Consider the following 72,089-nt stretch of genomic DNA (forward strand, 5'->3'; position numbering starts at 1 on the left):
ATCTTGTTTGCAAACACTAGAATCTCCTTTCACCAATCACTTTCCTACTCTTCAAACTATGGTGAATGCAAATAAGTCAAAAATTGACTATATAATTAACTCTTCAAATTAGGCATTAAATTTTTAGTGCTTATACATTTGTAATCTCATCTATCATAGGTTTTCAACATGCTTAGCTAACATAGCCTTGTCTTCATACTAGAAAATAATCATACTAGCCTTGTCTTCATCACTTGAAAATAACTAAAATTTCTTCCATGCTCGACAACAACATAGAAAACAACAAAACTATAGAATTTATCTAGGTTCTAATCACTTCATTGCATCTTAATTCATGCTAATATGATATTTTTTTATCTTATATATTTTGAACTGGTGCATAATATAACTTTTCAAATATTAGTTCCACACATACCTTTTATTATCTAGTTGGTGGTAATGTGATCACCTGATCCATTGGATGAAGTGACCTCATCTGAAATCAGTGTACTATAGTCTTCCTTCTTTCTCCATGTCTTTTTCATTTGCACCTTCACTTTCTCAACATTAAGCTTTTTTTACCTTTATTAAATTCATTTCTTGGCACTGGTAACATAGTTGGACAGTTTATGCTGACATGACCAATCTTGAGACAACTAAAGCATGTAGCTCACTCAACCATCTATTGTAGTTGCCTCTAAAATGTGTCCTTGTGAAATTTTTAGGAACATTTCCATATTCTCAACAATAATAACAATTGTACCTTGTGTTGTAATTCCAATCATAGGAGTTTCCATTGTGGTGTACCATTTTTTTGTTTGTTTAATGTCCACTTGGTCTTAGATATGCATTCATATGATTTGTGTCCATACTTTTGACAATTGCAATAGTATCCTTCAAATCTCCAAGTGCTCATGGTCTTGGTCCTACATTCATTTTTCTAATGTCCTTGTTTTTTTTGGTTGTAGTAGTATCCTTTGTATTTCTACATGGAGTTATGGTTGATAGTTTTCCTCCTACAAACATTTGTTGTATGACCCAATTTTCCACAATTATGACAAGTGGGGTTGTAGATCTTACCTTTTTCATTTCTTTGCTCACCACTTCCAAATGATTCTCCTTCTTCATTATTTGTGTATCCCAATCCAATAGTATCATTATTAGGTCTTGATGATTCTATCAATTTCTAAAAGTATTTTATGGCTTCACTTGGTTTGTTGAATTTTTCAATGAATTTCTTTTCTACTCTTAATTCATTTTACAATAGATCATTATGTGACTTTAGGGTTGTGGTCTTAATGTCCTTTCCATTCAATTCATGCTTTGCAAAACTAATTCATTGTATCCAATCATGTGTTAGCAATCTTTTGCATATCTGATGTCTTCTCTTCAAGTCTATTAGTCAATATTATTTTGCCTTCTTCAATCAGGACTTTATCTTCCTCGACTTTCTTTTGCATTTTAGTTATCTCACATAGCAATACTAATTGTACTTCTTTTTCTCTTTTGAGATTTTTGACTTCTTCAATTAAGGCACCATTCTTTTCCATCAAACCTATAATAGATACATCAAATTCATTTGATTTTATATCCTCAAACAATCTAGTAGTGGCTTCTTCTTCGCATTGAGTGTCATTTTGTTGAATAGCCAATTCCTTTATTCTCTTCAATGAACATTGCAGTTCATCTCTTGGCTCCTTGAGTTGATGTAGGGTAATTTGTATTTCAATCTTCTGGTTCTCAATAGTCTTTCTAAACTTGTAGGCTTTCATCTTCAAGATCTTACCTTCAAAGCTATAAAAAATTTCTTTCTAGAGAACAAATCTCTAATACCAATTATTTGAAATATCAATGGGAAAATATTTTTTGAGAAGGGGGGAGGGTGAATCAACACTTAAAGCTTTTTCCTCTAAAATATATCACCAACATCCATCTCATAACTAAACATATAAACTGAAATAACTTAACATGCATCAAATCTATAACATAAAGTAAATAACATATAACATAATAAATTGGTTACCCATAAACCCTCGAATGAGAAGGTAAAATTGGGGTGGGGATGACACCCACAAATCTTCACTACTGGAGTTGTAAAGTATGGCCAATTATGGCTACAATGTGTTTGATCATAAGCTATGATCTACCATGTTAAAGGCTTACAAAGAATATTAGGTCTCACTTTGTTAGAGGATTTAAACTTAAAATAAATTAAGTACTCAATTAAGAGATTTATAGAAACTTATTAGGACTAGTTGATTAAGAGATTTTCTCTATATCACCTATTAGAATGATTCAATGCCATGATCTTTCGATTAGCACCTTACTACTTGATGTCAAATATCCTCCTTACTATTTGAACCATGATCCTCCTAATTAGATATATCTTCTTTTTCCTTTCACTTCTTTACTTCATTCTTCTCAAACTAATTATACAATGTATAACTATGTCATATAATTCCCTATAAAATCTTAGCATTTGTCTCCTTGTGCATTCATAAACCTTTTAGGATTTTTCTTTCTTAAATAAACATTGGTGCTAATGGATTAGGTAAGAATCAATGGCTATGGTTGATCATTATTTTTCACCTAATGCTTCCCTCAATCTGATTGGTTGCATGTATTATATAGGAATTCATAATATGACTGCATACTTATCTCTTATAATTGAAATTATGATTATGTTAACCAAAAAATGGTTTACATAGAAGTGTGTGCCATTACATACATCCATGACATAAACTATTCACTCGGCATACAAAGGTTCTAATGCTCAACCTTCACTATGCTCTTAATATTAATACTCGACTCCTAAATAGCTCGGCATAGTCTATTTTCTTGGCACCAAAATCACTCAGCACATACTATTTACTTAGCTCCCTCAATTGGCTTGGCACCCAAATGACCCTACATGCACTAACTACTCAACACTTACTAGTGCTTGACTAATTATCATATTACTTGGTATGTATTTTCTGAACAATTATGCTCAGCATGCTTTGATCACTTAGCTCACATTGATTTCTTGGCTCGCTTTGATCACTCAGCATGCACTATGCACTCATCTTGCATTATTTTTTGTTGAACAATGACTAAGTGTTTTTTTAGTATATTGTCAAAACCAATCTAAGATTAATAGATTTTCAAAGAGCTCTAAGTGATTAAATGATCAAGTGAATTCAATCAAGCAATACAAATTTCAAGGAGCAAATTCAACAAAAAGATTGAATGAGAGCATGATCGAGTGTCGAGTAGCAAGAGAAGGAAATTCATCAAACCCTAGTTACAATCATGGAAAGTTCATCAACTATTGGAATGAGCCAAAATATTAGTACAATTTAATTTGTGATGAGTGACACATGTCCTCTACCTAAATTTCATTTTATTCTAGAAATTGTATTTAAAGGAGACTCAATGGGCATGTATTATCCTCAATATCACCTAAAGTCATCATTATTCACAATGTCATAAGTTTTTGCATATGAAAACTTGGAGAAGTAGGAGATTATGAGATCAGGGAATTTTGTGAGAAGTTGTGTGATGAAGGGATCTTGAAGGACGAGTTTCAGATTATTGAAAGGAAAGGGTTAATTTCTGAGAAATTTTAGAGTGGAATGGATCAAAGTTGTTTTAAGATGGATTCACGATATGAAGTACTATCTATAGGATGGACTGATTGAAATCACAAACATAATGATGCATAGGGTTACTAGCTATCCAACCCTGGATAGGAAGAAAACCATGTGATGCTTGAGCCGAGGGAAAGTTGAGGCTAATACAAGAACCGAGTGGAATGGATGATGTCTATATATTACAAGAATTTATGATCCACTTATAGAATTTTTAATGAGAATCATTGCTCACAAATTCTATCAATCTAGCAAATTAAATAGTTTTTCAAGTATGGATGTGTACCAAGCATGGAAGATTGTGATGAAAGGCAAAGAATTCAATGTATGTGTTTGGTTCCCTAATTCTTTATACATTCTTTTATATTCAAAAGTATTTTCTTGGCATAGGTAATGTTGTATGGGAACAAGAAAAACTAGTTACAAGGAAAACCAATGAGTTTATTACTTAATTGGGAGACAATTTTGATAATACAATAAATACATATTTTGAGGAATTCAAATTTTAGAATGAAAATGAGAATGAGAATTTCAGAGGAATTGGTCACAAAATACTTCTATGACTTTTGTTTTCTTATTGATACAAAAAACACATTTGTGCAAGCAATAAAGCCAAGTAAGGAATGGATACAAATTTTTGGATATGAAATAGAGAGTGATGATGTTAGTGCAAATATTTATGCATTATTAAAAGAAGAGATAGATGTTGAGGCAGAACCATTTGGAAGACATGAAGAAGAAAAGGAAAGGATAATACTAAAAATAAAGATAGCTTCCAAAGAAAAGAAAAGGAAGAAGATGATTGTAGACCTAGAAAGTAAATTAGGAACCCTAGGCAAGGAAAAAGAACCATTACAATTGACTCAAGTTCTTGGTGAAGATGAAGAATGAGATAGTGGTGATGAGGAAGAAGAAGAGAAGAGTAAGAAGTTGAGAAGTGTAAATCCCTATTTTTTTTCATGCCAACAAGAAAGAAGGTTGAAAGATCAAAGAAAAAGGAGGCAATGACACCTCCATCACTAACTAAGCCAAGGACTAGGGAAGCTATTATTTCTGAGCAATCTATGAAGCTAAAAGTAGTAGAGACTACTGAATCAAGTCAACCTCAAACTAGGAGAAGGAGATTGGTCATAAGACCACTTATTAGGTAGATCAAGACTATTGAAGAGGTATGTGACAACATAAGAATATATGTAGGATTATCTAGTTTCAAATATGTGAGATATGAGACACTAGATAATGATGATAGAAATAAAATTGAGGACACTATGGTAGAAATGATTGTAAATCAAGAACTAGATCCTAATACAGTTGAGAAGACGATACCCAAGGATCTATATGATAGATTAGAAATAAGATGACAACAGGTTAAAGTAATAGAAAGTCAGATAAGAACTAACACACTAGTCAAGATTATGCTTGCTCTATCTCAAGAACAAGTCAAATTTTTTAAACAAAATAGGAGTAGATTTGTTCCTAAGTACAAAATGTTCTTGATACTAAAAAATAAAGAGGAAGTTGTATGTCAAAAAAGTGAATTATTGTTGAAAAGAATTTTTGGGCTCACAACAAAGAAGGTAGAAACTATGAATATTGATGATGAACACAGTAGTGGAGAAATCTTAGGCATGTTGAGTCTACAAGGCAGCATGTCTCCTATCATTAGTAAATTTGGACCTAATTTTTGATGAATTTTGGTTGAAATTTTGACCCAAGTTGGTCAAAATTTTGACCAAGAAGTTCATCACTATTTTTCTTGTCAATTTTTTTCCAAATTGCAAGTTGGTCAAAATTTTGATGAACACGTTCATCAAAAACATCATATTTCTACTAACCATAATCTGTCATTATTGGTCAAAATTTTGACCAAATATTGGTTGAAACTTTCCAAGAATTTGTCAAAAATTTGACCAATTCTTCATGGAAAATTTTCATGAATTGGTCAAAATTTTGACCAATTCTTCGTGGAAGACTTTCAAGAATTGTTCAAAATTTTGACCAATTCTTGGTGGAAAACTTTTAAGAATCATTCAAAATTTTAACCAATGGTAGCCCATCCCATGACCAGAATGCCATGGTCATGACCAAAGGGTTGGTCAAAATTTTAACCAATTCTTGGTGGAAAACTTTTAAGAATTGGTCAAAATTTTGACCAATTGTGGCCCATCCCAGAACCAGGATGTCATGGTCACAAGCAAAATGTTGGTCAAAATTTTGACCAATTGTGGCCCATCTAATGATCAAGATGCCATGGTCCAACCAAAAGGTTGGTCAAAATTTTGAGCAATTCTTGGTGGAAAACTTTGAGGAGTTGGTCAAAATTTTGACCAAAATGAGCCATTTAAAAAAAAAATTACAGTAGGTGAATCCCCCAATGAATTCTTACCCATGGACTCTCTCTTAGATCATCTTCTTTGATCACTCAAACAACACAATTTTGAAAGAGGCTTGGTATTGGTTACCATTCTATAGCATGTTTGTTTAGTGATTTTGAAGTTGATCTAATGGTGAGCCCTCATCTAGCATTCGGTGGTTGCTTGGCACTCTTGCAATTTGTTATGAATCTATCATGGCTAATGAGAGATTTGAGAATGAAATCTCCTAGTGACCCTCTAATAGAATCAATGCTAGTGTTCAAAAAAGCATCTCGATAGCTATGTGAGGACTACCCAAATTCTTCTCTATGCAACTTCATTGGCACAATTTTTGAAGTGGTTGTCATTCCAACATATCGTTGTGGTTGCTTGGAAAGTGATCTAAAAGGTGAGCCATCGTCTAGTAGTTGGGTTTCTTATCACAAGTGACGAGGGAGCTTTTTTTAGTAGAAGCTCCTCATGACCATAAAATAGAGCTATTTCCAAGAATGAGAAAAGGATGAATATAGTACCAAATTCCAAATGAAATCAATGACATCAAATCTATAAGAGCATAATGAAGTAGTAGCCCATTTGCTATGCACGGCTCCATAAAGATGCTTTTTTTCTCTCACTCCAATGAAAAATATTTAGGAGTGTGGTTTGATAGTGGTTTTTTTTCTAATGTTTCATTGCAGTGATTTGGAAAGATATGTGAAGGGTGGAGCTTGCATCTAGCACTTGGGATGTTTCTGCAAGCGATTAGGGGAGCTTTTATTGTGCAAGCCTAGTCAGATGGAGTAGAGCTATTGGCATCATCACCAACCATAAGTGAGTTGTTAAGAGTAGAGTCTGAATTCATGAACCATTAGGGGCATCAAGTTTGATATTCTCGAGGAGGCCCTTCAAAGAATCAACCACCACAAGGATGCACATGAAGATATTCCATGATAGCAAGGTTTCAGCATAAGTGGAATCATTGTTGCGACAATCACCAAAATTCAAACTCTCATTGGATCACTACATCCATAGGTTAGGTGTCTTCATTGGGCTAACATATATGTAAGACATGTATCTTCATGGTACTATTGTGCTCCTAGGTTGTAGGCTTTCACTTGATTGCAATGAGAGCTCATCTTGTTGACAAAGGTGCATTACAATGGTAATAATTTATCATGATAATATTTAAGAAGTTCATGAAACTTGGAATAGAACTTGGAACAAGACTAAATGAAACTTTCCTAAACCAGATATGCCCAACTAATATTAGGTGGATGCTACCAATGAAATCCAAAAAATATAGTAAAAAAATAATGATACTATCAACATCTATTATTTTCCCATACTACCATAGTCCAAATGCTTTTTCACCAAGAAAAACCTCTTCAAAATAATGAGTCCCAATTGACATTAAAACACCCTCCTCACAAAATTATATGATCATATTATAAGAAGTTTATAAAGTACTATCTAGAACAATGCAAACTGAATGTCATTGTCTTTCTAGTAACCTAACAAAATCAAATTCAAAATAATTTGGAGATACCACAACCAATGGCATGCCATCAATAATCTTGAGAGCATTATCCATCTTTTTTGAAATAAAATTTCAATGATCTATCCAAGGAAATTTAATTACTTGCCTACTTGAAACAAGAGAGGAAAGTTTTGGCAATCCTAAATATAAAATGAACCATTTGTCTCTTACATTATAGGAGAAGATATCAATACTCAATGATGTGAAAATCTAGTACTTATTTTCTATAACCTTGAATTGAGGGTTGACTATATTACACTCCAACACCATTGTGTCCCAAATAATCAAAGGTGAATGGGAACTTACCTACTTCTTTTGAACTAAACCATATAGCAGAACATTAAATGTTTGTATAGTAGGAATGTAGCCACACTCCCTCAGTTGTTTAGCTATTTTTAAAGCCATCTTCATATCTTGAGAGCTTTATCCATTATATTGTATATTTTCCAATAGAATTTTGATATAGTATTGAAATTAAATGATTATGAAAGAGTCTATTAGAAATCAATTATTTTCCATCTAAATTTTTGAATTAATCATTCAAAAGTCTAAGAATAGCATAACCCTTTCAACTAAGAATGGCATGAAGCTTTCGAGTGTAAAGGTATAGAAGACCCATACTCAAAAGTAAAGGAGACACTTGTCCTCCACAATTTTCTTTTTCCTACAAATAGAGTCAAAGCATAATGGAAAAGAAAAAGAATAATGGGATGCAAAAATTAATTTCAGCACTTAAAAGCTTTGGACAACATGTTATTTTAACAAAGGTAGTAATACCTTATTTGGATGGTGTCAAAGTCATGTCGGCTATGTGGTTGGCAAAAAAGAGCCTCTACAATAGTTTCTCCTTAGTTCATCAAATCAATTGACCACATTAACAATGGTGAATGTGGTAGCTTGTATTTTGTCTTCAATGTCCATATACATAGTATTTATTTTGTGTGGAATTTGCATCTAGTGTGCATGGTGTATTTCTTATCTAGCATTTGTGCTATAGTTTGAACATTCTTCAATGGCACTACATGTTGTAATGAAGAATTTAGTTATGATTAAAAAGTGGTTTTATTCAATGCTACAGAATATTTGTAATACATCATTTGTTACATAAACTTCATTGATTGTAACTTTCATTATTGTCTAACAAGTGTCTTTATGTAATGTTAAGTTGAGATATCTACTTTTTTTGTAATTTTAAGTTCAATGATCGATTCTAAGTGACCTTATGCACCCTAAAATGTGTGTGACATAGAGAACAAAGGTAGTCATTTTGATCATTTAACAATATGGAGGATATAATAAGTACATAAAGTTTTGAGAAAAAAAGTATATATTTATTTTGGCATGCCTTAGTAAATTTTAATGACACCACAAAATAAATAATGACAATTGTAGTAATATACAATGCCCTATTATTATATTTTGATAATATGGTTTATCTATGTATTGATTGCTTGTCATCTTTGGGTAGTTATAAGAGTCATATTTACTTGATAGTTGTGCTCTACTTGGCAACCATTGGATACTTTAAATAGATTTTGTATCACCAAGATATAGTTGGATCGGCTTGATTGACCATCTATGTCAACTAAAATAACTTCATGTGTGAATAAAATTCTACTTCTATTATTTTATCTAATATGAATTGTTAATTCTATTCATTATTTGAGTATTTATGTTATCAGATAGGAGAGTAAAAAACATTGAAAAAGATATATATTGTGATGTGAATATCAGGATTTAACTGTGTGATTTTTGAGTCAAACTCGATGACCCATGTTTCATGAGTAGTGATTCAACATGAATCCATCTCTCATGAGAATAAATGGAACACTTAGCACTGATTGGATCTAGGTGATGCTCACATGGGTGAAGCACCGGGACTTCCTGGGAGGTCACCCATCCCAATACTACTCCAGCCTGAGCGCGCTTAACTACAGAGTTTCCTCCATAGTTAAACCCAAAGCTTGCAACCCCATTTTCAAAACCTTCACCAAGTGTTGTGCCTTATGAACCATTCATTAGAAAGCCCCTTAAGCTCATCAATTGATAAGTAGGAGATGATTTCCACAGCTAGTCAAATTGTGATGTGAATATCAGGATTTAACTGTGTGATTTTTGAGTCAAACTCGATGACCCATGTTTCATGAGTAGTGATTCAACATGAATCCATCTCTCATGAGAATAAATGGAACACTTAGCACTCATTGGATCTAGGTGATGCTCACAGGGGTGAAGCACCAGGACTTCCCGGGAGGTCACCCATCCCAGTACTACTCCATCTAATGAATGGTTCATAAGGCACAACACTTGGTGAAGGTTTTGCAAATGGGGTTGCAAGCTTTGGGTTTAACTATGGAGGAAACTCTGTAGTTAAGCGCGCTCAGGCTGGAGTAGTACTGGGATGGGTGACCTCCCGGGAAGTCCCGGTGCTTCACCCCTGTGAGCATCACCTAGATCCAATGAGTGCTAAGTGTTCCATTTATTCTCATGAGAGATGGATTCATGTTGAATCACTACTCATGAAACATGGGTCATCGAGTTTGACTCAAAAATCACACAGTTAAATCCTGATATTCACATCACAATTTGACTAGCTGTGGAAATCATCTCCTACTTATCAAAGATATATATCTTCAAACAATAAAAAAATTGTTTTTATTTCATGACCTAGGTTGTGACATTGTTCAAGTCCAATGCTCTCAAAGGCTTACTAAGCTAGTGATGGGGCTATCTCTAATATTATCTAATTATTAAAACCTTTTGGATACCTATGGAAGTTTGTAGTAAAATTTATTCGATTGACAAATGGAATAAAGACCAAGTTTTGAACCACTGCACAATAATTATGGCTTGTTGGCTATTTTTTCTTTAGTAGCCAAGCTAAAAGATGAGTATGTGCACTCTTCTCTCTCAACCAAACTCATTTTGTGAAATTGTGTTTAGGGTGAAAGGAAGAATTATTTTTTACTTCAATTTAGATATCTGGAAAACTCTAAGAACAAAAACATTCGCACTTTACTCAAAAGTTCTTTTGGATCATATCTATGGTTGTCTAATGTGTAATTTATTTTGATTTATGTAAAATTCATCAGGAAACTAAGATTAAGATTAAATTATATAATGGTCTAACATTCAATTACATCAATCCACTACTAATACATCATAAGCCCAAAGGCAAGTACTGCATAATTGAACAAAACAAAAAAAACACATTAAAATTCACTATGAGAATTGAAGCAATCATCATATGGTCTAGCTTTCAAGAAGATCAATCTATAGAAAATATATGATAAGCCCAAAAGAATGAACTAAAATTGAACATAGAAAAATATTTAGAAGTCACTTTCCAACAAAATCATAGAACTGGAGCATTAATTCATGATCGTTCTTGTAAATGGTGTTAACCTTCCCCAAGCAAGAAATACCAAATTGTGGAACTACAAAATAAAATTAAATGATTAGGAAAGATTCTATTAGAAATAAATTATTATCCATCTAAATTTTTTAATCAATCATTCAAATTTCTAAGAATAGCATAACCCTTTCAACTAAGAATGGCATGAAGCTTCCGAGTGTAAAGATATAGAAGACCCATACTAAAAGTAAAGGAGACACTTGTACTCCACAATTTTCTTTAGCCTATAAATAGATTCAAATCATAATGGAAAAGAAAAAGAATAATGGGATAGGAAAATTAATCCTTGTACTTGTAGGCTTTGGAAAATGTGTTATTTTAACAAAGATAACAAGAGAAAAAAGAAAATCTAATGCAAAATGTAGAGTAATAGAAGTGTGTTAGGATGATATTCCATGAAGGACAAGTTATTTGTGGATTGAGATGATTACTTTGAAGGAAGGTGGGGAATAAGATTGTCAAACCATAGCCACCCTAAATTTAGTACAAATATTCGCCTCAAATGAAGAAGCATCATCTTTACTATTTTAACTCCACCCCTCTCTCACTTTGATTTGTTGTATTTTCAAGAGTTGAAGATGTTACCTTCACTTCCATTTTCAATAATTCAATTTTCTTCATATCTTAGAATGACTATTGTCAACGAGAAAGGTAGCTATGAACACTTTAAGAGTCAACTTATAAGTTACCTTCACTTCAGAAAAGTACTTGATTTATAATAGTTTATTTCTAATTTATAAATATAAGGTGTGGTTTATAAAAGTTGATTTCTTATCAGCTACTTTCTGCAATCATGAGATGGTTGCATTAGTGTTGTAAAAGTCATGCTTCTAGTGATTCAATTTGCTAGTGATATTGAGGATGTGGAGAAATGTTGAGTGTGTCTTTCAATTCCTATGTAGATTATTTGGAGAATCTTTAGATAGAGAGAGTCATGATGGTATGATAGTAAAGTATTGATGCAAAATAAGAACATCTAAATCCAAATTATTTTGAAATGGAAACAATTTTCAATAAATTTTACATAATATTGCAGATAATTTCTTGAAAAAATAGTAGTGTAAATTTTTCAGCTAGCAAAGTTAATGTTGCATACGTATCTAGCAAAGCAACTAATTGTTGTTAGTTTGTGTCAAAACATGTCCACTCCTTTTTCAACTAAGATAATATAAAAATATTAAGAAAGTTTAATTACATTCCATAATATAACAATAAATTTATATAAAGACTCTAAAAATTGGAATATATCAATAGACAAAAATGCTGCCAAAAATGACATGGATATTTTAACACAGATTGAAAACACCAAAAAAAGTGAAATTGCACTCCAAGTACAACATTTTATAGAGACCATTTTTAATTTGCATGAAAAACATAACCTGCATAAATAGTTTATGCATAACATGAACAACTTATTTGATGTTGTAATGTTTTGTGATAGCAATTAGCAAAAGCCATTAACAAAAGATATAACAACATATGGACAGACCAAGAGAGACTCTGAAATCCTCTAGCATTTACTTCCTAAGCTCATGGTTGTTAGGTTAACATTGTATATAGTTACTTTTTTGGACACTCCACCGAGGACTGATCATATCAAGAACTTTAAAATGGTTGAAAGAAATCCATCTTAATTCATACAAGGACAATATAGAAAATAATGAGGATTTAAAGTAAAAGTATATTTAGAAGGTTTTGTCCTAAGACTCCTCTTCCAGATTCTACCCAAACCCTAGATTCCTTACATTTAGATCAAATGGAGCTATTAGGATTCCAAATTTCTTACATTTAGATCAAATGGAGCTATTAAGGTTCCAGTTAATCACACAAATAATGAAGCATGTCTCCCATTTCCTTTTATGGAATGACAACAGAATAACTAGGATGAAAGAAGAATTGTGGGTAGGGAAAAAAAAGGAAGAATCTATGACCTTTCGAAAGTAGTTGAACTACATAGCTCTGATTTTGCAAAACTGTTTGATAACATCTTCCACAAGTCTATGAAAACTTGGGATATAACCATGTAGACCTTCTAAAATGCCAAATCCTAGATAATCCATTGCAAATACATTGTATCTACACAACAAGTTTCTTAGCAATTCCTGCAAATTGTGCAATTTTTCAAGCATTAATATCATGAACTCTTTAACATTATATAATCACCAAAATGAGAAAACCTTACCCACAATCTAAAAAAAGTTAAATATTTTCATAATTTATGAGATTTCAAGGAGATTCTTGGTACTAAAATATTAATATTAATGAGAAAAAGCTGACAATCTGTATGATAGAAAATTAACATGATTAGTTTAAACATCTTTGTGGATGTCTTTTATTGTTGGATGACATATTCGTAAGCCTTCCTTGTAGAAAGGAAAAATAAAAGGAAAAACAATTTACAATTTAGTAACAATCTAGTTATCCTAACTAATTGTAGATAACTAGAACAAACAGTGGAAGCTAAATGTCATTTAGAGTTTAAATGACAACTAGGTTATTCCAACTAATTGCAAATAACTCAACAAACTGTATAAAGATGATGATTGTCTTAAATGGCCTACCAAATTGCTATTACATAAATAATTAACAATTTATATTTATTACTAGTTAAAATTAAAAACCAATGATGAATTATAAGTTTATAAAGAGTATACCTTCTCGATCTTTACTCCAAACTTCACCACTTGTAAGAAAATGCGATAAATTATTTATTCAAATAACAATGTTGTTACACAATATACTAACACTTATCCACAACTTATTGTACATAAAAAATGCATGCAATTCATATACATTGATATTTATTTAGGCTATTAAATTTCCATTCCATCATTTATACATCCAAACTAAATAAGCACTCTCTAGGTGGCAAAAAATTCTAATGAGCCACTTAGAAAATAATAGACTTACAACCAATTACCATTGGTTTTCAAACATCCTATTTTTCTTTTCTAGTGTGTCAGCTAAAAAAATTGGAAAAGAAAAAGAGAAAGACTTGAGCTTGGTCATTACTACCACAACACCATTCATTATTAGTACAAATGTGTATCAATTAACAATTGACACATAGTTGCCTCCATGGACTGTTAAAGGTTGTCAAGATGTCTTTGTGGATAAAAATCTTCTATTAGTAAGAAAAAGTATTTAATAAATTTGTTGAATTTTAAATCTACTTAATTTACATAAATTATGCAAATGTGACACATATTATATATGAAATAGAATTTTATTGGTAGGTTGATAGCTTTCTATCCAAGATATGTAATTGTGGCTCATATTTTATGTGAAACAGAATGTAATGGGTAGGTTGGTAGTTTCTTTAAGTTAGTTTTGATTTCAAGTTCTTTTCTCTTTGTTGATGGAAAACTAGCATTTTGGACCTTTGGATTATACATTGGTTAGGCAATGTAGGTATGTATTTTGGATTGGGAAGTTATAAGATTTAATAATCTAGTTATTGTGTAGAGGATTTTATAATAGTTATGTAAGTTTTTTATGGTGTTTTACATTAAATTATATAATTTATCTATAAAATAATAGAATGGAATAAATTTTCTTTATTATTTTGTAAATCGTAAAGGGATAGGGTATTTTGATGTTTTGGACTTTGAAGATGGAATTATATAACATTAGTTATGCTCATATGTTGGTCATGTCGGATTGATGTAATGCATTTTCCTATGACACATGGTTCTAGAATTTGTTTGATGATATACAAATGGTCATTTATTTATCTTCAATTCATTTGTATTATATGGTATGGTTTGTACTTCATGTTATGTTGTTTACTTACTCCTCCAAAATACTTCTATGTGACTTTAGATTGATCTCACTCAATTATGGGGAGGCATAAAAATGATCTCAAATTTGGAATCTCAACTTAAACTTATGAGTAGTTAAGAGTGGCCTAGTTCACATTTCATGCAATCTCCTAGTTTCTATGAGTGATCTAGTTCATATTTCATGTAATATATTATTATGTGATGGTATTCAAAAGTCATCCACTGTGTATTTAATTTTGAATGGTGGATTTGAAACAAAATATAGCTTACTGGTGGAGGATGGTGTGAAAAGAAATAGGACAACTTCTATTGTTTGAAATTGTATTGTTAGTATTTGAATTGCCAATGACCTACTTCTAATTCATCTGGGCTACCATTCTTTACACGTGTGGAGTGAGATCGAATAGGGAAAAAGTGAATAGAAGCTGAGACTATAACTATTGAATTTTTTTCCCTATTCACATGTTCTTTTCAAATTTCACATTCTTGGTGACCTCATTGTCAATTTTTCTTTCCATTGTGCTCTTCTTTTGATAGAGTTATTAATCCTCAATAATTTGGAATTATCATCTATTGTATTGATAAGAAGACAATGATTTAATGGTCTCTTATTTGGTGACTAATTATGGCCTCCTAAATGAATTTGATGAGAGAGAATTCTGATTTAGAGACATCCACATATGCTAGACCATTGATCATGCAAATCTATGGCACAAGTGCATCTGTTTGATCTTTATACTTATGGATGATTGGTAGAGAGTACTCACATATTGGATAGAAGGAGAGAAAAAGAATACTATTTGTCATATCTGTACGAATGCTGCCATGATTTTTGAGACTTCAAAATATTAAAAAAATTGTGTTACTATATTGCAAATGTATGGTATCAAAATCCTCTTTATCAAATATATTTTATAGTCAATAGCACTGATGGAATGCCTCGTAGTTCAACTCTTATAAAATAAAATTAGAAAGGGGGAAATATTGTTAAATGGGGCTAAATATTAAAGACAAGAATAGAAAAGACCTAGATGCCAAACACCTCTATTTTTTCATAATATATTGAGAGCTCCATAGATTTCAGCATTTAAATGAAGCTTGAAATAAATAGGGAGCAATATAAAATTTGTGTGAGAAGCAGCTCAACATTATCCAACATGCAAAAAAATTACTCAGTAGAAATTTTGCTCAAAGGTAAAGTGTTGGTAACATGTTAAATTTAATAATAAGCAAAGTAAAAACCAAAATAAGAGGGCCGCATATCATCTATGTGATCTCCACCAATGGAAATGCTAGTTTGAGTTGCCATGAGCATTGTCATTCCAATGATTACAGAAAATAACTATCCATATTTTCTGTCAAATGCCATTTTTGTAAAAGAAAAATGTGTTAAATCATATCAGCTTATGATGAATTGATAAAATTTTCAAAGAATAGAAGAATTTGCAAAGAATAGAAATGTATGAACATTTTTACCAAATGCTATTAAACTCGTTGAACTTCTATGTTGGATCTTTCTTGTGTGATTAGCATATATTTTTCCAATACACTAATTCATTTCCACATTTCCTACAATGAAACATGAATGCATATTGATTCATCTCAACTTTGATGATGATCTAAATTTAGACCATCCACACATATTATTACCTTTTTCTACTCTTCCAAACATGTAAAAGGTGAATAAATGCCTAAAATGTGATTTGATCTTCATTTTATTCATTTTCAAAATACATTGAATGGAAAATACAGTAAAGAATGGTTTTTTTGGACTAGAATTTTAGTTGACTAATAATATAATGTCACCTCACTTAGAAGGATATTAAAGAGTTAGTATTGATGGAGCCCTATTTTTTTGCAAAAAATTATGGCCTCAATTTAAGAGATGATGTTGAAGATTTGATGAGGTATTATGGCCTCTTGTAAATCTAGTTTTAAGAAAAACATTAGTAAACATTTTATCACCCAATTATGGGTTAATATGCTCATTTTTCAAATTAAAAGAAATTTCAAATTTTATCAAATGAAGGCTACCTTTAAACATCACATACTCACACACTGATTTCTCTACTACCATCTTTGAATAGCAATACCAATTCTAAGCACCAAAAAGAAAGAGGAGAAATTAGTTTAATAAAGTTGGAATATGGATATAAGTTTACAAGTCTTTCCATGGTATACAAATACAAAGTAAATGGGTTACCTTGGTTTGGATGTAGTAATGAAGGTTGATCCAACAGTCCTCATTGATGCAAGAGCATCCTAGGTTTTCTTGTAATCCTACACTTTAGTTCATTCTGCCAGTTATTGTCAAGTTTGAGTTATTGTTGAGTTGCCAGTTTCCAGTTGATGTCAAGTTGCCAGTTTCTAGTTAATGCCGAGTTGCCAGTTGCTAGTTGATACCGAGTTGCCAATTTCTAGTTATTGCTAAGTTGCCAGTTTCTAGTCGATGTTGAGTTTCTAGTTTCCAATTGATGTCAAGTTGCTAGTTTCTAGTTTATGTCAAGTTGCCAGTTTCTAGTTGATGTCGAGTTGCTAGTTTCTAGTTGATATCAAGTTACCAGTTTCTAATTGATGTTGAGTTGCTAGTTTCTAGTCGATGTCAAGTTGCCAGTCTCTACTTTATGCTGAGTTGTTAGTTTCCAATTATTGCCAAGTTTCCAGTTTCTAGTTGATGATGAGTTGCTAGTTTCTAGTTGGTGCTGAGTTACCCAGTATATGTTGAGTGCCAGCATTTGGACGTGATTTTTGCAAGCCGACTTGTGAGATTTATTTCGATCGCAACATTTATGTTAAGATCTTTTGTTGGGATGTGTCTAGACCATTGTTGGGTCAACCCTCCTCTTATGTCATGTTCTAGAATAATTTGTAAGCCATTTTGGCAAGCATAGATAGAGTTTAGGCTTAGAGTTAGGTATGTTTTTTTGGGAAGAAGATGAGGGAGTAGAACTAAAAGTGTGAATTTATTGTTGGATCTTTGAAAGTGAATGTGTTTAAAATTGTTCATAACCTAGAAAACCTTATAGCTAGACATGTATGTTGAATATTTGAAGAATCAATCAAAGTATTTCATTGTTCTTCCTCCTTTGGTTGTTGTTCCTTGTGTTTGCTTCTATTGTGTTAACTCTTGTAGGGTGGTTTGGATAGTTGGGTGAGCCTTTGGCCCTAGTTATTCATCCTTTCACTTGCATCAGTTGGTATCAAAGTTTGAGGTTCATCCTTATGGAGATTGGATCATGTAGAACCCTAATTTGGATTTGGTTGTAGGGTGACAGATCTATGGATTTGACCTATAACTTGCAAAGGGTTATGATCTTGTAGGAACCTAATTTATAAAGATGGTTTGTGGTAGAAGAAATAATCTTGATAATGCTATATTGGATTAGTTGAGACAAATTGTAGTCAGATTAGATGCTCTAGAGATAGCCTAGAGGAGAGGAGCACATCTTGATGATGTAAGTGATGATGAAGTAGCAGCAGCAAACAATAATCCAGAACCTAAAGAAGATCAAGATGAAGAAAGATTGTTGCAAATATTGTCTAGGAAAAATTCAAAGCTAGTTGTAGAATTTGTTCCTTATGATGGGAAATTGGATACCAATGCTATGTTGGATTAGATCTTTGATACGGAGAAGTTCTTTGAGTATGAAAACACTCCTGATAATAGAAAGGTGAATATTGCAGTCACTAGGTTGAAAGGTCATGCATCACTATGGTGGGAACAGTTGCAAACTGATAGACAAAGGAGAGGAAAGGAGAAGATCAAAACTTGGCCAAAGATGGTGAACAAGGTAAAGAAAAAATTCCTCCCTATTGATTACCAAGTTAGCTTGTTGAGAAAGATGCAAAATTTCAAACAAAAGGACATGAATGTGAAAGAATATAACGAGGAATTCTATAGATTAGAAATCAGATTTGGACATGTGGATGATGATGTTGAGAAAATTGCAAGGTACATTAATGGATTGAGATCTAAAATTCAAGATGAAATAATTTTTGTGAAGTTGGAAAGTGTAGAAGAAGCATATCAATATGCCTTGAAAGCTAAGGAGATCTTGACAAAGAAGCATGAACAAAGACAAAGAGGTAGATGTGGTAGATTCTAGAGAGGCAGAGGTAGATCCTATGGAGAAGGTGGCTAATTTGAATGGAAGAATAATGACGAAGGCAAGACCAAATGGAAAAGTGGTAATTCATATCAAGAAGGCACTAATTCTTACCAAGGAAGAGGTAATTCCTATTCTAGAGGTGGATTTCATGGTAATTTTTTTAGATGTGGTAAAGAGGGACATAGATATTTTGAATGTAGATCCCCTAAAAGTGGGAAAGGTAATGGAAATGTTGTGATTCAAGGAGATGATGATGGTTCACCAAGTGGACCTGAGGCTAGAGAAAATTTGATGGTGAGAGGAACCTTATGTAATAAGAGAAGTGATGAGGAACCTATTTTAAGGAGAAGTCTTTTCAAGACAAGATGTAAGATGGCTAGAAAATGTTGCAAGGTGATCATTGATAGTGGAAGTTCTACAAATCTGGCATTAGAAGAGCTAGTTACCAAGTTACAGTTGTAGAGGCTAAAACATCCCAAACCCTATCATGTTTCCTGGATCAAAGATGAGCATAAGATATTGGTCAGTGAACAATGCCTTGTGAAGTTCAAAATTAGACATTACTTCGATGAATTTTTGTGTGATATTATGCCCATGGATTATTGTCATATTTTGTTGGGTAGACCTTGGAAATATGATAGATATGATGTACATGATGGAAGATTGAATCAATATACTCTTTGGGTAAATGAGAAGAAACAGAGATTTCTACCTTTGATTGAAAGTCTAGATGAGGTTAATTGTATTGTTGTAAAAAATTGCATAGTTAATGGGAAACAAAGTGAAAAGGAATCAAGTCTATTTTTCCATAGTTCCTTGAGGACTAAGTGTTGGTAAAAATGATCAAGTAGTAGAAGCTAGTAATGACTGAGTGATAGTAGTATAGTGATAGCCGAGTACTAGTAGAAATTATAGAATTTCTAAATGAGTATAAAGAAATTATTGCTAATGATATTCTTAATGGTTTACCTCCAATAAGAAGTATAAGTCATTATATAGATCTAATTCCTAGAGCTAGTTTTCCAAACAAAGCACCATATAGATTGACACCTATAGAGAATTAAGAACTTAATAGACAAGTGCATGAGTTGTTGCAAAAAGGTTTGATTAGAGAAAGATTGAGTCCATGTGTTGTACCTACTATATTAGCACCTAAAAAGAACGGATAATGAAGAAGGTGTACTGATTCTAGAGCCATTAAAAAGATAATAGTGAAATATAGGTTTCCTATCTTGAGGATGGATGACATAATGGATTGTTTGAGTGGAGCAAAGTATTTTACCAAGATTTATTTGAAGAATGGCTATAATCAAATCAAAATTAGAGAAGGTGATGAATGGAAGACTGCTTTCAAAACAAAAGATGGTTTGTATGAATGGTTGGTTATGCCTTTTGGTTTGACTAATGCACCTAGTACTTTCATGAGGCTAATGAATGAAGTTATGAAAACATTCTTGGGTAAGTTTGTGATTGTTTATTTGGATGATATTTTGATATTTAGAAACACTAAGAAAGAACATCTTGAGCATATTAGACAAGTATTGTAGAGGTTGAAAGAGGAAAAGTTGCTAATTAATCTAAAAAAAATTCTTTTATGCAAGATGAGATTGTGTATTTGCAATTTGTGATTTTAGCTAATGGATTGAAGATGGATCCTAAGAAGGTTAAAACAATTTTGGAATGGCCTACACATGAGAATGTGGGTGAGGTAAGATCATTTCACGATTTGGCTAGTTTTTACAGAAAGTTTATAAATAATTTTAGTGCAATTTGTAATGCTATGACTGAAACAATGAGGGGAGATAAAAAGGAATTTAAGTGGACATATGGAGCTGATAAGAGTTTTCAGAATTTGAAACAAAAGGTTGCTAAGTTACCTTTATTGGCTTTACTTGATTTCAACAAAGTATTTTAAGTTGAATGTGATGCAATTAGTAATGCAATAGGAGTTGTATTAAGTCAAGAAGGTAAGCCTATTGTTTTCTTTAGTGAAAAGTTGAATGATGCTAAAAGGAAGTATTCTATGTATGATCAAGAATTTTATGCCATTGTTCAAGCATTGAAGAAGTGGAGACATTATTTGAATCCTAATGAGTTTGTGCTATATACTAATCATAAAGCTTTACAATACTTGGGAAGTCAACATAAATTAAATCAGAGACATATGAAGTGGGTTGAGTACTTGCAAAGTTTCACATTTGTTATTAAGCATAAGAGTGGTGTTACTAATAGAGTTTCTGATGCATTGAGTAGAAGACGTCCATTGTTGATTGAAATGAAGGTTGAAGTTCTTGGTTTTGATGAAATGAAAGATTTGTATGATTTTGATCCTAATTTGAGGTGTGGAGAGTGTAGAGCACCAAATTTGATAGAGCACTTAAATAAGTATGATGAGTATTTCATTCAAGAAGGTATGTTGTTTAAAGGTATTCTGTTGTGTTTACCTAGAAGTTCTATGAGGTTCAATCTTATTAAGGAAAAACATAGTGGTGGATTAGCTAGACATTTTGGAATTGATAAGACATTGAGTTTGCTGAAAGAGAAGTATTATTGGCCACAAATCTATAAGGATGTTCAAAATTTTGTAAAGAGCTGTGGATTTTTTCAAGTTGCAAAAGGAGTGAGTCAAAATACTAGTTTGTATACACCTATTACTGTTCTTGAGAAACCTTGGACTGACATCAGTATGGATTTTGTTCTTGGATTGCCTAAGAAAATGAAAGGATATGATTCAATATTTATTGTAGTGGATAGATTTTCTAATATGGCTTCTTTCATACCATGTAAGAAGATATTAGATGCTAAGCATGTTGCTGAACTTTTTTTTAAAGAGATTATGAGATTGCATGGTTACCAAGAAGTATTATTTCTGACAAAGATAGTAAGTTTTTTGGTTATTTTTGGAGGGCTTTGTGGAAGAAGATGGGTACTAAGCTGAAGTTTAGTTCTACATTACATTCACAGATAGATGGATAGACAGAGGTTGTGAATAGAAGCTTCGGTAATTCACTGAGATGTTTAGTTGGGAATAAGCCAAGTAATTTGGAAATGGTATTGGGGAAGAAACCTTTTGAGATTGTTACTAGAATGCATCCTAGAGGTATATCAAGTTTGAGAGATGTTGCTAGTGAAGAAAAGAGAAGCATTGCAGGAGAAGAATTTTTTGATTTTATGGAGTCTTTGCATAAGGAAGTGAAGTTGAGGTTGGAAAAAAGTAATTAGAAGTATAAGGAGAATGTTGATCAATCTAGAAGACACCATGATTTTCAAGTTGGTGATGAGGTGATGGTTCATCTGAAGAGAGGAAGATTCCCAGTTGGAACATATAGTAAGCTAAAGATGAAGAAATTTGGACCTTGTAAGATCTTAAAGAAGTTTGACAGTGGTAATGCTTATGAAGTTGAGTTACCTAATGAAATGGATATATCTCATATATTCAATGTTGCTAATCTATATAAGTATCATGAGTTAGATAATGAAGTTGTTGTACCTAATGATTACCCTAAGAAGCATATTGAAGAAGTTGAATAGATTTGGATTAGAGAATTGGTAAGAGTACAAGAGGAAAAGACTAATATGAATATTTGGTGAAGTGGAAAAATAGACCAGTTGACGATGCTACATGGATTTCTCAATTTGAATTAGATTTAACTCAAGTTGTGACACTTGCATGATTTAGGAGAATCATTTATCCACCCCTAGTTGTTTGATGTAGGAGCATCCTAGTTTTTCTTGTAATCTTGTACTATAGTTCATTCTATCAGTTACTACCAAGTTCTAGTCATTTCCAAGTTCCTAGTTTCTAGTTGATCCCGAGTTTTTAGTTTCCAATTGATGTCAAGTTACCAATTTCTAACTAATGCCAAGTTGTTAGTTTCTAGTTATTATCAAGCTACTAGTTTCCAGTTGATGTTGAGTTACTAGTTTCTAGTTGATGCCAAGTTGCCAGTTTCCAATTGATGTTGAGTTGTCAGTTTCTAGTTGATACTGAGTTGCTAGTTTCCAGTTGATGCCAAGTTACTAGTTTCTAATTAATGTCGAGTTGCCAGTTTTTAGTTGATGCCAAGTTACCCGGTGTATGCCAAGTGCCAACATTTGGACATGATTTTTGTGAGCTGACTTGTAGGATTTATTTCGATCGCAACATTTATGTTAAGATCTTTTCTTAGGATGTGTCCAGACCATCGTTGGGTCAGCTCTCCTATTACGTAATGTTCTAGAATAATCTGTAAGCCATTTTGGAAAGTATATATAGAGTGTTTAGGCTTAGAGCTTGGTAATTTTTTTGGGAAGAAGATGAGGGAGCAAAAAAAAAAGTGTTAATTTGTTGTTGGATCTTTGAAAGTGAATGTGTTGTAATTGGTCATAACCCAAAAGGCCTTACAGCTAGGCATGTATGTTGAATATTTGAAGAATCAATAAAAATATTTTACTATTCTTCCTCCTTTGGTTGATGTTCCTTGTTTTCTTCCATTGTGTTAACTCTTGCAGGGTGGTTTGGATAGCTGGGTTAGCCTTTGGTCCTAATTATTCATCCCTTTGCCTGCATTACTCATCGACTATGGTTCGTGGATTTCTGTTGGGGTCAAGGTTGTTTAGAGAAATTATCAAATAACTATTGGAAACTAGAACACTAAGGAGGGCTATAACTACCTAAATAAAAAATAGTTAAGACCAAAGACAAACATCTAATTCAAATAAGAACTATTTTTATGGTGGCTTGTGGACTACAACACCATCTATTTTCGTATGGGAGTTATGGTAGGAGAGAAATAGAGGCATTTTTAAAAAAAAGATGGGATAGGAACAACTAATAACAAGATGGAGGCTGCCATTATCAAGATTGTGAGTAATAGAATATTGAATATGTAAAAAATGGCAAAAAAGATGACTTACTAGGATGAGAAGATGAGAGGTAGATGGATTGGGTTTAAGATTCCTTGGTATGTTAGTTTGAGCTTTACTTGGTTTTGAGAATACTTTGATATTCTCAACTTAACAAGGCCAACCATGTGAAGGTGGAAGCTCATCTGGCCTCACCCCCCTCCCCCTAACATCAATCTAAATTAACCATTATCATCTAATTACATACTTCATTCATTCATTCATCCATTTATGAACTATAGAATTCAATCAATACAATCATAAAACATTCATTAATATGATATAAAATTCATTAATACACAATACTAATCAAGACTTCATTAACACATAAAAATATTCATTAACATGAAATAAAAATTAATATTAATACGCAACATTCATAGATAATTACTTTTAAAAAGTTCTTTCATTATCCAGCAAAGTTTATCAAACAAGGTTTATCAAAGAGCATTTTTAAAACATCATTTCTTCTTTTTGTTTTTCTTAGCTTTGTTAAGAAAAAGGTTGATAGGAGCATCAATATGTTCCTCATTCCCCTCCTCTTATGCCATATGTAATATCAAATTATGATGCCTCCTCATATTTGGAGGAGTAGAAGGCTGCTACACTAAAGTGGGCTCTGTTGTAAGAACAAGTAAATGGGTTAAATTGGCATACTCTTTTTCTTTTTTTAATTGTTAAAAATATTTAATTAAGTACTACAATATAGCATGCATTTTTCTTATCTGAAAATTCCACATCATGTACATTAAGATTTTGATCCACTGCCATGTCAACATGTTGAACACTTGGAACATGCTCCACTTCTTCAACATGATGTTCAACATGCTCTAAAATATTCATAAAAAGGATACATGTAAAATTGCAATTGAAGATGTTAAATTATATTCATAATTTCATAATTAATTTCCAATAGAAAATTAATACCTCCACAACTATAATACACATCATGGCTTTCATCACAAGCAAGTTATGTGGTAGGATATGAAGGCTATAGTGAAATGTTATGCGCATTTTTATGCAGTCAATTTATGTTCAAAACTAACACCAAAAAAGAAATTTCTCAACTATTCAATTTGATTTACTTTTCATCTAACCAATTTACCTATGTCTCATTTGGTGCACTAGATTCTCAGGCAAGGCTTTCAAATTCTTGGCATAGGCATGCAACCATGACTTTATAGCCTTCCTTCAAGGTAATTTTTTTATCTTCATCTGTGAGCTCCACATTGAATTTTGTGCTGTATTTTTTGTTTAATATCATTAGTTTTGCATGTATGGTTTCATTAAACAAAATTATTTGCAACATTATATTAAAAAAAATTATATGAAATTTCATTGTTGCTACTTACAAGTTGAGAATGAAGATTCATATAGCCACCAGAGCCAAGTTTGTGTTGGCCAACCTTTTCTAGTCTCACTTTTGTAGCTACTAATGTGTCCTGCAATCTATGAATAGTTTCAAACATGTTAGATTATATATTTAAAAATATCACTAATTAGTGCATGGTTACATAGTACTTAATACTATCATGACATACCTTCTTTTTCCCTATGCTGGTTCATTTCCTCTATTTTCACATAGCCTTTTCTCCTTTGCATATTCTATTATTTTATTCCACCATTGGTGGAATTATAAGAGGACAATCATACTTTAGATCCTCCTTTAGACCCTTTCTATATTGATCCCTCACAGTATTTATATGCATTGATGCTCTTTTCTGGAGTAGGGTGGTGTCAAAAATGTTTTTCTCAAATAGGTCCTCAAAAGATGTAAAAAGCTAATAAACCTATTCATTCCACCTTTTTTTATAAAATTAAATTGTTAGATCAATAGCTTTAATATAGTACAATAAATGAAAGAAAAAAAATTTAGCAATGATATGAAACTACATACTTTTGCATATGGTGGGTCCAAATAGCCTCTATGTCATATCAAAAAGATGATCAAAGAAAATATTATTTCTTACAAAAACATAAAGTTCCAAAACAAGTTATGTATAAGTAAACTAAAATTAAACTTTAAATAATAGTAATTTTAAAGCACCTAGAATCTTTTGTGATTTTAATAGAAACATAGTTTTCTTGTTCAGCAATAATGTCCCTACAAATAAACCAGTACCAGTCACATGGACTGCTTCAAGAAATGGATCAGCTTCAGTAGTATTGGTCGATGTTGCTCTATCAACCAAAGGTCTATCTATTAGTGCACAAAATAGGTACATGAGTACAAAATCTAGCCAACAAAAAAATAATGCATGATTAGCACGTTACAAAATATATCAAAACAAGGTTTTACCAATTGTAGTGGGCATAGATGAGGATGTTTGCATACTCTTGTTGTTGAAAATGCACTTAGCAATATTAGACCACCGACTGAAGGAGGAGTATGCACTTCATCATGAGAAAAAGACAATATTATTAGCAAAGACATTTACAATATATAAAGATCTAATGGGATACTAGCTAGAAGCATCCAAAAATAAAAAATAAGTGTTATAATGTTGATGAAAAAAAATAAAGTGTTACTTACATGAAGGTTGTGTACTACAACCCTCACCATGTTCACCATGCAATGTCACAATCGTCACATATTTCTATAGAAGAACACATAATATTTTAGATCATGATCCATAAGATACTATAAAATATGAACATCTATTGATCTTCTATTATTTCTTTAGATCAATTACTGCTTGCCTTCAAAGAATCGACCCTACAACCCAATTCATTTTTTAGTGCCTCTTTCTCCTCGCTTGGGTCACACTCGATGATAATGTTAACAATTTCATCACTATATCTTTTTTTGAGTTTTTGGGACCCTATAAGATGCATATATTTCAGATCGCATTTGATCTCCTATCATTCTAGCTTTTTCCTATCATTTGTGACATTAATATTAGTAAAATTATATCAAAATAACTCCAAAGCCATAAAGAAAAGAACATAATAATATGAAATTTGTTTCTATATAATTTGAACAATTACAATAATTAAGGTTTACCCCCACTAAAGTTGTGTGAGATGGTGCATCTCGCCTATGCATGGTGGTCTTCCCATGTTGCCCTATGAAAAATATTAGTAATTCTTAGAAATCAGCAGTGAAATGAATGTATTTGACATGTTGTACTTCATTTTTATATCTACACATGGTTTTCAAAGAAAAATTTGGTTTAACTAATGTGTATATTTGAAAAATTCAATATATGTAAAATTACATCAAAATAACTCCAAAGCCATAAATAAAAGACTATAATAATACAACATTTTTTATATATGATTTGAACAATTAAAATAATTAAGGTTTACCTCCACTGAAGAAGGTGTGTGAGATGGTGCATTCCCACTTGTGCAATGTGGTGGTCTATCCATGTCACCCTATGAAAAAGATTAGTAATTCTTAAAACAATTAGTAGTGAAATGAAAGTATTTGACATGTTGCAATACTTAATGTTTATATCTATACATATTGTTTTTAAAAAAATTGGTGTAACTAATGTGTATATCTGCAAAATTCAATATCAATAAAATTCCATCAAAATAACTTCAAAGCCATAAAGAAAAGAACATAATAATATGACATTTTCTTCTATATAATTTGAAAAATTACAATAATCAAGATTTACCTTCACTAAAGAAGGTGTATGAGATGGTGCATCCTCGCTTGTGTGTGGTGGTCTATCCATGTTGCCCTATAAAAAAGATTAGTAATTCTTAGCAATCGGTAGCAAAATGAAAGTAATAGATTTACTTAAAAAAATATTAATAATAAAGTAGATTGTATATTGGAGTCAATATTAAATGGATGCAATTGGTTTAAATGTTATACTTACTAGTCCCATGATAGGGAATTTTTTTGTATCTACATGATTGAAGTTGTAATCTATCAGAAGCTATTCCCCTAAACTTATTGATTTTTATCACACATACAAAAATATGATTTCCACATGTGCCTCAAATATACAATTTTCCAACTTATTAGTTGATACAGGTCAAGAACTATTTATAAGTCCTATAATATTCCCTGATATACATAGTGAACATTTTACTTTGATCATTTTCTTTGCATTGTTTATAATTTGGCGGCAATGCATACCTAAGCATTGTTTTTTTTTATTGCATAATCCACATCTAATTGTTGTAATTGTAACAAGGTCTAACATAATCAATTCAACAACTTTATTGTAACAGACCTTAATGTCATCCATGGAAAATAGGCTCAAACCATGTAATGAAGATGGAGCTATGTTATATATCCTTTCATTAACAGAAAAATTAGTTTTAACTATAGGTAGTTCCTTGGGTACCCATTATTTCTAAAGATATGTACCTTAAGGGAACCTCTCTATCACCTTTGCTCTCATTATCATAAGAATGTGAACCCCCCTTAACAATAAAAAAATTGCATTTTTTTGTTGAATTTTCTTCTAGTCTTTTGACCTCTAGTTGATCTCCCTATTTTAGACCTACTAGATGTCTCAATTTTGTCTTCTATTACTACATTTTCCTTACTTGAGAAAGACATATCAAACAAATACCTATTTGGTGATACATGCAATCCATAAAATGAGAGACATACTAGGACAAAAGTTGATGTTGATGGTAAAGAGAAGATATGCAAATAAAAAATTGTATCTATAGGGTCTATTGACATATACTTGTTGATCCATGTAACTATGCAAGATTCTGGTCAAAGGCATTGGATAGCCTGCATATTTAAGTCATTTATCTTGAGTTAGCCAAAAATTTGGTGTAACTAATGTGTATATCTAAAAAGATATTGGATATTTTCTACTTAATGTTTATATCTGCACATATGGTTTTGAAAGAAAAAGTTGGTCTCCTAACTTATCAAATTCACCCATACTATAATGAATGAAAAGTTGTCAGATTACAATGCTCTATAAACTAAAAATTATGTAGAAGACAAAAATTACATGATGCATTCATCAAAATCAAATAAATTTCTATAAATAAAAATATGATCACATCATAGTTGACATTGATCATACCTTGATAAACATTCCATTGATTATGTCATTGATCATCATCTTCATCCATGTCTTCTTCATCACCATCATCACACTTGTCACTTTGATCATTGTTGTTACCACCACCATCTTTATTTTTTGTCATCATCATCTTCATCATCATTATCATGACCATCATCATCATGACCACCATTACTGTGATCATCACCATCTTCATTAGTTTGATCATCATCCTTATCACCATTATCATCAACGTTACCAAAATCATCATCATCATCTTCTTCTTCATCATCATCATCATCATTGGGTAAAATTCATTCATGATCATCATTTGCTTTATCTTGTGATTCTTCATTATCTTCTTCTTCAATCACATTATACTTTGTTAGCCTTCCTCTTGGATCATGTCTAACAACAAATGACTAGCCTGGTTTGTGTGGAATGCCAAAGTAAAACACTTGCTTGCAATGGCTTGGAAGAACAAAGGGCTCATCTCCAACTGGCTCAAATGACCTTGTATTAATCATTGTAAATCCACTATCATGTTGAATAATAGTCCTATCAAAATCATTTCAATTCAGTTGTAACCTATACCATTTGAAAAAAAATAGAACTAATTTGAATGAAGTAAATTCACACTCAAGTATATCATCCAAAATGTGATAGTATCAATTTTTAGATTGTTGAGGATGTATGTCAGTTCTAGATGAAATATTGGTGACCATGAAGACTACACTTGTCTCAGAATTACAAGTTTTCTTCATTTCATTTGATTTTTTATGCAAAATTTATGGCCATGGTAGTACATATCTTTGTGGTGTTTGACCTGCAATTATTCAAACATGTCAATATTATATACATCAATCTATGAGTTGATATTAAACTTATGGCTCATGATTGGTAATCTTTTGTGTATCTTTGTATCTCTTAAGCCATATGCTAGATTAAGTACCACTAGCATAACATTGGGATCTCCATTACAATGAGTTTCTTTAACTCAAGATGCAACACCATCCCATGTTAATCCCAAATATGATCTATATGGATATTTACTATAAACTTTGGAAGATATTCACTGATGTACACCATGGTCTAGTATACCATATAACCCTCAAGACATGCTCTTCATCAAACTAATCCCTTCATAAATTTCAAGTGCCTCTCAACCATCCAGATTGACCTAGTTTGTATAGGTCCACACAATTCAATCTCCTCAACTTATTGTATGAGGTAGTGTTCTTGTGTTGAGCTCAGATTGGTTTTGACAAGTGAGTGTTAATATACTTAAGCCATTTTCTTAGTTAATGCCAAACTATTAGTACATGCCAAGCACAACATATAAATAATAGACCATGCTGATTCATAGTGAGTGTTGAGCCACTCATGTGCTAAGCCACTCAAGTGCTGAGTAGATAATAGAAGTCAAGTGACACAAGACCCAAGTAATAGAAGACCTAAGTAAATAGTGGATGTCAAGCAACATAGATGTCGAGTCACAATAGAAATATTATTATATGTCAAGCATCAGAGACTTTAGATGCTGAGAAACACAGTTTTGACATAATTGTTTCTAATGGCACAAACAACTATGTAAACCCTTTTTTAGTCGACTTAAGATTGAATTTTAATATTTTGGAGATAAGGATGAATCTCTAGTTGGATTCCCTGTATAATTACATGCATCAAATAAGAAAATGGTAAGGATTAAGTGAAAAATTTGATGAATATTAGTTGTAGATTCATACCTAACCCTAAGTCACAAAGTCTTATTAACGAGGATGAAACCCTAAACTTTCTAAGAGTGTTGAAGGAGAGAAGAGAATAGTTTGCATACACAAAAAGAGCATTCATGGTGACTTAGAAGTTATGAAGTGAACCCACATTTCAAAATCAGTTAGAGTAGAATAGAGGACAAAGAAAAGGATACAACATAGAGAAATATGATTGAGAAGGATCTAGAAGACATTATTTAGAGGTGATCTTTTATCAAGCAATCAAGTGTTAACCTTAGGATCAAAGCTGAGACATTTTGATAGGTGATTACTATCAAAATCTCTTAATAGAGTAGTCCTAATATGCTATATGAAATCCTTTAACAAGGTGCTTACTTATTTGTAAGCTAAAGTCCTTTAATCAAGCACACTTTTAACAAGGTGTTGAAATCCTCTAACAAGGTGAAACCTAATAGTATTTGAAAGCCTTTAAGAGGGTAGATCATGCTTCATGGCCAAAATATTTTAACCTTCATTGGATACAATTTATTGCTATAGTAGTAAAGATTTTTGGATTTCATCCTCACCATAGTTTTACCTTCTCACTTAGAGGGTTTCTAGGTAATCATATCTAGTGTTATGTGTGTGAATGCTTACATGTTTACATGATTTTAGATGTATATGTTTTACATGTTATTTTAGTTTACTCATTGAATGCATGAAATATATGTGTGGTGAAATTTTTATGGGTCCAAGTTTAAACTACTAATTCACTGCGCCCCCCACCCAGAAGTTTACCTTTCCTATTGTAATTCTAACAATTGGTATCAAAGCCTTGTTCTCTAAAAGAGAAGCTTTGCAACTTTGAGAAAAGATCTTGAAATGGGATTCTATAAGTTAGGAAAGATTGTTGAGAACCAAGAGATTGAAATACATCTCATACTACATCAACTGAATCAAGCAAGAGAAGACCTAAAGAATTCCTTGAAGAGAAGGAAAGAAATTATTTTTGTGGAGAATGACACACAATATAGACAAATAGACACTACTAAGCTATTTGTCAATAGAGACTCAAATTAATTTGATGTAGTAGTTGCAAATATAATGGAAAAAAATAGAGCCCAAGATGAGGAAATCAAAAATCTCAAATTAGAGTAAGAATCACAAGCCATATTGCTATGTGAGGTAAACAAAAGAAGAAATATATGGAAATCAAAGCCATGATTAAAAAAGATAAAATAATTCTGGCCAACAGACTAGAAGAAAATTCAATAGAGCTAACCAAGATTTCCAACATGCAATTGGATACTCTAAGTCAAATGATGAATGCCAACTATGAGTTAAATATCAAAGACATTAAGTTAACTACATTGAAGTTGTAGAATGAAAAATTGCAGAGTGGCCTAAAGAGAGAAAAGGAATTTTCTAAAAGTTTCAACAAATCAAATGAAGCCATCAAATACTTTGAGTAATTATTGAGATCCCCTAGATCCAAGAATGATACATTAGGACTAGATATACAAATACTAAAGAAGAAGAGTCATCAAAAAGTGCAAAAGAAAGGAATAGAAAAGGTAATAACTCCATACCTACTTGTCATAATTCTAGTTAGAAAGGAGATACTACTATTGTGTGCAGGAGCAAAACTACAAATCAAAATGTTGAGCCCAAGAACATGATTCATTGTCATAAGTGCAACAAGAAAGGTCATCAAGCACATGAATGTAGAACCAAGACCATGCATACACAAAGATTTTAAGGATATTGTTACAACTATTAGAAGTATAGACATAGAGCTTTTGAATGTAGATCCAAACCCATGTGGTCATCAAATAGGAAAACAAAGGTAAGGAATAATGGAAACTCTTATAATTGGGATTATAATACAAAATATAGTTGTCATTATTGTCAAGAATATGGACATGTTCCTAAGAATCGTATTAGGACACACTTCGGTGGTAATTAGAGAAGGTGGTTAAGTCAAACCATATGTTTTAGCTATTTGAAGACTAGTTGCATCATTAGATATTGCCCAATAAATTCAAAGGCACCAAGTTGCAAATTTGATAAAGGAAAAGGCAAGACAAATGTTGAACACATCATAGATGAGATGAATAAGACATGGAAAAAGAAAGATGATTGCAGCACATCAAATGGAGAAGGGATCACTTCACCCAATGGGTTAGGTGATCACACCTCATCAAACTAGGCAATCAAGAGGTATATGGGACTGATATTTAAAGGCTATATCATACATCAGTTCCAAAAGGAGATAGTACTAAATATATTGTATTAGCATGAATAAAGATGCAAGATAGTGTTAAAAATTCAAGATAAATCTTCAAGTTTTTCATGTTGTTGTTGAGCATGAAAAGTTTCCTATATGTGCCAGGTGGAATGTTAAAAGATGTCAAGCTATCAGACTAAGTAGCTGATGTCGAGCTCATAGTGGTTGCAGAGTAATGGAAATGTTAATGGATTTCAAGTGAACCAAAAATTGGTTCATGCTGAGCTTACAGCTATGTAAGCACTCAGCATTAATTGTAGGGTATTTGATCAATTTTAGCTCATTCTTCATCATTTCAAATTCAAAAAAGAGTGAACAGACTAGAAGGTGATCTAGAAATCTATTCCAAGTGTTTGTAGAAGATTTTAGTAGCAATTATATACCAGTTCATTAGATTTCCTAAGGTATTTATCAAGAGCTGAGCTACATAGTTTTAATTTTTATAAACCCTAGTTTCACATTATAGCATCGAGTTTGAAGAATGTAGAGGGAAAGGAAGTTTTGAATGTTCAATTAGTAAGTAATGAAGTCAAGTAGTCCATTTTCAAAGCTATTCTTGACATTGCATATAAGCAAGACCCTTCTAGCACATTATCAATGATTTCGTCGAATGTAATAATGGTGCAAGATGTGAGAAAATGCTAAAACTATAAGATAGGAAGTATTGGGGATATGGAAATTAGAGATGAATACAAAAAACTTTGTGAAAATGATGTTTTGAAAGAAGAGTTCAAAATTGTTGAGAGGAAGGGATTAACACAAGCCCTATATTTTCAAAATGTGTTTAAGACAGAATGGATCAAAATAGTGCTTAGCCAAATTCATGATGGTTCATTATGGGTGGACAATGGATCTATTAAAATAACTAAGAGAATAATCCATAAGGTTACTAGTTACCCAACCCTATCTCAACCTAAGACACTGAGAAGTGAATTGAAGGAAGTGATTAAGAAGAACATTGGAGTTGTCTGGAACAAGAGAGGTATGACAATAGACACAATTACTAATCCTCTAATAAACTTTGTTGCAAGGGTTATATTACACAAGTTCTATCAATTTAGTAGATTAAATAGTGTACCTTTTATAGATATGGATTTTGGATACAAGATGTCAAGATATATCATAGATATGATCTAGGAAAGCTACAATTACAAAAACTAATGGAGAACCTTGGAGCAACTAGGAAAACTAAGAGTGCACAACACAAATTTGGTTCATTTTTTATTTTTGTATTCTTTTATGTACAAAACACATTCCCCTAATTTTTCATTGTGGGATGCAAGACCAACAGATCAATTGCAGTTCAGATTGGTGAGTACATTGAGTAATTAGGAGAGAATTTTGAATCCTTAATCACTAGTTACTTTGAAGATTTCAAGAAGTCTATGAAGGAAAGACTAAGAATACCAATATCCTTAGTTGAGAAATACTATGTTGATATTTGTTTTCTTGTGGATGTTGATTGTACTTTTATGCAAGCTGCTACACCAAGGGTGAGAAGGTTAAGACCCTTAGGCTATGAGACAAATGTAGATGAAGCCTTTACAACTATAATAGCTTTACTTGTTGAAGAGGTAGATAAAACAGTAAAGATTTTTGGAAATTATGAAGTAGCAAAGTCCAAAATCACTATGGAACTGAAAACTACTCCAATTATCAAGAAGAAGGACAAGCTAGTAAAGATATTGAAAGCTAATTTTGGAGATGCTATCAAGGAACAAGAAGAAGAAGAAGAGGAAGAAAAAACTCAAGCACAAGCACCTCTTGCATTAACTCAAGGTATGGGAAAATACTAGGAAGAGGAGGAGACTAAACATGCCAAGAGAGAAGAAGCTGAGTACAAACCTACTCTTGCTAAGCCAAAGAAGAGGAAGGCCAAGGCACAGTCTATGACAAGGACTAAGAAAATTGTCAAACCAAGTCAGCCAAAGCCCACTACACCTACAACAAGATTCAACACACATGCAACAACACAAAAGGCCAACAAAAAGACCAAACAAGTAGAGCAAGGAGATCAAGAGTAGAAGAGACCAAGAAGGAAGTATTTTGCACAACTAGATTCTAAAGAGAATAAAATAGAGTCAGATGACGATAGCCAATTCAAGTTGGTGAGTCACAACCCTCTTTCAGATCTTGAAAATTTATGTGAAAATGTTAAGAATAATGTAGATCTATCAGGATTTAGTCATGTTGATTTTGATAAATTGGGTAAAGAGGAGAAAAACCAAGTGGAGGAGGCCCTATATATCATGATGGAAAATTTTTTGACAACACCACTAGAATTTTCCAACTCTATACCTAAGAGTCTATATGACATAGTTGAGCAAAAATGGCATTACAAATTAGGGAGACCACATTGGCCCAACTAATGCCTAAATTAACTAAGGCACAAACTATTAAGGTTGTAAAGAAGTATGCAGTTAGGTTCACACCTAAATACAAAGCCTTTAGCATTTTACAAAATAATATTGAGAATGTTGTCAAAAATTCAACACAGATATGGAAACTCATTTATGGGTTAACCACAATAAAGAAATCAGAACCTAAACCTGATGAGGTCAAGGATGATGTTGAAAAGATGATGACAAAGATAATACTATTGGAGGAGGGATAGAAATAGAATTAAATGAAAAGGCAACAGCTAAGCTTGAGCAGCTAGAAGAACAGAGTGTGCAAAACACACAATTTCCAAGTGTTAGTCCTCTACATGACACAACTAAGACAACTAAAATAGTAAGTGTCAAGGATATTTCTAATCTATCAGCACAAAAAATCAATCCCCTTATTGAAGAATATTTGAAGAAGATATTAGATTAGTCTACACTACAGGCCAAACTTTGTGGCAATCTAGTTTTGGTAAGTGTAGATGAACTACAAAAGTTTGTGCCTAATGTTGCAAGGGAAAAGGTGAATCCACAAGAACCAATTTCTATTATCCCTCTAGTTATTATCATACAACCTTTGGTCCAAATTCTAGAAGCTACATCTACCAAGGTCAATATAATTGTCAAGATTGATACTGTTGAGAAGGAGATAATAGAAGAACAATCCACCACAGCAGGACAACAAGAAATAGGTCAAATAGATTTATCTGTACCTACAACACAAGGACAAGGTGCAAGACAAGTCATAGTGGAAAAATAGGGAAAGCCTAAATAGAGTGAGCTAACACCTAAGGTGAAGGAACAATTTTCCATTTAAGCCCTAGTAGCCTTTCTAGAATCTGGCACTCCTTCCACACACTCTTTAGAAGTTGAGCATAGATACTATTCCACTGCAAATCTTAGTGCCGATCCCAAGTTCTTCAAAGGCTAGAAAGGTAACTTAATATGGAGATGTAAGCCTTAATGAAGAAATTTTTATACCAAAATATGATTATGATACCATGACATTAGAACAAATAGGCATATTACAGTAGGCCCTAGATAGGAAAAAGCATCAAGAAATGCTTAGGAGGGAGCATAGGTAAAAGCAAGTACTACAAGACATCAAAGACATATTTTTAGATGCATTTAACTTGCCAAACCCTGATGAGACAAAGCCACTAATGGAACAACTAACAGATATAGTGGAGAAGGTCAATAATGAAGACCTTGATACTAATGCCAAATTATTAGATTGGTTAGAAAAGAAGTTCCAAAACAAAGTGAACGAGAAAATATCTAGTGAGATGGCACTCACACAAGTTTTATTGGAAACTAAGGTTGAGGATGTGAAGAAAGTACTTGAGAACATATTCTTATTGTACACTAAATTGTGCAACTCATCACTCTTCACCCAAGAGACCAAAAGTCACATTCTGAGTTTGGAGAGCCAAATTTCTGCATCAAGTTTAAGACTACCAATGAATCCAACTTAGAGTGAGAATCATTTTAGGACATTTATTCAAACATAGAGTTAGTTAGTATTATTGAAAGTAGATGAGGCTAACATAAGAGCCAAACTGACTAGCATCCTAGAAACTCTCACCCCCCATATGGAAATTTTTCACAAGGAGCTAGGCTATGCTGAAAATCCACTAAAGAAAGACTCCAATCTTTCTACTTTAGATGGTCTAGTTCACCTTGCTATTGAGATTGCAATCCAAATCAAGTCATTGGATGTTGCATGTGATAATGTAGTTGCAGCTTTCAAGATAATATTGGATTTCCGTAAATCTTTCTAGACAAACACACAATCAGTGTATAGCCCATTTGACATAAGTGTCAAAAAGGGGGAGAATTAGAAAAGAGGGAGAATAAGATAAAGGGGGAGATATATTTTTGGAGAGAAAGAACAAAGCGGGGGGCATAAAGAAAGTGAGAAATGGGGGAGATCATCAAAACAAAGGAGGTATCAAATGAAAAAGTATCAGCAAAACAACACATTAAATTCAAAGTGTAACAGTATAGAAACATTCATTTAGAAGGAGTACAGAATTTTGGTTACAAAAAAAACTTATCAACTCAGGGGGAGTTAACAAAATTTGAGGTATACAAGTTATTACAAAATTTTGATGTTTTGAAGTTTTGTATATAAGCTAAGTTGAAATATGTTATGCTCGTAAGATTAAGGATGATAATGTATACTCAAGTGTTTTTGACACTAATGTCAAAGGGGGAGATTGTTGACCTTAGATTGGTTTTGACAAGTGAGTGTTAACACACTTAAGTCATTCACTTAGTTCATGTGAAAATAATAGTACATGTTGAGCACAACATATAAATAATAGAGGATGCTACGTCATAGTGAGTACCAAGCCATTCATGTGCTGAGTCACTCAAGTGCTGAGTAGATAATATAAGTTGAGTGACATAGGATTTGAGTAACACAAGATCCAAGTAAATAGTGGATACTAAGAAATATAGGTGTTGAGTCACAATAGAAAGATCTGTGTATGCTGAATGTCAGAGACTTTAGGTGCCGAGTAACACAATTTTGACATATTTGTTTGTAATAGCAAAAACAACTATTTAAACCATTTTTTAGCTATCTTAAGCTTGAATTTTGATATTTTGGAGATAAGGACAAATATTTATTTGGATTCCCTATGCAATTACATGTAGCCAATTAGAAAATGGGAAGGATTAAGTGGCAAAATGAATGAATCTTAGTCATAGATTCATACCTAACCCTAAGTCATAAGGTCTTCTTAAGGAGAATGAAACCCCAAACTTTCTAAGAGTGTTGAAGGAGAGAAGAGGATAGTTTTCATGCACAAATAGAGCATTTGTGGTGACTTAGAAGTTATGAAGTGAAACCATATTACAGATCAGTTAGAGTAGAATAGAGAATAGAGAAAAGGATATAGCATAGAGACATATGATCAAGAAGGATCAAGAAGACATTGTTTAGAGGTGATCTCTTATCAGGTAATCAAGCACTAACTGTAGGATCAAAGCTAAGACATTCTAACAGGTGATTTTAGTCAAAATCTCTTAATGAAGTAGTCCTAATAGGTTGTATGAATTCCTTTAATAAGATTTTTACTTAGTTGTAAAGGCGCACTTTTAATAGGGTGTTGAGATCCTCGAACAAGGTGAGACCTAACAGTCTTCATAAGCCTTTGATAGGATAGACCTTTCAAAGGGTAGATCATGTTTCATGGTCAAAACATAGTAACCTTCATTGGACACACTTTATTGCTACAGTAGTGAATATTTGTGGGTATCATCCCCACCCCATTTCTACCTTCTCACTTGGAGGGTTTTTGGGTAATCATATATAGTGTTACATGTGTGAATTCTTATATGTTTACATGATTTAGATGTATATGCTTTACATGTTATTTCATTTTACTCATTGAATGCATGAGACAGATGTGTGGTGAAATTTTTATGGTTCCAAGTTTAAACTATTGATTCACACACCCCCCTTGTCTTAGAAGTTTACCTTTCATATTGTAATTCTAGCATCTCGAGCATTGAAAAAGGTTGAAGGTAGGCACTTTTGCATTTCACACATAAGTAGTGGAATTTTTTTCTTCCCATATTTAATATCTTTTTTTATCAATTTATTTAGATGATAACCACCTAAAAGAGATTCAACATGCAAGAACATATAAACATGATTTCAAATAAAATTATACAATAGATTTCAGATAAAATTATACAAATCTAAGGAAAAACACTTCTAACCTCATGTATTTTCCAAGACCATATATAACTTTTTTTATACTATTTTCAAACTATTGTGGAAGGGATAGAGGTAGGACATACTACAATCATTAAAAAGTGATCATTTCAATATATTATTAAATAATGCAATAGGTAGTGTGTTCAATTTTACAAATATATTGTAAATAGATAACATAACTTATCTTGATGAAGGTACTCCAATCATATGTTTTCAACCCTAGCCCAAAATCGCCTTTCTTTGATACAAGACTAATATTTGTAGCAAATCCTATGGGAAATTTTTTTTTCTATAATTTCTTTTAATGAATCACTTTTTTGCTCTCTTAATAACCAAGGAAGGGCACTCGTATTTATGTGGTCTCCATTGCTATTTGATTCAATAAAATATTTTAATGCATTATTAGATTCATGAATGTCAGTAAAAATTTTGGCATTTTTTTCTCTATCACACCTTCCATCTAACATTTTCCATAATTTCTTTGTTTCCTTCTTTCCAATATGCATAGCATCAAACAAATGCATGATTGGGAGATCCTTGTAGTATGGTAATGTACTAAATTGAGTAGGATAACTTTTCATTCCTCTAGGAAGTTGGTCATTGATGCCTTGATGACCTTCACAAGCATCAATTACATCATTACTAAATATAAGACAATATTGAAATATAAATTTTAAAATTCAAACCACAAATTGGACATTACCTTGATGATTTAATCGATCGTGTTCCAATTTCCATAGATGAGGTGTCATTCTTTGTGGCCTTGATGTTGTCTCTTCTTTCCCATCTAAAAGATGTTTTTTAATAATTCAATAATTCTAATTATTATGGAGAAAGTGCCTAAACTCATAGAACACCTACTTCCTAAACTTCTTGAATGATGAGATTTCATCTTCGAACCACAAACTAGACATGCAAATTTTCTCTTTGTTCAAAGACGTAAAAGATCATGTACAATTATCATGCACAACTTAAGCATACAAAAATAATGTATAAGCACTATAACAAATGAAAAATATGTGATCTTAACAAGATAATATACTGCAAAAATGAGTTAGCCTAGGGGCATTATGTATTGTCCATACAAGCATTACATGGAATTGAAATTGTCTTTGTTGTATTGATCTAGAGATGTCATAAATAGTGACATCATTCCATAACTTCAACAACTCATCAATTAGGGGCTCAATATACACATTCATATCTTTAACTTGGTACTTACCTAGTAATTGAATGAACATAAATATTACATAATTATTATGTCCATTTTCATGCATTTTTTATAAATGAATTTACATAACTATTTAATGAAAAAATACCTAGCACAATCATTGACAACATTATGTGCTCCCTCCTTATGGACATCCAAGGAGGAATGTTATTGTTAATAACAAAAATAGGCCACGTTGAGTAAACAAATCTCATATCTGCAAATGGATTGACACCATCCACTGCCAATGAAAGCTTCAAATTATGAGGTTCTTCTTCAAAGTTTGACCATGTTTCTTCTATCTCTTTAAATGCAGAACCATCCATAGACATTTGCATAATGTCATCTTGATTTCTATTGTGTGCATGGTAATCCATAAATTCTACCAAGCTAGTGCACCTGAATAATCGTTGAAGATGTGGAATAATGGGAATGTAACAAAGAACCTTGCGAGGCACCTTTTTTGTTATTTGATCTAACTAATATCTACTTATATGAAAATCAAGGCATTCTATTGAAAATTTATGTTGTTTATGATATAAAATGTGATCATTGAGACATACATGTATTTTTTGATATTTCATTCCAATCCAATTCTTAATGGTAGATAATTCTTAGTATGAACAAGGTAGAATATTTGATGGTGGTTATAAAAAATCACCTATCAACCTACAACAATAAATATGCATTGTTAATATAATAAATAGCAATGGTATGCTAACACTAAAGATGACAAAAATGGCATACCTTAACATACATGACATTGTTACATTGGATAAGCCATTCATAACCTTCAAGTTCACCAACAACACTATAGTAGAGAGAATATTTTTTGGGGAGCCTTTATATAGGGGCTCGTGTGCCTTCTCAAGTAAAGATATATCAAGACCATCTTTATCATTATCATCAAATGCACTAGTACTATCATCATGAGCATCTTCATCACTTGCTCCAATACCATCTTCTTCAATCATGTCCTCTAGCACATTATCATCTTCTTCCATGGGAGTGTTATCCTTAGCTTGGATATTCACACCTCCATGTTCCTCCGATAGGAAAGCCACACTCAAAAATGGATGAAAATTGTGGCCCCCTCTAATGTGACCATGTTTCTTACAATGACTCTGGGTTGTTGTGATTAGAATTCTTTGATTCTTTAAGCCCTTACACTTTTTACAAGGACAATTACATTTATTAACTTTTCTTCAAAACTAAGACCACAATGTAAACATTGTCTTGTTATTTTATTCTAGGTGCATATTGTTAGGTGTGGTCTTTCTTCACAGGAAAATATATCTACAAAAAAATTGGACATGTTGTACTTAATGTTTATATCTACACATATGGTTTTGAAAGAAAATTTTGATGTAACTAATGTGTATATCTGCAAAAATATTGGACATTTTTTACTTAATGTTTATATCTGCACATATGGTTTTGAAAGAAAAGTTTGGTGTAACTAATGTGTATATCTACAAAAAAATGGACATGTTGTACTTAATGTTTATATCTACACATAGTTTTGAAAGAAAAACTTGGTGTAACTAATGTGTATATCGACAAAAACATTGGACATGTTGTACTTAATGTTTATATCTTCAAATATGATTTTGAAAGAAAAATTTAGTGCACCTAATATGTATATCTACAAAAAAATTGGACATGTTGTACTTAATGTTTATATCGTCATGTATGGTTTTGAAAGAAAAATTTGGTGTCATCAAGAGTTGAATTGTTCTATGAAAGTCCTAGTTTATTCATACTTGTCCAAAAATTGTAAATTTTATATTTATATGTTTTGATGGTTTGGTGCTCACATTAAGATTCAACCCTTTCCCTCTACATAATTTACTTTGTAACATTGATCTTTTGGACTAAATTTTATTCTTGGACTAAGAGCTTTTATTCATCCATAAATAGCACCATCAACCTCCTCTATGCTATATCAGTGGCCAATATTGATAACTCTAAAAATTAGCAATGTAGGTGTCCACTAAACAAAAATTTTCAAACTAAGCCAACTTCTTTAAATGATTTTTAGGGGAAAATTTTTCAATAAGCCCATTAGTGAACTCTTCCTAAGAGGTACTCTGATCATGCCCCATTATGATCATTTTATGATGCCACCAATCATGAGCAATAACAAATAGGTGAATAGTAGCATATTTAAATGGCCTCATCTTCTAGCATGGAGATAAACTTGAAATAGGTATATATATTTATAACCCATGTTCTTGTCATTGTCTTGCTAGACACATCATAGTAGAAGAGGATCAATTTTCCAACCTTTTTCTACAAGTCTTTTTCATATGGTCTTCAACTCTATAAATCGGTCAGAGTCCTTATAATCTCTTAAAGATGTCTTAGGTTAGATAGACACTTGACTATTTTGTTTCAGTCTTGCATGAAGTGATCTTGCAAACCATTGTGGTTGGACTCTAGGAGAAATATAGGCATGAGAGGTCTACTATTAGTTATTCTAGCATGTTGATTTATAGTGTTTTTAATTAGTAAATTGGTCCCCTTGGCCATTATTTCAAAAACTATTATTATTATTACTCTTTCTATTTTCCCTCAATGAGTGATCATATCCATGGGCCAAAATTGGAAACCAAATTGGCAACTTATATGAAAATTTAAGCATAATTTAAATACTCCATTTGAGTTGCAAAAAGAAGCATCGAGGCTTCAAGATCCAAAATTAATCACCATGATGTAACTAAAGCAAAAGGATGATTACAAATTCCAACTTGAAAACTTAATAAAAATTAACATCGCTCCAAGAAGTTTGTCAAACACCCCAAAGGTCAAGAAGTTCATTGAGCAGCCAAGATTGGCAACCAAAACGTTGTGCACAATCTGTATAGTACTTTCTCCAATTTTTCCAACTAATTGAAAAGGTTGTACTCATTATTTGAAAGGTTCCCCCATCAGTTCATAACTATTCCAAATAGTTAGAGCATTGCAAACACAAATTTTCATAATCTTGCAAAAAAATTACTCTTAGCAAGAAAATGTTGTGATATTGCTATCAAGATTTAACTATGTTATTTTGATTCAAACTCATTGACCCATGTTTCATGAGTAGTGATTCAACATGAATCCATCTCTCATGAGAATAAATGGAACACTTAGCACTCAATTGATCTAGGTGATGCTCATAGGGGTGAAGCACTGTGACATCCTGGGAGGTCACCCATCCTAGTACTACTCTAGCCTGATCGCGCTTAATTGCAGAGTTTCCTCCATGGTTAAACCCAAAGCTTGCAACCCCATTTGAAAAATATTCACCAAGTTTTGTGCCTTATGAACCATTCATTATAAATCCCCTTAAGCTCATCAATTGATAAGTAGGAGATAATTTCCATAGCTAGTTAAATTGTGATATTGCTATCAAGATTTAACTGTCATTTTGAGTCAAAATCATTGACCCATGTTTCATGAGTAGTAATTTAACATGAATCAATATCTCATGAGAATAAATGGAAAACTTAGCACTCATTGGATCTAGGTTATGCTCACAAGGGTGAAGCACCGGAACTTCCCAGGAGGTCACCCATCCCAGTACTACTCTAGCCTGAGCACACTTAACTATAGAGTTTCCTCCATGGTTAAACCCAAAGCTTGCAACCCCATTTGCAAAACCTTCACCAAGTTTTTTTCCTTATGAAACATTCATTAAAAATCCCCTTAAGCTCATCAATTGATAAGTAGGAGATAATTTCCACAGCAATTCAAATTGTGATATTGCTATCAAGATTTAACTGTGCTATTTTGAGTCAAACTCATTGACCCATGTTTCATGAGTAGTGATTGAACATGAATCCATATCTCATGAGAATAAATGGAACACTTAGCACTCATTTGATCTAGGTGATGCTCACAAGGGTAAAGCATCGAGACTTTTCGGGAGGTCACCCATCCCAGTACTACTCTAGCCTGAGCGCGCTTAACTATAGAATTTCATCCATGGTTAAACCCAAAGCTTGCAACCCCATTTGCAAAAACTTCACCAAGTTTTGTGCCTTATGAACCATTCATTAGAAATTACCTTAAACTCATCCATTGATAAGCAAGAGATAATTTCCACAAGTCAAATTGTGATATTGCTATTAGGATTTAACTGTGTCATTTTGAGTCAAACTTATTGACCCATGTTTCATGAGTAGTGATTGAACATGAATCCATATCTAATGACAATAAATGGAACACTTATCACTCATTGGATCTAAGTGATTCTCACAAAGGTGAAGCACTAGGACTTCCCAGGAGGTCAAACATGGGTCAATGAGTTTGACTCAAAATGACAATTAAATCCTGATAGCAATATCACAATTTGACTTGTTGTGGAAATTATCTCTCACTTATCAATCGATGAGCTTAAGGGGCTTTCTAATGAATGGTTCATAAGGAAAAACACTTGGTGAATGTTTTTCAAATGGGGTTGCAAGCTTTGGGTTTAACCATGGAGGAAACTTTCTAGTTAAGCACGCTCAGGCTAGAGTAGTACTGGGATGGGTGACCTCTCGGGAAGCCCCTGTGCTTCACCCCTGTGAGCATCACCTAGATCCAATGAATGCTAAGTTTTCCATTTATTCTCATGAGAGATGGATTCATGTTGAAGCACTACTCATGAAACATGGGTCAATGAGTTTGACTCAAAATGACACAATTAAATCCTGATAGCAATATCACAATTTGACTTGTTGTGGAAATTATCTCCTACTTATCAAGAAAATGTTGTCATGGCAACATGACAACATTTAAGCAACTTTTTACCAAATTGGAGTTAGACCTCCAAAATTATTCGAAAGACAAAGTGGGAATATAATATGCATTAAAGGACCTCAAATAACATATGCAAGGCCATGGGAACCTTAGTAGACCATTTTTCCCTTTCTAGAACCTAAGTCACCTAATTGAAAACATTATGCACTTTCTATCAACTTGGCCATTTTGGGTCTTGCCAACTCTCCTAAACACACCCAAGGACTGAATAGGACTTCTTATTAGACTAGTGGTGTGGCTAATTATCACTACAAGCCAAAAAAACAAGGAATGCCTAGGTTTTATACTATCCTACCTAAGTGCTCCTACACCACCTATATATATTGGTTGTGCCTGCATTGTTAACCTTTTCTATGTTTTCAGCAAGAAATTCCAATGGACAATTATTATGATTCTTCCTCTATCTTCCCACTATTATTCAAGAGAAACACAAATTTATAACAAAAAATAGACTAGATTTCCAATCATACAAAAGATAATGCAACCGGTTTGAAATATGAATTATCCATATTGAGATCCTTATTGTTAAAAGCATCTTAATTTTTTTGATCTTCCCCCAACTCCTTTCAATCTAATACATGTTTCAAAATTTGATATATTATCAAGACATGGTTTAAAATGTAAAGTTAGGTCTAATTACCCTAAAGGGTTCATTCTTTGTTGCAATTCCTAGAAGAGTGATTTACTTTTGTTCCTTAGACAATAATTATTTGTATGAAGCGATGTGTATTTAGAAAACAAGTGATTCAAATAAAGAAATCACATCACAGTTTTCTTTACTGCTCTTTATCTGATAATCAACTACAAGGGATTGGCATACCACCCATTTTCAATGTTGTAGATCTAAAATTATACAAAGGGGACAACAACAACAACATAGATTCTTGTAATGATAGCAAGGTAGATATTAATGTAGATTGGATAAAGGATATTCCACCAAAAAAACAATTAAAGTTAGAATGCATTTTAGATAAAAAGACATTCAAGAAGACTAGGAACAAGACATACAAAGAGTATTCGGTGAAATGGCAGGGTTTTCCTAAGGTAGAAGCAACATGGGTGACTAAAGAAGACATCATTAGCCATGGCACAAACCTTCAATAGTTAGCAACTCAAGGGACTTGAGTTTCTCAAAAAAGGGGAGCAATAAGTGTCCAAGTTGAGACAAGTTAGTTTAGATTTTTTTTTTGCATTTTTTACATCTAGATTGCATGACTTCTAAGGTTTCTAGCAAATTCAAGGAGTGGTCAATGGGTGGTCAAACATTAGATTCAACCAAAAATCATCAATTTTATGTTGCACAAACTTTTTTCATATTTTGGGTATAGTTAGATGACCTTGGTAAAGTTCTTTTGTTATATTTTTGGAAAAAATGTAATTTTGCAAAAAAATTGCAAAAAAAGTTGGCATGCAACTTTTCTTGCAAAATATAGAAGCTCAATAGTCAAAGCTTTATTTGATGATATTTGTGGTAGCTGAAGTTGAAAAGATAGTGGAAGCATTTTAATATTTTTTTATCGCCCACCTTAAAATATTAATGACACCTTGTATGGATTTGGGAATGGAAAATGGAATGTTTTTTTACCTTAACTCTGTGCACAGTCAGCAATATTATTTCTAAACTTGGAGTATTATGTTAGCAAGTAATTGTTTTCATGTTTTAGAAAGTTGAGTATATATATTTTGTAAGAGGGAGTATGGTGTTGGTTCAAATAAGGAACTTCCTTTTTAGGTTTAAGATTTGTTCATACTTGTTGTTTACCTTAAGTCTAGATTGAGGGCTTAGAGGTAAATTTTTGTTTTCTTTCATTCTTGCAACCCAAAATTCTTGGTACCCATTGGATAGTTGTATTAGAAGGTGGAGACAGTATGCAGGGTGAGGATATTGGGAGTTTTCATCAAATGGATGTGCAACACTAAATTGTGCAAGTTTAACGTGTTAATTGCTAAGAATCTTAGCACAGAAGGTGTTCTAGGACTGTTGAAGGCAAAAGATTTAGTGGAAAGGATGGAAATGTCATGCCAATGATGTTTGTGGAATAATTTACTTCTTGGTTTTTGTGGGAATGATCCTATAAGGCCAAACAACATTTCTAAGCCTAAAAGACCTAAGAACTAGGGCTCGGTAGAAAAGAGCTGACAACTTGTGATCTTAAACCAATATTAGAGATTTAGATTTTTTTACACCTACTAAGAGATTCTTTAAATATTTTTGGAGGTTGTGTGTAATTTTATGAAGTTTAGAGTAAATTTGGAAAAAATGGAGCTACTAGGAATGAACCCCTTTTAGGCCTCCTAGTGCAACTTTTGAATTTGAATTATTGGAAAGGACTAGACCTGTTAGTTGGCCAATAAATCTTGTAGAAGGTTGGAGAATTAGATGTTATGGTGTATGGTGACCTAAGATCTTGGAGGATGTAGGTGAAGGGAGGTGACTCAATTACATAGTAGTTATTGTATTAAAGAAGGAGGTGGGTTATTAAATTTACTAGAGATTTGCAACTTTAGTCGGAGTACTCTAACCGATGCAATCAAATGTATAAGTGGCATGTTGGCATTAAAATTTTAATGTCTATCATTTACGTTATTATAATTAATCTCTATGATAAATATGATTAATAATTAGTGAATTAATAATCACCAATTGTGTATATATGTATTTAATAGTAGTCATATTATTAAATACATATACATGAACAATTATATTGAAATAAATAATAATTATATTTTTGCTCAAGTGCATCGATAATTAATATTGATATATTATGGTGTATTGCAACATATAATCAATCATGATTTTGATAATGATATCACTAAATAAGGGTAATCAAACAATTGTTAATGGTAACAAATGATAAGTTCATAAATAACATATCTCACATAGAGACATGTCTCTATGTGAGATTTGGCTCTGCATTACCTTATTTATTGAAGTCATTCCAATACTTAGAAAAGCACATAAATTAGTTTAAGTGTAGAGAAAAACAAGTATACAACCATTCAACTAATTATATCTAAGCAACATTAAAGTCACAATAGATCAATATTGATAAACTTATCTTGGTGAGATTATTCTGAATTGAAAACAATGGTCATTGAAGGTTATAGAGTTGTATAAGGTTCGATACATATCCTATTTCTTATTACCTATTCTTTCAACCAAAATAAGAATTGTATATTGGTATGATTCAATATCTTCAACATAATCCAATATCTTATGAATTGCTTATAAACTGCACTTTCAACAATGATAAGTTATGTTCAAAGTTGTGAGCTTCTTATCTAAGAATTCTTAAGTTTGAATCTATTCAAACTTAACAAATGATAACAATTAATATAAGCTTTTTTAGCAGTGAGAGAACCTAGGATACTTTGAAAATCAACCCAATTTCAATCCTTTCTAATAATAATCTCCCTAGTCCAATTTAGTGTCTTGGGTGTACCCTAATTTGCTTCCATAGCCAATAGGGCTCCTAGCTTGTTCATTTCTATTCAATTCCTTTTCCTCCATGGAAAGATTGAAAAAGGATTTTTCCACTTCTTGCATTTGAGAAGTTAGAGTGTGGGATTCCATGATTGATGATCTAAAAGAAACCCCAGTTTTGTGTAGCTCTAGAGATTGTTGCAATGGTCTCTTGTTGAAAATGTGGACAACCCAAGTCATGGAAATCAATGACTAGAATTTGGGTGTTGTGTTTGGTTTGGAGGGGAACTATTTCAATCCCACTCTGTGATAATGTCTGAACTCTTAGTAGACTACCCAATTCATCCATTATCAATGATTTTAGTCTTACTACCGAAGAAAGAACATCAAGACGAAAGAAACCTCATAATGATCATGATAGAGAATAAATTTTGGTAGTAATATAATGTTCTTTAGTATTTAGTAATATAAATGCATTCAATTATTTTATTTTATTTTGGTACATATCAAGACATGTGGCATCTGTTGTCTAGGTGTTGATGATGAAACCATAGACCCTATATTCTCTCTTATTGAAGGGGCTTCTATAGGTCTGAGTCTTGACAATAGTGAGAAAATTTTCTATATGATTTCTACCAATAAAATAGGAGCCCCAATTCTTTAAGCATATATTTTCAAAAACTGCTCAGATTATGATAGTTTTTCCAATGTTTATCAGGTAGCAGTGTCTTGTCTAGACTCTAAAAAAAACCAACACAATCATTTCTTTAAGTACAAACAATAGGAAAAAAATTGAATTTACCAAAGTGAGAAATAAAAATGCATATGATTATTAAAAAAATAACATTTCCAATGTAGACTCAATTTCTAATCTTGTTATTTAAACATATTTGAGCTTCTTCTTATAATGTTGGAAGCAACTACAACATTTTTGTGTATGCATCAAATAGGACTATCAATAATATAAGCATGAAATTGTAGATTCTTAGAGAAATTATGATCAAGAATATATTGTAAACACCAATGAGTTTATTGGAGAACCAAATAAATCTCATAATGACCATGATAGAGTTGGTCAAGGGATAGTTGTCAAGTTTGGCAACTGGAGTTGTCAAGTTGACAAGACTAAACTAATAGGAAAGAATGACCAAATGTAGTTGTAGGGTAGTAAGAGAGGTTGGTTATTGGTAACATGGGATGATACAAGTCTATAAATGTTGTAAAATCCTGACCATGGAGAGAGGAGATGAGTCAGTGTATAAACTATTAACATCAATAACATAAAGGTTTCTTGCAATTTATGTCTTTTTAATAGTTTTTACAGTCGTTTGCATCATTATTTCAAGTCTAGATGCTTTCTTTTTTAAGAACACTTATATGATGTGTTTAGAGTGTTGAAATAGTAGTATCTTGGCTTTCTCTAGATTCATTAAGGGAGATATTCAAGTCTGAATAAAAACTACTGAAATTTTCTTTTAGGGTAACCTAAGAGGGAAAAAATGGGATATCTTGCATTTAAGTGATCATGGAATCTCAAACCTTAGAGGAAGAGAGAAAAGGGGTTAATTTTATTCCATCACAAGTGCAAGTTGGCATGCAACTATTTGCCTATGCTTTGAGTCAAAGGTAAGTGACTATGTAATTGTCTCTATGTTACCAAAACATTGACAAGGTATTGGATTAAGGGCTCTATCCATTAAAAGATTTGGAGAGTACTATAAGAGTTAGGAAATGAATATTGGGGAGTCTAATTGATCTTTGGTTGAGAGTGGTTGTGTACCCAAGGAATGATTTGTTCAATGATGGTGATTTTCCTATAATGAATTAGTTTGATATAAGATAAAGATAGAAATGAAGATTTAATGCCTCATGATGAGCTCTTGTTGACTTGAGTATTAAATCTAAGTCTAGCGCCTTGGAATAAATTATTTTTCTAAGGCAAGTGCGACATTAACCCCACTCAAGATAGATGCATCTCTATTAGGTCCCTATGGTTAGTAGTGTTATGCACCTATATAAGGTAAATTTTCAACATGAAAGGCTTATAGAATTGATTGCTAAGTATAACAGGATTAGAGAAAAATTAATCTTTGTACAAGCCATGATGACACCTCACCTTGAGGTTATGTAGTTGCATTTGAAAAATGTAAAGGAGTTAGTCCACGTTGATCCAAATTTTTCATTTGTTGATAGTCTAGTGGGTATTTTAGTAAAATCAAGCTAGAGATTTAGGCTGTTAAATCCATAAGGACTAATTGGGATAATACTTTGAGCAGCATTTTGCAAATTCACAAACCATTTTTGGATAAGTTTGGTTTGAAATCCCCACCCTAATATACATAAGTGAAAAAACAAGGGGGAAATATAAATGGTGTAAAGTGGGATAGGTTGGGTTTGTAAGTTTTAAAATTTTGAAGTTTTGTAGTTTTATATGTATATATAGAGTCAAGAATCAAAACATAGACAATGTTGCTGGGTTAAGGTATGGATTATATTCTAAGGGGGGGTACTTGTGTTTTAGTTTTGTAATGAATATTTCTTTTATCATGGAAAAGTATTTTTTCCACTAATGTCAAAGGGGGAGATTGTTGATCCCTAATTCATGTTGTCTATTAGTTTCAAACACCTAGTCATTTACAAGGTAGGATTATTCGACCATCACTAGCACAAGCTCATATTATATAGGCCAAGCTAACTATTGAAGACTTGTAGTAGTTATTATTGAGTGGGCTAATAGTCATTCAGTACTCCAATGATTGCCTAATTTTTCAAGGATAGTAGTTGACACCAAGTGATATAGAGGTTGATTCATTCAGTTCATGCCAAGCATAGCTAAGGCCAAGGGATGATATGAAGAAATATTTTATGTCAAGTTTTAGTGTGAAATAAGTTTCAAATAACATAGTTTAACATATTTGTTTGGGATGTCCCAAGATTTTGTGCTAACCATTTTTATTGAGCTAGAAGCATGTTTTGAAGATCAAGGAGGTGATTACACACTCAAAGGAAGATCATTGGTCCTCATGTGAGAAAATCCACCAATCAAAAAAATGCAAGGACTAAAAGGGGAATGTATTGATTTTAGGTCATTTATTTAGATCTAGAAGGTTCACCCAAACATATATTTAAGGAGGTTCTATGACCTAGTTCGAATGTATGAGTGCCTATGAGTGTATGAATTGAAGATTTTGGTTGCTTGAATTTTTTTTGAGGTGAATCTAAGTGTAGAGACTAAGCAGCCCAATGAAGAGTTTTGATCAAAGACAAAGAAGATCTATCATAGTAAGGCTATATTATATTGCATAGAGGAGATTTTTTATCAAGCATTAAAGTGCTAACCAAAGGATCAAGTACTAAATATTCTAACAGGGGTTTCAGGGTTTAAATCTCTTAATAGAGAATTTTTAATAAGATTATGTAAATATCCTTATAAATTACTCACTTAGTTGTGATGTAAAATCCTTTAACCAAGGTAGAACCTAGCAGTTCTTTTATCCTTTAATAGTGTAGACCCCTCATAGGGTAGATCATGAGAAGTGATCAAAACATTGTAGCCTTAATAGGGACTACTTCATTATTGTAGTAGTGAAGATTTTGTGAGTGTCATCACTGCCATAGTTTTATCTTTACCTTGGAGGGTTTCTGTGTTACCAAATCTATGAGTTAATATGTTATGTGTTTATGAGTTTATATTCATGCAATATTATGTTGATATGATCTATGATAATATTGTGATGAGATTTTACATGGTGATATGAAATATGTTTCATGTTTAATGTGTCAAAATTTTAATAGATCCTAATTCAACCCCCACCCCACCCATTCTTAGTATCTCACTTTCACTATTACATTTCCTACAAATATTCAAGGATAACATTCACAATGGTATAAGTATCAATTAAAATACCATGAGAAGAAATATGAGAAACTCTAGCAATGATGTAAAAGAGGACCATTAGGTGCCTTAAACATATCAGACTAAATAAAGCTATTATAAGGTGTTTTTTTAAGTTTAAGTGGAGAAGTTATCAAAGGTTGAGGTTGAAACTCAATATGATTAAGTACATGATTCACTTCTTCTATCTTATCATCGTAATTAATATGTTGGTGAAAAGAAGAAGGTTGATTAATGACATTCATTGAATGTGGAGGTAAAGGATTAGTGTAAATCTAAAAATTCTTGTTAGGAGATGCAACAAATTTATTCACATTATTAACTTGAGTATCAATAAAATTAGAGTGAATAAGGTCCTAAATAGAACTATTCAAATCCTAACACCTTTGAGTATCATGAGTAGGTTGATGATGGTACTAACAAAAATAATTTGAATCATAAGACTTAGGCATCATTTGACTAGTATCAATAGGATGAATAGGAGGAAGTTTAAGAACTCCAGCATGAATCAATTTAGTCATCACCTTAGATAAAGGTATTGAGTGTACTTATAATTAGGATGATATATGGAGGAAAAAGTATTCATAACTTTAGACGTAGTAGCCACTTGATCAGCCATTGTATATGCTAACTTGATTTGATGAAATTGTTAAGTTTAGAGAACTTGTTTGATTCTGAACACCATCACTCTTATCACTAGAAATAGGATCCATTGAAGTAGAGCTCTCAATTTGACTCACTTATAGTTGGTAATGGTGAAGAATTACACAAAGATGTAAAAATGAGGTTTACTCATTAAGAAGGATCTTATCTCTAACGTAATTTTGTAAATTAGAAATTAAAATGTGATGAACATCATGATCAGGCACAAGATAATAAATATGAGCATACAGATATTTAAATCTAACCATAAAATTGGTAATTTTCTCTTTAACATTCTACTTACAATGATAAAATCAATTAAAGAAATTTTTGGACCAATATTATCTAAAATTGTTGAATGAAAGTATTAGCAAGATTTCTAAAGGAATCATTATAAGGAGGTAGAAAGAAATGCCATTACAAGACTCTATCCCTAAAAGTATGCATAAAAAACCTAGCCATAAGCCTATAGTCATGAGAAAAATCACTACATATCATCTAGAAAGTTTTAACATGAATAATGGGATCTCTCTTACCATTATAAGTCTCAAGATGAGGTACCTCAACATGTTGTGGTATAACAAAACAAAGGATATCTAAGGAAAGGGTACTAGAAATGTCACATGTAGGAATATTATACTTAGATTGAATGAAATTAGCCACTTTTGTTGCAAATTAGTGACAATTTGAACTAATCTACTCATGATAGGATTGAAAGATGTGAGAGTAGGAATATATATGTGTGGTGTAATAGAAAAGTTGTAAGAAGTGGATGGAAGATGTAAAGATGTTAGTGGAGGATAAGAAGGAATAAGTAAAGGGTTCAAATAAGTGAAGATAACCTCATTATATGAAGGTAAAGAAGAAGGGATGGAAGTAGGACAAGCACTTGTGGGAAGTGAAAGGCTAGGAGGATCAACACTCAAAGTATTGAACACTTGTCTAGAATTTGTCTTAAGAAGTGGATCATATGTAAGTATGTTAGGAATGGTGGCAGCAATTAGAATAGAATATTCAATGGTTGTGGAAGGAGGATGATATTCTAACTTTTGAGCACATCTTGTCAAATACTTAGCATGAGTATTAATAAATTAATATATACCACACAAGATAGAAATGTTATTATCAAAATTATTAACAAGTTCATTAAGAGCCTTAATACCAACAATACTATTTGGATTATGATGTTCTTGCACAAGCCAAGATTCCAATTTATCAAGTTCTTTTGATAAAGTACATCTTTTCAAATACTTGGCATAAGTATTAATAAGGTAATATATACCACACAAGATAGAAATGTTATTATTGTCATTATTAACAAGTTTCTTAAGAGCCTCAATATAAAAAATACTATTTGGATTATGATGTTCTTGCACAAGCCAAGATTCTAATTTATCAAATTCATTTGAAACCTTATCAACTTGCAAAGGAGGAACTCTCAAAGCTTCATCTTTATCATCAGAAGAGCGAGAAGATTTATGCTTCATTGTAGGATTAAGATCATGAGAAAAGATGTTAGTGCCATCATGAGTCATAGGTAGAAACAAGGAATCATGATCAAAAGAGCCCATGAGTCTATGGTTTCACCTAACAAGAATGCTATACATTGGACTTAGTGTAATTAAGATCATAAAATAAGTGATCACAAAAGGAAAATCTAATGAGATCTAACCACACAAATGAAATAAAGAGAATAAAAGAGGGATCAAACTGCACAAAGGATAGCTAAATCTAAATCTATAGAAGAAGAACAAAAAGAGTTCACCAAACATAAATACATTAAATAAAAAAATCAAACTCCATAAAGAAGAGGGAACAAGTCAAGTTCACCAAAAAATTTAGGGGAAAAAAGGGAGATTCTTTAATAGGATGTAGGCCTCCACTTTCCCGGTCACTAAACATTCAAAAGAGGGATAGAATAAATTAAAAGAGACAATTATCAAATCGGATTCTTCTTTATAATCCAAATTATATTAGCTTGGACCTAAAGAAGAAAGGCTACCAATTCTAAATTTGAATTATAAAGGAGAATACAATATAAGGAAATACACTCTTAGTCCCTTATAGGATAATGCATATGCAAAATTGAACTAATTGATCAAATATTGTAGATCTAGATGCTAAGTGTACACAATCAACCCAATTAAGATAGAAATCTAGGATAAAGATATATAAGTAAATAAAATACAAAAGATCCACCTTCAAATATTTAGTATAATATGTATTTAAGCACAAAAATTGAGGATCCAAGTCTATTTATGAATATCTAATGATAGATTCCTAAATTAAATGACAAAATAGAAAATCCCATAAATCACTCTTCCAGAAAAGTAGTAGGGTCTTGGTTAACTTGGAGGTTTGGATTCTTGTAATGGACACCCAGGAATGCCCAAAAGCTGAACCAAGGTTGAAATTATATTAATGCTGAAAATGTTGCAATCAATTACAAAGAGATTTATTCCAAAGGCCAAACCCTAAGGGAATGACGTCTAGAATGTTACAACAGAGAATGAACATCCTCTATTGCCAAAAAAGAGTGTGATTCACACATCCAAGCTCTTATGAAATGTCATTCACAAAAATCCAATACAATAATCTGATGCTAAACAATGAGACTCTCACCCCTATTTATCCTATTCCTTCACTCTTCTAGAAAGAACTAAAACATTTATTAATTGCAAGTGCTAGAAGCTTCCCCCTTCCAATAATTAATGCACTCTCTAGAAACTCCTCTCTTGCAATAATTAATTGTGCTTCTAGAGGCTTCCACCTTTCCAATAATTAATACACACTCTAGATGCATCTCCTTTGTAATACAATAATTAATTAAATTAATTAAATATAAAGCCACCTTTTAATTTTAATTTATTTAATGACTTTATAAGAAATTAATTTAATTTTTTCTTATCCTCCACTTAGACTTTGGAGAACGTGAAGGCCAAAAGATGGGATCATTACAAATCCGCCCTCCTTGAAATTGCTTGTCCTCAAGCAATTAACATAATGGACTCCAACCTCCACCTGGATCCCAATTGAAGCAATGTGTGATATGCATATGGACATTAAACCAACTACAAATCAGCATCATTAGGACCAACCACATGTCGTGCAACCTAGCACCCAATACTGGTGAAGAAGTTAGAATGTCACCAAAAGGTAACTCTGTATAAGATCTATGAAATCTCTTCTTCCCAACTGTTGCAACACAAAACTGAATATTTGTAGATGGTGAAAACAAAGCCCAACTCCACTCAGGAGAGTGATCAATATCAACCTCAAACATCAAATTGTCATAAGACAATGTGGCATCCATGTTGAACATAGTACTATCGCAGAAGTGAACATCTACACTTTGTTGATCAATAGTATAATATGACTCTGTCACTATATTACTCACCTCATTAGCAATAATAGGTGTACTATCATTAAAGCCCACATCTACAACTACATGCATACTGCTAAACTCCTTGTTGGATGGTTCAACGGACACAGAAGCGGCTGCTGATAGGACAATATCCTCGCATTCTCCTAATCCCATTATTGTTGCATCGCCATCCTCTGACAAAGCTTCATATGTGGACTCCTGACTATCACCAATAGCATAGCCCGGTGGTGTCTCAATCCCATCTGAAGAATCAACTACCTTCTATGCTGGAGCAACATACAAATCATCAATGTTGATGCCCATCTGTCTAGCCATCAGCTGCAACATCATATCCATTCGCCTATTCTGCTCCTGTTGCATGCATTGCCTCTTCTCTAATGTACTCAATAATTTTCTGAACATCACATCTTGATCTGGACTAATATACATCTTTATCTAGCTATCAATATGATCTCCACAGGATGGCAGGACTTATAGCTTTGATACCATTGTAATGGACACCCAGGAATGCCCAAAAGCTGAACCAAGGCTGAAATTATATTAATGCTGAAAATGTTGCAATCAATTACAAAGAGATGTATTCCAAAGGCCAAACCCTAAGGGAATGACGTCTAGAATGTTACAACAGAGAATGAACGTCCTCTATTGCCAAAAAAGAGTGTGATTCACACATCCAAGCTCTTATGAAATGCCATTCACAAAAATCTGATATAATAATCCGATGCTAAACAATGAGACTCTCACCCCTATTTATCCTATTCCTTCACTCTTCTAGAAAGAACTAAAACATTAATTAATTGCAAGTGCTAGAAGCTTCCCCCTTCCAATAATTAATGCACTCTCTAGAAACTCCTCTCTTGCAATAATTAATTGTGCTTCTAGAGGCTTCCACCTTTCCAATAATTAATACACACTCTAGATGCATCTCCTTTGTAATACAATAATTAATTAAATTAATTAAATATAAAGCCACCTTTTAATTTTAATTTATTTAATGACTTTATAAGAAATTAATTTAATTTTTTCTTATCCTCCACTTAGACTTTGGAGAATGTGAAGGCCAAAAGATGGGATCATTGTAATGGGCACCCCTAAATGTCCCAAAAACTAAACCAAATTGCTGAAAGGAATTATGTCAAACAGTTTGCATTCAACTTCTTAAAACCTCTTATAACTCTGGAAATCAAACATTTATTTATTTGTTGTGTTTCGTGCATGGAATTGGTATCATACAACATAAACAAGAAATAAACTACAATGATATGCAAAGTGGAAATGAACTACTGCTAATAAAATGTTATTTTCAGAATTCATAAAACCAAATACATAGCAGATTTATCAACTCACTAATTACTTCAACAATATTGTCATAATACTCTAGCCCATGCTTACAAACTTGCTGCTACAATACTTTGTCCTCCAATCAATCCACTACCTTCATAATACCATTCCCTCCAAGTGGCATAAGTGTCGGACAAGTAGTGAAGAAGATATGAGCAAAATATCAAATCTGCCTGTAGCCGGAAATGCAACTAAACTGCCTGATAATGAAGCCAATAAGAAATAATTCCAAAGGCCAAACCCCAAGGGAATGACGTCTAGAATGTTACAAGAGAGGATAGACATCCTCAAATGCCAAGAACAAAGCTGCAACTCACACACCAATTTCTTCTCATATTCAACCTGTCTAATGAAGCCACAAATGCTTCCTTTTATTCTATTCCCACGGGTCCGCTCAACTCATATGGGAAATGTGGGATAAAAGATGTATAATATAAAACATATATTAAAATACCCCTTATGTCTCCTTTGGGTACACATCACCATAAAATAAATATTAAAGTAACAATTTAATATTTTACAATTAAATTAGACGTTACTTTAATAAAACTTCAGGCATTAAAATGTATTAGCAATCGAACTCCGAATAATGCGAGTGATAGCTCATCGGAAAGCTCTCACCGAGGAGTATCGAATCCAATCACCAAAATTGACCTGCACTGTGTCCTGCCGACTTACTAGAAATAGTAAGTATGCCTAAAACTGAGTAAATCAACTTCGTTTTGGCCCAAACTGGAAATGACTAGGCCAAAACACTCCAAGATCCCATTAAACCCTTTGTTAGCCCTCGGGACCATGTAGAACAAGGCTAACGCACACACACTTGGTCAACTGCTAAAAGATGGGATCATTACAAATCCGCCCTCCTTGAAATTGCTTGTCCTCAAGCAATTAAGCAACATAATGAACTCCAACCTCCACCTGGATCCCAATTGAATTAATGTGTGATATCCATATAGACATTAAACAAACTGCAAATGAACATCATTAGGACCAACCACATGTCATGCAAGTTAGCTCCCAAAACTTGTGCTGATGAAGTATAAGTCTGGATGTCACCAGAAGGTGGCTCCATAGAAGATCTCTGAAACCTCTTCCTCCCAACTGCTGCAACACAAAACTGAATCTTTGTAGATAGTGAAAACTGAGCCCATCTCCACTCAGGTGAATGATTAACATCAGCCTCAAACATCAGATTGTCATAAGACAATGTTGCATCCATGTTGAACATAGTACTATCCCAAGAGTGAACATTAACACTTTGTTGATCGATAGTATAATATGACTCTGTCACTATATTGCTCACCTCATTAGCAATAACAAGTGTACTATCATCAGAGCACACATCTACAACTGCATGCTTATTACCAAACTCCTCATTGGATGGTTCAACTAACATATAAGTGGTTGTTGATATGACAGTTCCCTTGCATTCTCCTAATTCCACTATTGCTACATCATCATCCCCTGACAAGGCTTCATATGTGGTCTCCTGACTTTGCACGCATGTCTCTACTGACTCTATCGAAATGCCCACATCACCAACATCATAATTGGTTGGCTCTATACATGTCTCGATCCCACCTGAGGAATCAACTACCTTCTGCTCTGGAGCAGCATACAAATCATCAATGTTGATGCCCATCTGTCTAGCCATAAGCTGCAACATCATATCCATTTGCCTATTCTGCTCCTGTTGCATACGTTGCCCCTTCTCTAATGTACCCAATAACTCTCTGAACAGTACCTCCCCCTGATCTGGACTAGCATTCCCGCCTTCGCCTAATCCTGTATTCCTGTCATCTCGATCACCCATATTGTTGTCCTGATCAAAGAATATCTCCTCCGTATCTGTATGGCTGGATTCAATGTCCCCCTGCACAGATGTACTAGACTGTTTGCTTTGCAAATCTGAAATCCTATTTTGTCTTGCTTTGGTATCGCAAAAATTATAAGGCCCCTATTGCATGCTCAAACATAAATGCTTAGCCTGTGTTTTTTACTTACTTTTTCCCTCTATCCGGCTGTTCCAAATTCCCTATAAGACCTCCACAGGATGGCAGGACTTATAGCTCTGATACCACTGTAATGGACACCCAGGAATGCCCAAAAGCTGAACCAACTACTAAAATAGATTTTTTATGCAAACTGAAGATGGAACCGATACTGAAAGTATATTAATTCCCAAAATGATGAAATCAAGTACAAGCAATGTATTCCAAAGGCCAAACCCTAAGGGAATGACGTCTAGAATGTTACAACAGAGAATGAACGTCCTCTATTGCCAAAAAAGAGTGTGATTCACACATCCAAGCTCTTATGAAATGTCATTCACAAAAATCTGATACAATAATCCAATGCTAAACAATGAGACTCTCACCCCTATTTATCCTATTCCTTCACTCTTCTAGAAAGAACTAAAACATTAATTAATTGCAAGTGCTAGAAGCTTCCCCCTTCCAATAATTAATGCACTCTCTAGAAACTCCTCTCTTGCAATAATTAATTGTGCTTCTAGAGGCTTCCACCTTTCCAATAATTAATACACACTCTAGATGCATCTCCTTTGTAATACAATAATTAATTAAATTAATTAAATATAAAGCCACCTTTTAATTTTAATTTATTTAATGACTTTAATTTTAATTTATTTAATGACTTTATAAGAAATTAATTTAATTTTTTCTTATCCTCCACTTATTTAATGACTTTATTTTATTTAATGACTTAATTTTATTTAATGACTTTAATTTTATTTAATGACTTAATTTTATTTAATGACTTTAATTTTAATTTATTTAATGACTTCATTGCTCTAGCTTAAGTATCAAAGAAGTTATTGTGGATTTTTGGTGGAAAAGTTATAGAAAAATATTTAGGCTCACCTTTAGAGGCCTTAGAGTGCCTAGTTGAGGTCCAAAAACTCAACTAAAGGGTGCTTGCAATGTTCTAACTTTGTAGATTAGGAGCTAGCATTTCCTAAAAGTAGTTATAATAGTCAATTGGAGCAAGAGTTCGAGAGTTATGGCCTTCAAAAGTTGGGCTACTAAAATTTCTAAAATAATTTGTCAAAGATGTATTTAATTGACTCTATATGTATTGTTAGGGTCTGTCAGCCCTAAGTATTAAGTTTGACAACCTAGAACCTTCTTGAGCAGCATAAATTTGCCTATTTAAGAAAGGCCCAAACATTGTCTATAGTAACTCTAGGTGATAGTTTGCAGCTTGTCCTGCAGATTGCTATACTGAAGGTTCCCATGTGGGTTAGCATATTGTAATTGTGAATTCTATAATTCTAAATTTGTAGTGTAAATAAGAATTCCATACTTTGTTCTCACATTTGTTGTTGTTTCTATGTTTCTATTATGGTTATGGTATTAAGGGGAGAACCCTTCATCAAGTGGTGTCAGAGCTAGAGTTCTTGAGTGTGTGGATAGATGGACAATTGTGAGGCAATTTGCACTAGGACTGCCATTTCAGCTATGTGTGTATATAGATCACTGATTGTGAGGTAGTTTACACTAGGGTTTTCGTAAAATTGCAAAAATGCCTCCACAAAGAGAGCATGGTAGAAGAGTTGTAGGTGTTACAACTAAGGTTTTTTGAGCCCTCCAAAGACAAATGCATGCATTGGAAGAAAAAATGTGTAGAGGAATGAATCTTCCCATAAGAGATAAAAGCAAGGATGAGGATGAAGTAGAATAAAATTTAAACCAAAGGTAGGTCTAAACCTAAAGGAAGAAAGGCTTTTTAGGGCCATCTCCAAGATAGGAAAAAGACCTAAGTTTGAGGTTCTCACATTTTTAGAAAATCTTAACCTAGAGGAGCTAATTTATTGGATTAATGAATTGGAGGAGTACTTTGAGTATGAAGATATTGAGGATCCTAATAAGGTCAAGTTTACAAAGGAAAAATTGAAGGGACATGCAAAGATCTAGTGGCAAGAGGTTTAGTTGGAGTGAAATAGGAAGGGAAAGAAAAAAATCATTAAATGGGATCAAATGATAGCTAAACTAAAGTGACAATTCATTCCCATGTATTATGAGCTTGATCTATTTAAGAAGATGCAAGGGTTGAAGCAAGCAAGAAAACCTATTCAAGAGTATACCGAAGAGTTCTACTGAGTTCTCATTACAACCAGCCATGCAGAAGTTGATAAGGAGAAAGTCACCTATTATCTTAATGGGTTAAGGCCAAGCATTCAAGATGAGCTAAGTCTAGTTCAAATGAATAGTATTGAGGAGGCATACCAGTTTGCGCTAAAATTTGAGGACAAATTGAGTGAGAAGTTTGACAACAAGAATAGTGAAAGAGGTCACGATCAAAGATTTGGAGGATGATCTTATGGAGGTCATAATAATGATTAGAAGAATAAGGATGAGGCTGGAAGTAGTAGTCAAAACTAGAGGGGAAACAATTCCAATCATTCCCATGATTAGAACAATAGATATCAAAAAGGAAGATGAAGAGGACAAGGATCTAGAAGAGGAGGTTTTCGTGGGAAATGTTTTCACTGCAAAGAAGAAGGACATAGAGCATTTGAATGTACCTAGTGCCAAGGAAGGACAAATCAAAGAACATAAGGCTAGGCTAGAGTTGCACATGTTGATGAAGATGCCAGATCCCTAAAAGAGGAGATGTCCTAGTTAATAGAAAAGTCCTACTGAGTGGTGAGGATGAACCTAATCAAAGAAGGATCTTGTTTTTCACAAGGTGTAGATATGAAGATAAGTGTTGTGATGCGATCATTGATAGTGGAAGTACTAACAATCTAGTCTCAAAAATTATGGTCACCAAGTTGAAGTTGAAGGGATGGAAACACCCACATCCATATCATATTTCTTGGGTGCAAGATGACCAGAAGTTCATGGTCAATGAGTAGTGCTCCATGAAGTTCAAGATTAGAAGCTACTAGGATGAGGTACAATGTGGCATCATACCTATGGACATATGCCATATGTTGTTGGGTAGGTAGTGGTAGTTTGACAAGCACATTGTACATGATGGGCAAGCAAATACCTACACTTTGACTAAGGATGGAGTGAAACATAAGTTGAAATCATTGAAGGATAAAGAAGAAAAGGCATGTAGTGCTGCAAGAATATGTTTTGTTGATGGAAAAGAGTTTCTCAAAGGTATGAAGCATGAGCATGTGTGTTTTGCTATAATTCCAAATAGTAAAGAATAAAGAGAGGAGATACCTATAGAAGTTACAGATATGTTGGGAGAGTTTTTTTATATTGTATTAGATAATGTACTTGATGGATTGCCCCCAATGAGGAAGATCAGCTACCAAATGCATTTGGTTCCAAGAGCCATTTTGCTAAACAAGGAAACATATAGAATGACACTAGCATAAGGTAAAGAGTTGAATAGAAAAGTTCATGAGTTGTTGCAAAAGGGGTTGATTCAAGAGAGTTTGAGTCCATGTGATGTACTAGCCATATTAGCACCAAAGAAGAATGGAGAATGGAGGATGTGCACATATTCTTACGCTATCAACAAGATAACAATCAAGTACCGATTTCCATTGCCAAGGATGGATGATATTATGGATTGTTTAAGTGGGGCTAAGTATTTCACAAAGAAAGATCTAAAGAGTGGGTACCATCAACTTTGTATCAGAGAAGGTGATGAGATGAAGACTGCTTTCAAGACAAGGGAAGGATTGTATGAGTGGTTAGTCATGCCTTTTGGGTTAACAAATGCATAGAGCACTTTCATGCAACTCATGAATGAGGTACTGAAGGAGTTTTTGGGTAATTTTGTCATTGTTTGCCTAGATGATATATTGATCTTTGGTAAGACATTGGAAGGGCATTTGACCCATATCCACAAAAGTGTTTGATAAGTTGACAGGAGAAAATTTGCTAATAAACCTGAAGAAGTATAGTTTTGTAAAGGAGTTGGTCAACTTGAGATTTGTAGTCTTAACAAAAGGTCTGAAAATGGACCCAGAGAAAGTGAAGGCTATCCTTGAATGGCCTACTCCAAGGAGTGTGACTGGGATAAGATTATTTCATGGGCTAGCTAGTTTTTACAAAAAGTTCATACAAGGTTTTAGTAGTATTTATGGACCCTTGACTGAAACAATAAGGGGGGATAGGAAAGAATTTAAGTGGGTTGTAGGAGCATATAGAAGTTTTAATCTGTTGAAATGGAAACTTATTGAGTAGCCTATTTTAGCACTTCCTAATTTTAACAATGTGTTTCAAGTAGACTATGATGCTAGTGGTATTGTAGTAGGAGCTACTTTGAGCCTAGAAGGTAGAATTATTGCTTATTTCAATGCGAAATTGAATGACTCAAAAAGAAAATATTTTGTTTATGATCAGAAACTTTATGTTATAGTTCAAAAATTGAAGAAGTGGAGACATTATCTTCTTCCTAAGGAGTTTGTTTTGAATACTGATCATCAATCTTTGCAATATTTGAATAGTCAATGAAAATTGAACCAAAGGCATTTGAAGTGGATTGAGTTTTTATAGAGTTATACATTTATTTTTAAAAATAGGAGTAGGAAGTCTAATAGAGTTGTAGATGTTCTTAGTAGAAGAAAGCTTTTGCTAGCAGAAATAAAGATAGAGGTGGTTGGGTTCAAGGAACTCAATACTTTGTATGTAGATGATCCTAATTTTGGTGAAGCATGGAAGGCTTGTACAGAACTTGTTACACTTGACAAGACAAAGTGGTTGGATTTTATGATCTAGGATAGTATATTGTTCAAAGGAAGCTAGTTGTGCATTCCCAAAAGTTCAATGAGAGAGAATCTCATCAAGGAGAAGCATAGTGGAGGATTGATTGGACATTTTGGAAGAGATAAAATCATTTCTTTGGTTGCTGAGAATTATTACTGGCCATAGTTGCAGCAAGATGTGAAGAAGTTTGTACAAAGTTGTAGAGTATGTCAGATGGTGAAAGGAGTAAAGTAGAATACAAGGTTGTATTAGCCATTAGCTATACAAGAGAAGTTGTGGGAGGATATTAACATTGATTTTGTTCTTAGATTACCAATGACACATCATAGGCATGATTCTATTTTTGTGGTGGTTGACAAGTTTTCAAAGATGGCACATTTTATTCCTTGTAAGAAGACTAGTGATGTTGTTCATATGGTAGAGTTGTTTTTTAGAGAAGTGGTGAGACTACATGGTAAATATAATAAGTTCAAGTTGAAAAAGTTTGGACCGTGCAAGATAGTGAAAAGGCATAATTTTGGAAATGCTTATGAAGTGGAGTCACTTGTTGAATTGAATATTTCACCAATATTTAACACTTCATATTTGATAGAGTATTATGAAGGAGGTGATGGAGATGAAGTTGCAAAAGCACAGTGGAGTATTCCAACAGCTAGTTCAGCTACAAAGGAAATTGAGGAGATACTAGATAGTCATGTTCAAAAAAGTACAAGGAATAGAACTTATGAGGAATATCTAGTCAAATTGAAAGGGAGGCTAGTAGAGGATTCATCATGGCTAGCAAGGGAGGATGTTAACCATCTTTTTTTTCTTCTCAACACCTGAGACATGATGAGGTCACTTCTCAAATTACCCAGGTGTCTAATGTAGGAGCATCCTAGGTGTAAGAGCAATCTTGCATCACCCAAAAATATTTTCATTTTAATCTTTTTTATTTTAATAAGGACTAGTAGATAGGGTAGTTACTATCTATGGGAACTTGCTATTTTTATTAAGCTTCTCATATGAGCTCAGAATGTTCTTATTTTCTATAGGAAGATTCATTTTAGAGTTATAACCTTACCAAAAAAATCTCATTGCTTTAGCTTAAGTTTTAGAAAAGTTATTGCGAATTTTTGATGGAAATTTTTGAAGAAAAATCTTCAAGCTCACCATTGGAGGCTTTAGAGTTCCTAGATGAGGTCTAAAAACTCAACAAAAGGTTGCTTGCAATGTTTCAAGCCTATATATCATGAGCTGCCATTTCGAAAAAGTGGTTATAATAGCCAATCAAAGCAATATTTTGAGAGTTATGGTCTTCAGAAGTTGGGCTACTGAAATTTATAAAATAATTTGTCAAAGATGAATTTAACCAACTCTATATGTATTGTCAGGGTTTGTCAACCCTAGGCATTAAGTTTGAGCATCTAGAACCTTCCTGGGTGGCATAAAATTGCCTATTTAAGAAAGGCTTGAACATTGTCTAGAGTAACTCTAGGTGATAGTTTGTAGCTTGTCTTGCAAATTACTATAATGAAGGTTCCCATGTGGGTTAGTATATTGTTCTTAAAAATTCTATAATTCCACATTTGTGACAGAAATAAGAAGTCCACATTCTATTCTTGCATTTGTTATTCTTTCTTTGTTTCTATTATGGTTATGGTATTAAGGGGAGCACCCTTCATCATAAATAAATTTCCAAGGATCTTTGGACTCTAGGCCCCACAAACCCTAGGGTTAAGGTTTACCTTGTCCTAGTCAAGGTCAACTTAGGTCAGCCCTGACTAGTCTGACCAAGATCAACTTGGTCCCATGGGGGCGCACATGAGAATCACAAAAAACTCAAGTAGATCAAGAAAGTAGAAGGAAAGAGGGAAAAAGGGACACTAAGCACATGTCCATCCATGGTACAGGAAGAAATTATGGAATAGGTGCTAAAATTTCTTCAAAGGAAAGTGCATCCATTTCAAAATGGTATACATACTACACATGCAATATTATTACATTTGCAAAACCCTCTAAAATTTAACAAAAGAAATTAAGTCATTAATCATGTTTGGAATGGGAATGACTTCAAAACTAGGACTTCCATTAACTAACAATCCTTATGATGGTTTATAGTAATAATTCAATACACTTAATCTCTTGTTAGATTTTCATGGTCTTTTTACTTATATATGATACTTTAAGCTGATTTGTCGAGGGTTCCATCTAAATATACCCAAACATGACATGATTTTAGAATCTAGATATTATTTTCAATATGGAAAGAAATTCTTCTTTCATTTTTGAATTAGTCATGATAAACATTTATATATGTATATTACAAGTTTATTTACTATTCTAATATTATGTTATTTACTTAGGGTAAGCCAACAATTTGGATCTAGCTATTGTTCATCTATAAATGTAGATTAATCATCAACTATAAACCTCTTGCAAATTTATTTTATTCTTCATTTTACTATTATAAATTATTTTAATTTTCTATGAGGATGTACCTCTTTGCTACATGCATGTAAAAATACTTATAACCATATTAAGGCCACCAAAAATTTTAGAACTCTCTATGTCCTTGGCATCATGCATGGACACCTTCACCATATGGATCTTCATCAGATAGTATAGTAGGGTGCAAGGTGCTACTAGGGGTGGAACATGGGCTTCCCCACACTACTATAGGTGTGGGCCTAGGATCACATTGTGGCATTTAGTTCAACTGGATGGAGAGATAGGAAGCCAGAGGAGCATGTGGTATACAGTTGGGGTCATCCTCTCACTTATCATCACACAAAGGAGGTTGACTACTAGTGAGTCTAGTTAGATGAGACACATGTCATCATATGGAGGTTGTATATGGGTCTTGGATTGTGGGTTGAGGAGAGGAAACAAATGCCTTAGACCATTTCACCATGTTCATTTTTGGGTGATGGGAATATATTTTTGAGTAGATTCAACTAGATATGGTGTTGTGACAATTTGGGTGGCTACAAGTTGTGCCAGGCGAGCCATTTTGGTATAAACGAGTGACGAGGTAGTCTGTGACTCTTTTTGGGCTAGTATTAAATAAGTAGGGGTTGATGCAGGCATGATGAGACCTAGCACCGTAGGAGTGGGGTAGTAGATGTCAGCCTTATCCAAGAGTAAAAAGATGGGTTTCGATGCCCTAGGCTAGTAGGTTGGGCATAGGTGACTAGAGAAATGGTGGTGGCAGAGGAGATCACTTGAGCATCTAGGAGGGGGACGTATGAAGCTACGGGCCTAAGATAGTGGGAAAGACATTGGTGGAAGGGGAGGTGCCATAGGGATGAAGGTAGAGGGAGGTAGATGAGGAGTTTAGACAAGAGGAGGTGAGGTTGTAGCCAAAGGTGAGGCCACAGGGAGAGAAGAGGCCATAGTAGGAGGGTGGATGGGGGTCAATTGTTGGAGGAGGGGGTGGGTCATCCACAAGGGGTGGGGAGGATGGAAGTTTAGCAGTGAGATAGACCTTGTTTTAGTAGGAAAATGACATGATGAGCCAACTATTTTGAGATACATAGCAAGAGAAAAACTAGCTCCAAGCAGAGCAAGACCAGTTCTATCATAAGAGCAATGTGGCATAGGGGTAGGTAGACTAAGTGATGGTGGAGCTAAGGAAATTGTGGCAAGAGTCAAGGTAGTTGGAGAGGAGACTAGAGGTGATGGTGGGGGAGACGGAGAGACTCTAGGGGAGACTGGACATGGCACAGGAGAAGAGGGACTGACTAGTGGTAGAGGTGGTGATCATGAGGGCATAGATGGTGGTGGGGGGAGGGGTAGAGGTGGCAACCTTGAGGGTGTAGATGGTGGTGGGGGTGGTTTAGAGGAGCTGAGATGCTTGAGAGGGGAGGTGGAGGGTCTATGGGAGAGTGTAAGTTTCAACCATGGAAGATACCATGCAATAGTGCCAATGGACCAAATTTAGCATTATAGATGACCAACACAATCGAGCACAACTAGCACTCATACAGGCATGCAAGGTGGGGGAGAGAGTGGATGGATTACTAGGGGCTCATACAGGGTTGGTGGGTCTTAGTAGATAGGATAGAGTCACAAGTCTAGGTAGAGCTAGAGGTCAAATAGGGTGGGAGGAGGGAGGAGGGATGAGGCAGAGAGCTCAAGCACTAGTCGAGGATGGATGAGGGAACCACCACTAGCAACAGTGATGGTGTAATGTACAAAGATGGACCTGTATGTGTCTCATGACGATGATTTGATGGATGAGGATGAGGAGGAGAAGTGATATGCTACATTTTTTATGGTGTACAGTATTTTGGATATATTTTTGCAAGCACAAACCCAATGTATTTGTATGGATATTTATACTTTATGGATACTAGATTGGACTATGGTGGACTTTCATACTCTTTCAAGGATGGGTGATACATTCTTTATTCCTTTGAGTCTGTGATATATATATATATATATATATATATATATATATATATGAGCATTCTTTGGGGTCAAATATGTGTGTACTAAGTATTGTGCCATGTGATTTTTTGATTCATATGGTTTTTCCTTTTATGAGATTTATGTGGATAGATGCATGAGATGGACTAATGAGTGTTATATAGGATGTGAAGTTGGATTTGTGAGATATATATGATGTGCATGATTATACTGACACTTTGTGATGCAGGATATGATTTTATGTATGAGGTGGATGAGAATGGTGATGTGTTGTATGTAGGATGTGACATTTTTATGAGATAGACTATGATACTAACGTGTTGTATGTAGGATGTGATTTTTTTATTTTTTTGTATGATATGCATGATGTTATTGACACTCTATGATGTAGGATCTGATGTTTTTAATGTGATGCAAGATGTAAAAAAATGATCTTGAAAATTTACGATGATGCAAATGGATAATGTAAAAATTGAGCCTAAAAAACTATGATAGTGATATGGTTAACTAAAAAGGTTATGATGGTGAGAATGAACCTACGATTAAGATAGTGGAAATGGACAAATAAAATGAACGTAAAATTATGATGATGAAACTGATCCTAAAAGTTTATGATGATGAAAAAATGAACCAAAAATTATGATAATGGAAATTAACCTAAGATTATGATAATAGAAATGAACCTAATATTATGATAAATAAAATGGATAAAAAACTATGTTAAGCGAAATTGATCTAAAATTATGATGATGAAAATGGATTCAAAACTATGATTATGAAAATGGATCTAAAATTATGATAATAAAAATGGATCTAAAACTATGATAATGAAAATGGATCTAAAACTATGACAATGAAAATGGATCTAAAACTATGACAATGAAAATGGATCTAAAACTATGATAATGAAAATGGATCTAAAACTATGATAATGAAAATGAATGAAAATAGATCTGAAGCAGTGATAATGAAAATGGATCTAAAACTATGATAATGAAAATGGATCAAAAACTATGATAATGAAAAATGGAAGAGATATAATAAACCATAAAAATTATGATGATGGAAATGATAAGTTACAGGGAACATAAAGAATTGTGATAATGTAAATGATGATGCAAAAAATGAAAAATATCATAGGAATTTAAGGAAAGATGAGTGGACATGATATGAAATTCAAGTAGAATTATAGGGAAACATACGTGGGGATAGGATTTTTAGCATATCACTAATAAAACATAGCCTTGGTTGGGGGGAAACAATGTGCACAACTTTGAACATAATACTTGTGGGATAGGAGGTCTAGGGAGATTTCATGGGTTAGGGGATCAAAAAGAATGATAAGGGGATAGATTGTTAGATTGGATTTGAGGTGATGGGATGGAATATGGATAGCATGATAGGGGATCGACATATGATTTTTAGGAATGTAAATCAGTTCAGGAGGTGGGATATATGTGTATAGTAAGAACATGTAGGATTTGATAATATGGATGTGGTAAAAAGGAGATGAATGAGATTTTATTTTTATGGAACAAGGTGATGGGTAGATGGAATTATTCTTGAATTTTGAAGGTGGGGTACTTTGTAAAGAAGTACCATGATGTAGTTTGAGCACTTAATTTGATATAGGAATATTGGTTATATGCCAGGATTACCAAGAACATTAAGGCCTTTGCCCCAATATTACATAGGACTGACTTGAAAAAGCATGTAAGGATTTCCCTAGCATCACACATGATTCCCAAAGGAATCAGAGTGGAAACGATATAGGGTAGTCCATAGGAAAATGATATTTCCCAATTGCACCATGTGATCATAAATGAGCACATATTTGGAACATGCAAGAGTCACATCTAACTAACTGACAAGCAGAAAAGACTCAATCAAGACCTTTCTCTCTAATTTCCCTATTTGTAGTACACCATGATATAAAATATCATAGTAACTTTTAGGAGGGAATAACCAAATTGCTTGGAAATGATACCTTTAAGAATCAAAAGTGAAATTCAATAAGAGAAAGAATAAATCCATGAAAAAGTACCCTTTTGCCAAAAAAATTGGTAGGACTGGATACTACCGAGCCAAGGTTAGATATTAGGAGGATGCATCCTACAAGAACCTATTAGTAGTATTTTGGATTATGATGAAATTGGAAACTATAACTCTCTTAGGAAAACTCTTTGATGACATAAAATCTCACAAAACATTGCTAAAGATGACATTATTAGGGGAAATGTGACTTATGACCTAAAAAGGGACATGAGGTATATTCAAAGAAATAGGACTAAGAAGGACCAAGAATGTACAAGAACTACTATAAAAAATTTCAGGATGTTTTGGACATTTGGTATGACATGTGAGTGGTTTTATATAGAATGGATAAAATCTCAAGATGAGGAGGCAGTGTGATGTGATATGATATAGTACACTATTTTACAAGAGTATGATACATAGATATGGTATAGGAGATAGAATAAAACTGATATGACACATGTGGTAAGGTACAAGAGTATTATATATGTGTTAACCATGATAAAATATATTTTCTCTAGTTGTATTTCCAAGCCCAAGGATGGGGGATAGTATGCTATGATAGTGATAGTGTGACGATGGAGTTTTGGAACACCTTGGGGAAATTAGAAGTTGGGTGATGAGATGTAGAAGATGGTGTGGGAGGTGTAGATCACTAATAGATAATGAAAAGTTCAATTACACATGGAGACTATTTACTAGGTTTTCACCAAGGTGCTTGAATTTCCAATTTTTCACCATTGGATGCTTATTTTTCTTTACTATTTTCCTTTTTCCCTTGGATTTTTTGAAAAAAAAATTATTTTTTTGGTTTTTTCAATAGGATTAACAAGATATATTGAGGATATTAGGCATATAATATCTTGAGGTGAATGGTGTTGGTAGGATCATTCAATATTTCACGCTCAAGTGTTGATAGTTGATAAGCTCCAAAGCCAAAAGATTGTGTAACAACATATGGACCAAGCCATGTGGGCTCAAACTTTTCCTTCTTTTCTTGGTCTACCTAGACTTTCATATTTTCTTAGAGGAACATGTCACCTTCTTGAAACTATCATGGGTGAACCTTTTTGTTGAAGTTTCGCTTTAGGCAATTTTGATAGATCATGAGATGTTCATAGGCATGTTGCCTTTTTTCATCAAGTAGGTCTAGCTGTGTGAGTATGGCTACTCTGTAATCCTCATCTATATATGTCCTCAAAAATAAATGCACAAGAATGGGAGTTCAACCTTAATAGGAAATACTACTTGAGTATCATAGACTAGAGAGTTTGGGATTGTGCATGTGGATGTATAGAATGAAGTTCAATAAGCCCATAGGGTGGGGTTGATTTGCAAATGCTAATCATGGTTGGAATTATTGACAACTTTCTTTAGGATTTTGTGTAAGGTTTTTTTAGTTGCCTCAACTTGAGTGTTACCTTGTGGGGAGTAGGGGCTAGAAAAAGAGTGATGGATGTGAAGGGAAG

Source organism: Cupressus sempervirens, chromosome 10, assembly GCF_028749045.1.
Source record: "Cupressus sempervirens isolate cs-2001-9-10 chromosome 10, ASM2874904v1, whole genome shotgun sequence".
Taxonomy (NCBI): domain Eukaryota; kingdom Viridiplantae; phylum Streptophyta; class Pinopsida; order Cupressales; family Cupressaceae; genus Cupressus; species Cupressus sempervirens.